A 61,473-nucleotide genomic window follows, 5' to 3' on the forward strand; every position below is an offset into this window, starting at 1 on the left:
GGGAGCCTGACGTGACTGGATGGTGTTGGCACACACCTTTAATCCTAGCACTCAGGAGGCAGAGGCAGTGGATCTCTGAGTTCAAGGCTAGCCTGATCTACAGAGTGAGTTGCGGTGCAGCCAAAGCTATACAGAGAAACCTGTCTTGAAAAACAACAAACAAGCAAGCAAAACCTGATGTAGCAGAACACGCCTGTGATCCCAGCACTGGGAAGACGGCAGGAGGATCCCTGGGGACTTGCTGGTCTATCAAACTAGTTGCATTGCTGAGCTCCAGACTCAACAGGAAACCTTGTATCTGAGTTTGCTTCTCTGTTGCTGCAATAAAACATTGACTGAAAGCGAAAGCAATCCAATCCGGGAGGAAAGGGTTTATTCATTTCATTTTATAGCTTACAGTCAATCACTGAGGGAAGCCAGGGCAAGAACTTAAGGCAAGAGCTAAAGCAGAGCCCACAGAGAAATGTTGCTTCCTGGCTTGCTCAGCTTGCTTTCTTATGTTGACCAGGACTACATACCCGGGGATGGAACGACCCATAGTTGGTTGGGCTTTCCCACATAAATGAGTAATCAAGAAAATCAAGATATGCTCACAGGCTAATCTGATAGAGGCGGTTTCTAAGTTGAGATTCCCTCGACCTATGTTTGTCTAGATTTAAGTCAAAGTGACAAAACTTTGATGCCTTGTCTCAGAAAAGAAAAAAGAAAAAAAAAAGAGAGTTGTAAAGTACTTAGGAAGACAATCTGTCTATCCCTGACCTCCACGTGTCTTCTTTCCCACAAACCCTTGCCTTTTTCCCCCTTTCTTTCAAGACATTTTTGTTGTGTCTGGTGGTGGTGCACGCCTTTAGTCCCATGACTGGAGAGGCAGAGACTGGTGGATCTCTATGAGTTCAGGGCCAGCCTGATCTACAAAATGAGCTCTAGGACATCTAGCTAGAACTAGGAAAACCCTGTCTCAAAAAAATGTTTAGCTCTTTGTTCTTCTCTGCTCTGCTCTTCCCTGTCCCTTCTCTCCTCATCCCCCGGCCCCTTCCCTCCACATGCCCATGGCCGCCTTTCCTCTCCTCTTCTACTCTTCTTCTCTCATTAAACCTCTCCATGTGGAAAAAAAAGTGTTTAAAAAATTTTTATTTGGGGGCTGGAGGGATGGCTCAGCGGTTATGAGCATTGACTGCTCTCCCAGAGGTCCTGAGTTCAATTCCCAGCAACCACATGGTGGCTCACAACCATCTGTCATGGGATTCAATGCTGTCTTCTGGTGTGTCTGAAGACAGCTACAGTGTACTCACATACATGAAGTAAATAAATAAATCTTTAAAAAAATTTTTTATTTGTATAAATGTTTTGCCGTACATGTAGGCATTGCCGGTAGAGGTCGGAAGAGGATGTAGGAGTCCCTGGAACAGGAGTAAAGATGTTGTACAACCAGCATGTGATTGCTAGGAATCAAATCCGGAACCTCTAGAACAGTGGTTCTCAACCTGTGGGCCTCAACCCTTTGGTGGTTGACTGACCCTTTCACAGGGGTCACCTAAGACCATTGGAAAATGCAGACATGCACACAATGATTCATAACAGCAGCAAACTCAGAGTAGCAACCAAAATAACTTTATGGTTGGAGGGTCACCACAGCATATGAGGAACTATGTTAAAGGATTGCAGCATCCGGAAGGCTGAGAACCACTGTTCTGAAAGAACAGTCATTGCTCAGCCGCTGTTTCAGCCCCAAGGTTCTTATACTTAAGAATTCTGGCCACCATTTCCTGCCAAGTTTCTTAATTGTGATTTTTTTTTCTGCCCTATTCACCCCGTGTCAACCTGTGCTGATAAAATACTTGATAGACAGCTTAAGGGAGGAAAGACTTATTTTAGCCTACAGTTCTAGAAGTCTCAGTTCATCGTAGCAGGGACATTGGGGAAGAACAGAGAAGCTCAGAGCATGGTTGCCAGGAAGCAGGGCAGAAAGGGGAGGGACCAGGAATCACCTTCAAGGGCATGCCTCCGGTGACCTGTTTCCTCTATCTAGGACCAACATCCCAAAGGTTCCAGAATGTTCCAAATGGTGCCACCATCTGTGGGCAAGATATTCAATACTTAAGCCAATGAGGAAATTTCACATTCAAAATACAGCATCCCACACCCTTAGCCTCCAAAAACTCATTACCATTTCATGGTGTAAAATGCGTGTAGCATATTCTGAAGAGTCTTCATAACTAAACAGTCTTATCAGACTCATCAGCGACTTTTCTACTGCTGTGTTAAAAACACTATAACCAAGGAAAGTTACTTATGAAAGAAAATCTTTGGAAGAGTTCACTGCTTAGAGAGTCAGAGTCCTTGATGGCAGAGGAAAGGATTCGGGCCTGTATTGAATAGCAGAGAGCTCACACCTCAAAATCCAAGCATAAAATAGGGAGCCCACTGAGGTCAGAGGGAGGCTTTTGAAACCTCAAAGCTGGCCCCAGTGATACACTTCCTCCCACAAGACCCCAGCTCCTAATCCTTTCCAAAAGATTCTACCACCTGGGGACTCAGTGTTCAAATATATGAGTCAATGAGGGCCATTCTCGTTCAAATCACCATAACAGAGTTCTAATATTTTTCTAGTGTTAGGGACTCAAGTCTTCTCTGAGACTTGAGGAAAACCCTTAGTTGTGAACCCCTACAAAATAAGAAAAGTTATGTTTATTCTGTGCCCTCATGTCTTGGCTGGATATTTCTACTACTGGAGAAAGAAACAGAACAGCCAGGAAAACAGACGAGCCTAGCAGGGTGAATAATAGACTCTATAGACCATGTCTGGCATTTAGCAGAGTATGTGATATTATGAGATGGGCTCCAATGGGTGAGGTAGTCCTGTGCATTACCATTTTTTTATCCACATAGTCTCTCTCTTGGCCCCATAGTTTCCTCAGCTTACCTCTGCAGATAGATATTCCGTACGCCTGACATCTCCTCCTTCCTGGAGTCTTTGTGGAAGCTTAGGTTTCACCTTCAAAGCTTTATGCACTGTCTTCTCAAAGAGTACCTGCAGGCACCTTGACCCTGCCACACATTTCCTGTCCTCTTGAGCTTTCTTTGAAATTTGTGCGGAAGCCTCTGTGATCTGATCACTCTTGGTTTCTAAACACCTATAAAACCAGGGTCAGCCATTAGCTTGAATAAAACGTTTTGGACCATGATTACCACAGCCTTTGAATGCCCAGGTACATGCACACAGTGAAATGAAGCCCAGAGGAACAATGTGAGCAGCTCTGTGTGAGCTGAGAATCCCAAGGCCCTCTCTGCTCAAGGGAAAGACTTCCAATGAACCTGCACTAAATGAGGTCTGGCCGATTCCTGAGACAGACACTCTCTTGGCAGTCTTCTGTTGTCCCAGTGCAATTGTCCAAATTGGCTTTTCTTAGTTAATCTTTTCAGAAATTATGTCTTGCCAGGTCCCAACTTGATGCTGCTGTTCTGACTGAGCTGCAAGTTTTCTTGGCTTGTTGGTTTGCTTGCTTTCAGCTCTCTGCTCTGCACTTTGCTTCTAATGCACACTGTAAACCTGTCTGCAAGCAGCTAGCAATAGCCATGCTACACGTTGAGTGCTAGACCGCCATGAAATTTTACAGCTGATTAGCCTTTAAACTCACCTTCCCACAGTCTCAGGACATGGATGAGTGGCCTCTCATCCAGTGTCCAGTAGAGTCCTCACTTCCACCCGAAGCCTCATGAGTACTGTCTTCTCTGTCCGTATTACTGTTACTCTGGTATTCTGAGCACCTATCAGAATATCCCGTCAAGCTCCTCTTTCAGTAGCCTAGGGCTTCCCTGAACTTTTTTGACTCTCCCTGAAAACCAGTTCTAAAAGCTTCTGAACTCAGTGGTAATGCCACAGCTAACAGCTCTACCTCCGGGATACCAGTTCTCTGTATAGATGAGACTTCCTATTGCTGTAACATACTGGCTGAGTGAACCAACATTAGAGAAGACATTTTAATTTCAATTCATAGTTTCAATTCACAGTGGGAAAGGTGTGGTGGAGCAAAGCAGCTTGCATTTTAGAAGCCAAAAAGCAGAATAGAAAGAAGACAAGGTCCCACTTCTAAAGTTTTAGAACCTCCCCAAACAGTACTGATAGCCAGAGACCAAGCATTAAACACATGGGCCTGTAGGGAAATCTCCTATTTAAACCATTATACAGTCCTGCAGGTGGAGAGGTTTTATGACAGGCCTCCTGTGCTATACCCAAAGTTTCTACTCCTTGATGCTTCCCCCTCGTATCTAGCTAAGGGCTAGGTAGATGGCCTGAGGTGGAGAACTTCATCTAAATCTCCACACATGGGATATCTGGACTATACATCTAGGAGCCCACCTGTTACCTGCCCTGAGCCCTACTCACAGGTCTCCTTTGAATCTCTCTATACACACCCCATCCCTCTTGATCTAACAAGAGATTTCCAGCTGCAAACCTCAGTACCCCTCACCCGGAACTCCCTGAGGAGTTATGCTAAAATCCAGGAAGCCCCGTGCCAGGCTGGTGTCTAGACAAGCAGATCTTCGTGGTGTTTCTGTATTGGGAGGATTAAAAGGATATTAGGGAGAGGACATATCTCAGATTGTCCTATTGATAGTCCAGCTCACAGAACTGAGGCCAATAGAAACTTGGCCTTCATGTGAAGTCCTTCATGACAACATGCTACATGATGAAAATCCAGGGGCCCAAAAGAGTCACTAGGCCATGGACAGAAGTGGTTACTCCATGGTCAGACTCCAGCAATAGCATCCCAGTGAAGTCAGCTGAACAGAGTCTGTACCTGGGAGGTGGCAGGCTCATACCATGTCAGTAGGACAGCTGTGGGACTTCGATGGGCTATTCAGTTAGAACGGGCATGGACCAGGGAGGAGCAGAGAGTAAATCTGGCAACTACAGAGAGCTTTGAGGCACATGTATAGATGATGATGCCAATACATGCCTCACCTTCTCGGCCAGTGGGGTCAAAGTGTCCCTGAAAAGTGGGACTAGAATCACGCATAGATAACGTATTAATACTGGGTATCTGCCGGGTGCAGCAGCCTGCTCTGAACAGACAGACAGAATTCTGGCTAGAGGTGTACAGGCTCACTCTCCTCTAAAGACAGGTATGGCCGTGCTGAAAGAGGCTCTGGTGCTCCATCCTGCTGCTTCTGTCCTCCCAAAGGGTCCATATCTGAACTCCCGCATCTACATCTCTGGCTGGGCTCTTTAGGGATTCCTAGACTGCATTAGAGCAGGTCCTTGACTAGGATGAGGACAAGAAAGAAAGCTGCCTCTAACCAGAACCTAATGGACTGGGGCCACCAGCTCCCTACCTGAGCATTCCACTGAACCGCTCTCTGGTCAGAGTACTTGAAGGTTAAAGGTGTCAGGGCTGTACTTGGTCATAAGTAACAGAAGTGACTTCAACGGGCATCAAGTAAAGATAGGAATTTATTAAGCTTGCTATCAAAGAACGCCATAGGCTGGTTTCTCAACAATAAATCTTTATAGGCTTGTTGTTTCTAGAGACTAGGAAGCCCGTTAACTGAGGGGTGGTGTCTGGCATGGATCTTCCTGTCGTATGATCCTACGGGAAGGCACCCTCCACCAAGAGGATGTGAGAGGCTATACTCAAAGTTTCGTGAGCCCTTTTAATTAGCATCTATTCATTGGTGGGGGTGCATCCCTCATGGCCTAACCGATTTTCGGAGGTCCCACCTGGTGACTTTAAATCGTTGACAATTGTGTTACAGCACTTGCTTTGGGGACATGTTTAAACCACAGAACTGCAGACTGAAAAAATGTCCATGAACAGTCTGGGGCTCTGGAAATGTGTAGCTTTGCTCACCTAAGGATCCAGTTTGCTCTGGATCACTTCACTCCTGGACACCCTCTCTCTCATCCCAAAGGTGATCACAAACTCCCCAGCAGCCCCAAACTATCCTTCTTAGAGCTGTACCAAGAGGATCTGTCCTATTGTCTGTCTCCACCCTCAGCATGGGGCACTATAACCCCTGAACCAATCCTAGAGCTAGGTGAGTGCGGTGGCTACACATCTGACAGGCCATGACTCTCGCAAAGGGCTCCCAGGCCTAGCGGTCCCAAAAGCAGAGGATGCCTCCACAGGGTCATGGCAGTCACCCCTGCCATTTTTCACATGGAGACACAAACTTACAAGAGCAATGGAGGACAGATCTGCACTGTGCTAGGACACAGAGATCCTGGTATCTTGGTGCCAGTAGAAGGCCTGCTTCTTGCCCCTTTCTGTGTAGTTTTGCCTGGCCCAGGCCCTTCTCTACAAAGATGTCCAATTTCCTATGTGACCACTAGCTTAGTGTCTGCCCTGTCCATTGCTTTGTAAGAGCCAGGAAACTGGCCGTGTCTGTCCTCATTCATTAAGTCCCTATCACCCAGAGTGCGGGCTTGGGAATGAATGATGAGCCAGTGAATTAATGAATGAGTGTCTGCCTGCATAGCTGAGGGTAAGGAACAATGTTGCTCTTGAGTCAGCTTTGGGTATCCGGTGGTTCAGCCAAACCTTCTCTGTCACTACCATCGAACTTCAGACTCCTCGCTGGGAACAACACCTCCATCCCTAGGGGGCTGCAAAGCTAAGAAAAAAAAAAACCCTCCAGACACAAGATTTAAGCTAGTTTTTCTTTTTAAAAATTACAATTGGGGAATACCATAGATTTAGATTTCAAGGTTTTATTTTATTTTTTAAGTTAAACCATACACGCACAGATGGCTTCAAAGTGAGCAAATATTGGGCCAGATCTCGTGACCTTCCTCAAGAGATGCGGGGGCCTGGAGAGCAGTGGGGAGGAGGAGGAGACAGTCGGGAACTAGGGCGGGGGAAAGCCAGGCTCGTGACTCATCGCAGGGTCGAACCGAGGCTCCAGGTCACAGTGGGGCGGTGGAGCCCCTGGCTTGGATGCAGGCTCACTGCTTGCCAGACGGGTCTGCCAGCGCATCTCCATTATGGGGCGGTTTCCGGGGCTGTCCAGCTTGCCTTCTGACCTGGGGAATCCCGACCCCCATGAGCTATCAGGTTCAGGCTCAGGCACATCTTGGTCAATATCTTATATCTTTCCAAGGAGCTTCAATTTTCTCCTTTTTCAGCCAAGCTCAGTTCGCTCCTGGCAGGGTTGGAACAAGTTCACAAGCCTAGTGTGCGCGACTTTTTTCTTACTCTGAAAGGAGGTTTGGAATAGAGGGGCGTGTGTGCGTGTGTGTGTGTGTGTGTGTGTGTGTGTGTGTGTGTGTGTGTGAGAGAGAGAGAGAGAGAGAGAGAGAGAGAGACAGAGACAGAGGGAGACAGAGACAGAGACAGAGACAGAGACAGAGACAGAGACAGAGACAGAGACAGAGACAGAGACAGAGACAGAGACAGAGAAGAGATTGTGTTCTGTGCCTACACAATCTGTCTGGCCTTAACATCAGGAGGATCTAAGACGTACATTTTATTATTATCACATTTTACAAATGAAGAAACTGAGGCACAGAGCGATCCATCCTCCTGGCTAAAGTTTCACGTCTAATAGACTGACTCAAAAGTCCGAACTCAAGGTGTTTGCCTCCGATTGGGCCTCCTCCCTCCTCTTACTGTAGAGCCTGGAGCTTGGGAGCCGCCCCTCACCCCTTTCTTTGAGTCTTGGGGGCCCCCGCCGTTGTTACGACAACCAGGGACCAATAAGGAGCAAGCAGGCGGCAGGAGTCCCCGCCCCAGCCCCACCCCTCTCAGAGGGCTACTGGCTGGCTATAAGGGCAGGAGGCCGAGCGGCGGGAGCCTGAGCCAGGGAGCGCGAGGCGCAGCGAGTCGTCCGGGCGTCTGGAGCTATCGGAGCCACCATGTGCGGTGAGTGCACGGCGGCCTCCTCCCTCAGAGCCTTTCAGAGCCCAGACCAGAGAGCCAGGCGCTGGGGACCTGCTAGGGGCGGCGATCGTGGGGCTTTCCTTAGCCAGGCCTTCCTTCCCCGCTCGCGGACCAGGAGTAACGACTCGGGGACATGGGGGCGTGGGGATGGGGGCGTCTAAACTCCGAGTAAGAAGAACCAAGCCGGGACCGCACAGAGCAGGGGCAGCAAGGCGGGTCCCAGGAAAGGAGCCCCGCAACACAGAGGTGTTTCCACTCCATATACCAGGAGGGCGCTTCCTCTACTTGGCCCACAAAGGCCGCCACTAGCAAGCTCAATCATCCTGGGCGCGGAGTGGTGGTCCTATGTCCCAGTCTGCCGCGCCCACCAAGGACAGGCGACCTCACCTGTGCGGTGTCAGTAGTCCCGAACAGTTCCTGGTGCGCTCGGAAGGGTTTGCCCGTCTTGCTTGCGACGCAAAACGAATCTCCTGTCCCTAGAAGGGTGGGAAGTGTGGTAAAGCTTTGCTGGAACGAGCTCTTGGCGACACGATAGATAGTGACTTACCCCGAAGCCTTAGCCCAAAGCTAGGAGCGGGAGCCCTGGACCGGATAGCGGCGCAGCCCCGGGCGACGCCGAGGTGTCCAGCCGGGCTTTGGGAGCATAAGGGAGGCGGCCGCCCTGGGCGCACATCTGCAATTCCTTACCCTCCTGGCTGGCTGGGCCGCCTCCGCTGGCTGGCTGGCCGGGGAAAGCCGGGAACTTTTGGGACAAAAGGTCACTGTGAGCTTTTTTTCTGCCTTGAGTAGGATTCAGTTACCCACTCCAGCCCCCTGCGGCTGGAGAACCTGGTGGAACTTTTGAAGCCATGAAAGGCGCCTCTCTGACTTTGCTGAAGGCTTGTGGGGTGGGGTGTGCCAGTTGGTGAGTCCAAAGCCAAGGTCTGTGCAGGCCTTGTTTCATGAGCCAGGAGACCAGGGGAAAAGAACCACAGAGCAAGGATTAGGCAGGAACCTTGGGGACACAGCCTCATCCAGAGAGAGCCAGGGTCAGTTTAAATTCCTGAATCCGCAGACAGAATCTTAGGACTCCTAGGCATCCTTTGGCAACATGTATATAAGGTTGCCTCTGGGGTTTCTGGACACAGAAATGAAACAATGCACAAGTTTTGTCAGATTCAAAAGCCTCCCAGGTTTAAGTTCTCGCAGACCTTTAGCCACCGGTGGCTTTAGAACCAGACTTACGCAAGAGACCTCAAACTACTTGATCTAGAACCAGACTTACGCAAGAGACCTCAAACTACTTGATCTATTCCGCTTTCCTTGCTGTGCCTCTCAGATGGTCCTGCGTCCCCACCATCAACCACCTCAGTCTTCCACCCTGCTTCCTCCTGGCGTCTGCCTTCTTTTGTGTCTTTCCAAGCTACGGAGAACTGTCTCCTCCAACCCTTTGGAAGAGATGGGGTTTGGGTTATAACCAACCCGTCTCCTTTCTGGACTTTTGGTATTGATTTGTGACTGAGTATGAGAAGTGCTTTGAGGTCACCAAAGAATATCTAGGATGTAGTAGAAGTCTTGGTTCAGCTGTGCTCCTATTCAGAACCAAACTCAAAGGAGCCAGGCGAGCTGGGCTAGGAGGCCTCCTCAAACTTAGGTTTCTTTGAGGCCGTCCTCGGTGATGTCTGACCCAGCCCCCTGTCTTCATCCAGGAGTCCTGTAACATCCTAACTAAAGCAAAGCACACTGTGTTTTTAGTTCTCTCTGTCTTTGCCCATGGGCATCTGTCCCTGGTTCAGAGCTCACAGCCCAGCTGCCTAGAATTGGACATACTTGTCTGATGCCCTTCGTGGTCCGTATGTGTTCCGCTCCAGATACTGGCTTTCCTTTTATGGTTGTTTTCACTTGCAATTTAGTGAATTTTACAGAAAAAAATGATAACAATCGTGTTTTGGGCACAAGAATACAACAGATATTGAGTCAGTTTCTCACTCTATATCTGGGGAAACTGAGGACCAGGTGAGGCCTGTCTGAACAGGAACTTTAAGATCATTTCAGTTTCTTGGGCCATGTCTGCTGCTTTCATTCAAAGCAGCCTCAGGTTTCAGGGGTCAAGACCAAAGGCCTTATTGGATGGTCAGATGATTAAAAGATGACCATGTTCTAATGATGTTTCAATCCACAGAAAGCTGGGCCCAACAGGAACCAACCCTCAAACAAAAACCTTTAGTGTGCAGAGAAGCTGACCCTTAAATGCTGTCTTAGTTAACTCCTTTCCTATTTCCTAGAGAAAATATCCTAACAGAAGCAACTTGTGAGAGAACACGTTTATTCCAAGTTGCAGCCCATCATTGTGGGGGAATCCAGGTTGCAGGAATGTGAGGCACCCAGATAGGTTAAATCCACAGTCGTGAGCAGAGAACAGGAATGAATGAAAGCGTGCAGTGCCTAGCGATCTGTCTTCCCTATCAACCAACATGCCTTCTTTCATCCAGCCTAGCACCCAGCCCACGAAATGGTCCCACCTAGACTAATATACATCAAAATATCTACTACAAGCATGCCCACAGGCCAACTTAAATCCACCTTTATTGAGACTCCCTTCCCAGGTGATTCTAGAAAGATTCACTCTTAAGCCAACCCTCACAGGTCCCCACGTGCAGTTTTATTGACATCAGAGTTCCCTGCCTTCTGTTGACTTCCTGCCAATGGAAAGGTTTTGTTCTTTCTCCCCGCCGCCTTTGCGGTCTTCCTTTCCTTCCTTCTTTTCCTTTTCATGCAATCACCACAAGTGATTGCGTAAGAAGAGGAAGGCTCTATGTCTTCTGCACTCTGAGGTTCTAAAGGTCATGAGGCTGAGCCACCCATTACCTCTAAGAAGGGACAGGTGAAGAAAATGGCCATTCTGTGAGCCAGTCATTCTCCAGCAACAAGAAAACCCCAGCCTGAGAATGCTGCCACGCAAAAGATACCTCAGACATAGGCTACACCCTGGCACTACCAGGCAGACAGACAGCTTTTTGTTCAGTGCACGGGGTTTAGTTACCAGATCACAAAAGTAAGAGAGCTCATATGAAGTTTTTTTTATAAAGATATATTTATTTATTTTATGTATTTGAGTACACTGCAGCTGTCTTCAGACACAAGAAGAGGACATCGGATTACATTACAGCTGGTTGTGAGCCACCATGTGGTTGCTGGGAATTGAACTCAGGACCTCTGGTAGAGCAGTCAGTGCTCTTAACCGCTGAGCCATCTCTCCAGCCCCTGAGGTTTTTTTTTTTTTTTTTTTTTTAATCTTAAAAAGTATTCAAAGATGAGCCACCTCCAGTCCATGTTTCTGAGGAGCATTCTCTTCGAATGGGCACCAGCTGTCTCCTGACTCACTGGTTGAAACATCGCAGAGCTAGCTAGCTACCTGTTGACTCTCAGAAGTTTGGGACAGAATAGAGCACAGCATAGAGTACCAGAGAACTAACTAGCAAGAGGACTGAGAGAAGCCTGTGGTAGGATCTCCAGGCTCAAGTGTGAGCTCTGCAGAGATAGGAGTTCACAGGCATGCCAGGCTAGGGGCATAGCATCACTCCATTCTTGTGGTCACATGACCTCCTCCTCTTCCATGGACAGTCTCCCTCTACCTCCTTCTTAAAAGGACACATGTGATGATTCTTCAGGGGCTCCCGGATTATCTGGGACAGTTTGAAACCCCTTTGTTCACATCTGTACAGACTTTCCTCATATATAAAGCAATTCTGACAGATTCTGTTCAAATGTTTAGAATCCTGAATTCTCAAGTCCTGCCCTTGAGGGCCTAATTCAGAGATTTCATAAACAGGCTTCCTGGACTCCCATACACCCAAGCACCCTTGTCCTAACACTCTCAGATTGGACCCATCACTCTCAGAAGGCGAGTGAAAAGATCATTTGAATACCTCCAGTTTCATGGGCATGGTGCCACATACCTAGTTGGACCAAACAGACTTGCTCATTTATTTAAAGGTTAGTTGCTGGGTCATATAATAAGGCATTCACAGCATCTCTTGACTTACACATGGTACACACTCTGCCTGTTTATCATGTCTCTGGGAGAAGCAGCCATGGGTTTTATTTCTCTAGATTTGTCCAGAATTGACACATATGCATGTGTGCATGCACGTACCAGAATCTGCTTGTGTATTGCTGTTTTTGGGGAGAATTGCCTTCCATTTAAGCTGGAGGGTGAGTCTTCTCTGTCAGTTGCTTAGTGTCCATCCAGGGGGATTAGAAGACTTCTGACAAAATCAAATCATCTGTAACACTCATTTCATCTGTGACACTTCAGTTCATAGCTTCGTAAGGAAGTGATGTCTTTTGAGAAGTGGAGTTGGTGAGGACATAGACAGACTCGGGGGGGGGGGGCTCAGTTGCTTGACTTAATCTCTCCAAGCCTTGTTGGTGAAAATGGGCAAAGCAGAGATCTTCTACCCAGTGATATGCTATAGTATATTGCTTTCTGGATTGCCATTTAAAAAATGAATTACATTTATGTGTGTTGGGGATTATGTTCATGTGAGTGCAGATACTCATAGAGACCAAAAGAGGTGTGTCCACATCTCGAGCTGGAGTTTCAGGCAGTTGTGAACAATCTGACGTGGGTGTTGGGAATGGAACTTGGTCCTCTGCGAGAGCAGCACTCACTTTTGCCCACCGAGCCATCTCTTGAGCCCCTACTTTGTTAATTTCTATGATATACATACTCTCACCAGAGACAGTTTCGGGAGAGGGTCATGGGAAGTCCCTGAATGAGTAATTGGGAAAAGAAGCACCCAGCTGGTTCCTGGAAGCCATCAGGGGCACTCACAGCACACCTACACACACCTCTTGGTCTGATGTTGGCACTCCTGGGAACTGAGCTTGAGTCATTTGGAAGAACAGTATGCACCCTTATCTACCGAGCCATTTCTCCAGTCCTGTGGTTGAACATTTGGATTCAGCAAGTTTTCACAGAGCAGGATTCCCTCCATGCTGTCTGTCCCCTTCTCTGTGCCTTCCTACCTTGCGCTCCTTCATGTATTAGTCTTCCTTACCTAATTCCTGGATCCAGAAAATTTGATGAAATGTATGTATAGGCATTAGGGCATTAGAAAACAGCCCTTAAAAAAAAAGTCTCATGTAGCCCAGGCTAACCTCAATTTGCTCTATGATTAAAGAAGACCTTGAGCTTCCAGTCCTCTGACCTCCATACCTCCTGAGAGCTATGATTACAAGTGTCTGTGGTCTGTTAGAATTCATCAAGGGGACCACATATTACACGGTGTGTTTTCTTCTACTCTCCCCTTAAAGGAGGCCACAGGAATTGTCATTCGCACGTCAATAATTTGGTCTGTCCCAGTCTACACGAGTGACAGCCAGTCAGAGAAAGCACAGCCTCATCTCCTTGGCTCAGTGTGGCTTACCACACCTGTGAGCCTTGCTCAAAAAAGTAGACCTGCCTCATCTTCCTGCACACAAACGCACGTAAACATAGGAAAATGTGATGAGCATTTCCTTGAGAGCGAGAAACAAGCAAACAAACAAAATAAGACAACCAATTTCATTTAAATTAGACTCCCAGTCCCTTTGACTCTGATGAAGAATGGTGGTCAGTAGGAGGACCCCAGCCTGCGTGGGTGGTGATATGGCTTCTGTAGTGCAAAGCCCTTCTCTGTGTGGGTTCGGGCTGGGTCTCTCTGGGTGAAGTTGATCAGGCTGAGCGTTGTTTTCATTAGGAAACAGACTATCAGCAGGACCAAAGGAGTCCAGGCTGCCCTTTTTGAAGCTGACTGTTTCCACTTACCCTGTAGATCCCTCTTCAGTAGTCCCGCCCCCACCCCAACTACTCTAGGGACTTCAGGTAAATTCTAAGTGTTCAGTGCTGGCCAGGTATTCAGAGGAAGTCAAGCCCCTGACATGACCACTGTCGTTATCTGTCCCTTGGAGGCTGAACTCATGAGCTCTGAACTTGTCTCTGTGACTTCTGTGGAGCCTGAGTCCCTGAGCGATCTCTTAAGGCTATGCAGATGGGAGATGAGTTCTAATAAACAGACCTACCTCTGCCTAGCTGAGTGTGACGAGTGGCTGTGTCAGGCTCAGTTCTGAGGCCGCTCACCTCTGGTTATCTCTGTTTGCTTCTTTATTCATGCGTGCGTTCATCCAACAGCTGTTTATTGTGTACCTACCATGCACCTTATGTGGTCAGGATGCTCTGACAGATAAGACGACGTAGAGGTGGTTCCTAGTCTTATGAAGACTATATATAGTAGGGAGTCAAACAAAAGGTCGAGGAAGCAGATATAGGAAACGAATAGTTCTGTGGCCTCTAAAGTGGGAGTTAGAGAACTCAGTAGATCTCATGAGGACCCTGCCAGCCAATACAGAATGAAAAGATGACAGTCTTATAAAGAGCCAGCCCTGGGAGATAAGGAATGCTCCCCCACCCCCAGGCTATGTCCTCACTCTCAGCCCTTAGTCCCTCTGCCTGCAAATCCCACCTATGGGGACCCCTGTGCCTCTGTGACCTCCTTTGCCTCACGCTCATCCGTACATCTCACTGATTCGTAACAGTGACAAGGCCCCACAGAGTAGGGATATGTTTATGGGCTGAATTAAACTTTGTCCAAATCACAACCAGACTAGCTTTGGCTTAACCATCATTTTCCCAGGCAGAGGGTGAAGAAAAAGAAATAATGAGATGGTAGTATTCCCCTGTACCCTGACTTTGACAGTCACTTCTTAAGGACTTAGTCATTGTGGCAGGAGAGCACGCATTTGCATCAGTGGCATCCTTGAAGTGAGAGCACCTCGGCTATGCGACAGGCAGTGCAGTGCCGGCTTTCTGAAGGAAGACGTTCTGAACCGTTAGAACCACTCTGTTAAGTGGATGCTGCCATCGCCGATGTTTTCACAGAGAAAATCAAGTTTCCAAGGTCCATTGACTTGTCGAGGCCACACAGAAAGCACAGGACCGGGATGGAATCTGGGATTGGGCATCTGGCCCTGGCTGTGGGCTTCAGGCCTCACCTTCTGGGTTCCTTGCTGTCACAGAGCCAGTAGTAAATGGCAGGGAGGGGATAGCTCCACGCCTGCTCTTTTATGGATCTGGGGGAGAGATAGATGTGAGATAGATGTGTTTCTTTCTTTCTTTTTTTTTCTTTTCTTTTTTTCAGAGCTGGGGACCGAACCCATGTTCGGGTCTTTCTTATCCCTCTTGTGGCTACTGTTCTTCCAGGTAATCATGGCCTGGGAGCCACAGTGAAGTCAGACTGGCTCAGCTCAGAAGGAGGTAGAGAGGCAGGAAGGGGGCGAGGCACTGGCAACTGAGACATCAAGGCAAGGGCATATGACATGGCTGACCCAAGGGGAGGCTTGGAACAAACCAAAGTAGCATCTGAGAGCTGAGCAGGGCTTTGGTCAGGTGTCTCTGTCACTGGATCTGCCCTTGAGAATCTCAGCCCTCCTTACTGGCATGACTGTGCCACAGGAAATCAGGATTAACCAGGTCTGTGACTTCCCAAACAGTTCAAACTTGTCAGCTTTTGTTCCTTGGCTAGGATGTCCCCCCTTAGGATGACACGGGAGATTTGCCTCTCTCTTTTATTTTTACTTTTAACTTTAAGTTTGCATTTATTTTATTTATTTCATGTGCATCGTATGTGGATGTGTGTGCACATGCTTACGCCGTGGCATTCATGTGGAGGTCAGTTTTCTTCCTTCACCACATGACCTCCAAGGAGCAGACTCAGGTCATCAGGCTTGGTGGCCAGCAGCTTTACCAGCTGAGCCATCTTGTCGACCTTTGACATTGTCTTATTACATATTTTCTAGGGTTGGGACTGAACTATAGCTTAGTCGTGGAGTGCTTACCCAGCCTGCACGTGGCTCTAGGAGAGGGATGGGAGAGAGGAAAGCAAGGGACAGTAGAGAGACGTGTAGACAGGTTATGAATGATTCCACCCTTGTATCGAACACCAGGCTGTCTCTAGTCTGTGGAGGTCACAAACCAGCCTGAGCTGCTAGCCTTTTAAGAGCACGCGTGCACTTCTGCGAAGATGTCTGTTGGGCGTGCTTCTAGAACTGCCATAGCTCTCAACCACAGTGTCTGCCCACTTTTCTTTTCAGATAACCAGCAAAATGCCTTGCAGAGAGGTTGCATGAATTTAGATGCTCCTGCCAAACCGATCTGTGTTTGAAGACTGCATCTCACTGCCGCTTTCTTTTGCAGATAGGATAGCGGATTCCAAGAGGGCAGTTTTGACTTGAGAAATTCCTGGGAAAGCAGCCCGCCCCCTACTTTATGATCTTTTATAAAATTAATGTGATTGACGGTTAGCAGCATGCACACTATTTTATGCGTTTCAGTTCACTTTTGTGCGAGCCCAAGTGGCCGGGAAGGTTAGCTGTACAGGGAGAGGGGTGGCGCTTCGTTAATAAAAGAAGTCACTCAGTTAGACGTTTCACGACGAAAATGAGAAGATTTATGTTTCTTGTGCGGAGACCTCTCAAAAACCCTCCTTGGCAGCTTGCGACACGGCAGTCAACTCGCAAACTGTTTCAACTGCCTGCCAAGCTCCTGGCTGGGTGTCAACACAGCTGGTGGTCCTGAGAAAAAGGACATTTTAATATCCAACGGGGTGGGGGGGTGTGTATTTCTAACGTGCCCCTTCTCCCAAGCTGTTGTGGATCTTCAGTGCCACGCAAAAACATGTGTGCTGGATGCACGTTCAGAAGTAGAGTGTGGCTGGAAGAAGCGAATTTTCAGGCAAGGATGGGAGAGCTGAGTCAGAGGCTCCTGGTCCTAAAGAATATGTATAGATATAAAAAAAATACCCAGGACCTAATAACCCAATATATCAAAATTCATAGTATCATGGATGCCACCAAGTATTAGCTAAGTATCATGTGGAAAAATAGGACCTGTGACAGGAAGAAAAATCAACCAATCAAAACTGATCTAGACAAACACGTGATGGACTGCGTTTCATATGATCTGAGCCTTTTTACTGCTGCACGTTCGTTGTTCATGAAGACAATTTCCTCGGAATATATCAATTACTTAAGACTGCGTTAGCTATAACCCGTGCAACACACCCTTCTGTTTAAAATATTTTCCGAGCTGGGCGTGGTGACACAGGCCTGAATCTCATCACTCCAAGGGCTGAGAAGATGGCTTAGTAGGCGTGAGGACCTGAGTTTGAATCTTTGGATGGGTATTCCTGTGTGTGCCTATGACCCCAGCGTTGAGAAGTGGAGACCGATAGATCCTGAGAGCTCTCTGGCTAGCCAGCCTAGCTGTATGGTGAGCTTCCAGAATTCCTGTCTCAATGCAATTAAAATAGAGGGCAATTGAGGAAGATATCCAGTTCCGGCTCTAGCCTCTGCATGCTCCCCCGTCCCCACCCCACCCCTCTCTCTCTCTCTCTCTCTCTCTCTCACACACACACACACACACGCACAGGAGCTCGCACACACCCCTGAAGTTGTGTCTTACCTATCGGCTAAGCCCTTACCAGCCCCGCGGCTGTAAATGTGCAGTCTGAGGTGACAACAGAAGAGGCACACATTTCTTTTTCCTTCTTCACAGTTTCCCAGATAGAAGATTCCTTTTTATTATCTCAGCAACCACAGCCTATGGTTTTTCTCCTCTTATTCGCTGAAGAATGTTCACGGTTTCACTTAAAAGGAAGTGTGTAAGGGCACCTCTCTGAACTATCATTTGCTGTTATTGCTACTCTTGTACCTGGGGCCATTTTTAAATAAAGACAGACATTACTTAAACCCAGTTGTGACACTGGAACGCCAGTCATCACCTGGGCTTGTGGTGCTCTGATAGCTGATCTGGTACTGAGATCCTCTGACCTCATTTTGGTAATGGACACAGTTTCTAGATGGGTGGGTAGTTCTACAGCATGGATCCCTGAGCAGGGGGATGCTGCACAGCCTAGCTGTGAGCATATTTCCTTATGTCAGAGCAGTGTGCAATTTTAAACTCATGAATTATTTATTTATCAAAAATTTCTAGTTATTACTTTTAGGTCAAGGCTGGAAGATGGTAGCTGAAACCTCAGAATTCAAATTTTCAGTTATGGAAGACATATCGAGTGGCTTCACCTTATATGACTGTCCCAGATAGTTACGTGGTCTTTCATTGACTGGAATTTTAGCCATACAACCAGGGAGCTTTCTCGTTGTCCACTGAAAAGTTAGTGTGAACAAAGGCTCACCAAAACGTAGACTGAGGTAGTGATGGTACAATCAACCTACGACTAAAAACCTTGGAAATGTACTTTTTAAGTGAGATAATTTAGTACATTAAGATCTTAAGAAAGCTATTAAAATTTTCATTTTGATGTTGAAATAAAACTATCTTTTAAAAAATTAGTGTAACAAAAATACACCCAAGAGCCAGATGTGTTTTTTTTGTTTGAAGCCTGGGGCAGAAAGTATCAGCTGCTAGGGAAGGACCCAGACTACATGCACAGCCCTTATCCTCTGCCTCTCTCGCTCCCCCAACCTGAAGTCAGCAAGGAAAACAAAAATAGCTGAGTGTCAAAATTGTCCTTGGCCACTTTAAAAAGAAATTCATATGAAACTGCTCAGAAAGCACACTGCACGGGTTTGTTTTTTTTTTTAATTATGTGTATGTGTGTGTGCCTGTGCCTCTGTGTGCCTGTGCCTCTGCGTGTATATGCACATGAGTGTAGTTGCCCATGGAGACCAGAAGAGGGCATCAGATCCCCTCGGAGCTGGAGTTTGCAGTAGTTGCCAATTGTGTAGCCGCCTGATGTGACTGCTGGGAACCACTCTGATCCCTAGAAAAGACCGAAAGCAGGGACTTTCATCTTTCCACCAAGGAGAAAGGGTACAAATAAATAAAATACATTAGATAAAATAAAGCCAAACTTAATCACCTTGGTTTGCTAGCCTACTTTTTAACAAGGCTTTCCCAAGAGATGGATCTATTCTGGCTGTTGTGAAAGACTACTTTTACATTAACTCCTAGGAGCGGGAGCTCAGCAGGATGCTTGCCTTGGATGCATGATGCCCTTGTTATTTTTGTTTTTTTGTTGTTGTTTTGTTTTTTGTTGGTTTGTTTGTTTTGTTAACTTGACATACAATGAATCATTTGGGAAGAGAGGATACTAGTCAAAATGCTTCCATCAGATTGAATAGAGAGATAAATCCATGCCTCATCTTTTCCATGAAGCAGGCAGACATGAATGACAGATGACAAGCAAAACTGAATCCTCCTGAGGGTACGATCCTCAGCCAATGAGGAAAGAGGAGGAAGGACCTGCAACCAGGACAATAAAGATTGTTCTTGTACTGCCAAGCACACCCTTCGTTTTGTCTTCCTAGTCTCTGTTGGTGGCACCCAGCTTTGCAAATACATTGCTCTGGTTTATTGGTTCCTCGCATCTGCCAGTGAATGGCAGCGAAATCCTCTGCTGTGAAACTGTACAGTCAAGGGTCATGACACAGGATTCGTGTGAGCTTTTGCCACAGAGAGTAGGGCTGACAGAATACAGCTCTCCCAGAGGACTAGAGGGATAGCTAGCTTTTCCTCTGCAAGCAGGAGCTAAGATGCCTCCTTTGTCTGGTGTTGGTTTTTGTTGTTGTTTTTGTTTTGTTTCTTTTCTATACGGAATACCGATATGTCCTTAAGATGACATTATTGTTTTCTCTTTGGGCAGGAATCTTTGCCTATATGAATTACAGAGTTCCCAAGACGAGGAAGGAGATTTTTGAAACCCTCATCAGGGGCCTGCAGCGGCTGGAGTACCGGGGTTATGACTCGGCAGGTGGGTCTCCGAGACACCTCAGGATGGCTGCTTCTCTCACTTACATTCTTTGTAAGAGGGGCCTTTTACAGCCTGGGTCCTTCCCTGACACTTTTTAACATTACATTACATTACATTAATGTAACTGATCCTTTCCTGCTGAAGGACTACACTTCCCAGCTTCCCCTTGTGGACTATGGAAGTCATTTCTGCCCCTTTAAAGAGCCACATCCCATCTTCTGTAGGCATTTTGGCCATCTGTACACTAACAAAAGTGCCTCCTTGCCATGAATAAACATGGTCCTGTCTAAGGTCAGACCAGACCTCTTTCTTTCCCCTCTGGGCTCTTTACGGCTGCCTTTAATCATCTAACAATAACCTCTCTTGTTCATCAAAGAAGTTTCAAAACTGTAGAAAAATCGAGAAAACTTTTTTTTTTAACTGTAGAAAACACAAGGGTTAAAGAGAAAACTCTCTAACAAAATCTATATCAGATACAGCTTCATCAACATTGATCAAAGGCACAAAGTTTCAATTGTACAAGATGAAGGAGCCCTAAAGATTCCCGGGCAGCTTAGGGTGGACGGTTAACAATACAGTAAGAGAGGAAGCCTCGTTTTAATGTGTATACTCGATAACATTGATGGAGGGAAGGGGTCCCCAGGAACTTCAGCGAAGGAGAAGTTGAGGGCTTGGATTTTTGGGTATTTCCACTGGTAGTTCCCCATCTCAAAGACCACTAAGTTGGATACATTAAATATATATATGTAGCATCCTGCCTGCCCATCTTTCTAACTCACTTCTCAATCCTCATGGGAGTGGCTGTGTCAGGTTTCTCTCCACTACTGGCAGAACGTTTAATTAAGAAGCTTGCAGAGCCAAGGAGCTAGGTGACCTGTCCTAGTAAATTCTTAACGGAAGGCAGATCCGGAAAGGGTTTACAGGCATGCAAATGGAGGGAGAAGGCAGCTAGGAGGTTACAAGACAAAGGGCACAGCAGGCTAAGTGCCTTTGAATAGCCTCTTGCCTTTAATGGCAGGTGTGGCAGCCCATCCCTGAGGTCCCTGCACACACAACTCTGTTACTTTGAAATTGACACTTTAGGGGTTTGTCTTTCAAAATAAATATCCTGAAAACTAGATTGTTCTTTTTGATCTTGTTGAAGAAACATGGTAGTGGCTAGTGGTGTGTGTGTGTGTGTGTGTGTGTGTGTGTGTGTGTGTGTGTGTGTGTGTTAGTATGTATGAAGTCCTAGGTTAGATTTCCAGAATGCACTTGCTGTAACAAACCATACCTGTGGCTATAATCCTCCATGGTGTATTTACTGGTAAGGGTGAGGGAGACCCAGAGATAACCTCCCCCACTTCCCCCCATGCGCTAGTTCCTTCTATAAAATAGCACAACATTTGCATACGATCTATTTGTATCTCCTCACAGATACATTTATCATCCTTAGATTGATTATTTATACCTAATTCAATGTAAATGTGGTGTGAATTTCCTTACAATGCCTTGAGATAATGGCAAGGAAAGCATCCGCCCATGTTCAGTACAGAGGGAATTTATCTGTTGGCGAGTATACATGTGTTTGAGTACACTTGTGTATATGTGATTACACATGGACATGTGCCTGGAGGCTAGAGTTCCATTTAATTTTTGAGACAGTATTTTTCATTGACTTGGAACTTGTAGATTGGTTAGGTGAATGTCCTGCGGGTTCCCGGGATCCACCTGTCTCTACCTCCCAGCCTTGGGATTACAAGCTTGTGACACTGTGTCTGTTTCGGTTTTTTTTAATGTGTGTATTCTGGAGACTGAACATCCATCACCTTAGCTCCCTAGGATTATTTTCAAGACTTCTGATCATCTCTTGGTTGGTCATGGACGTGAAACCTCAGACAAAGATAGCAAACTGTACCTTTTGGTGACAAAACTTAAACACGGAAAAAAATCACGTTTATGTTCTCAATTTTATAAAAGTTCGAAAATAAGAAAACTTCTCTCCAGTGACAGAGGTGTGAACAGTGCTTGCCTCTTTGTAGCAATGAAATTGAAGGGAAAGACAAGGGGCTTTTTTTTTTTAAATATTTCTGTGGGTCATGCTGGTACAGGCATCAGAACTCGGTGTTCTCTGTAAACTGTAGGTGTGGCCATTGACGGGAATAACCATGAAGTCAAAGAAAGACACATCCATCTTGTGAAGAAGAAGGGAAAAGTGAAGGCTCTGGATGAAGAACTTTACAGTAAGTAGAAAGCGGAAGACTTCACAGTAAGTAGGAAATGTCCTGTATCCGAGTGATGGGTGGGCATAGGCCCTTGAAAATGCCAACAGCACTGGAGACGGAAAATGTGTCAATGTGTCAATGCGTCAATGCGTCTACACTTGGATGATTACTAGGAGCGTTAAGGCTGAGTTGTAGTTGTCACAAAATGTAGGAGTCTTTATTTTAAGCAGTCACACGTGGCGATGAGAAACTTTTAATAGTTACGTTTATTTTAGTCATTCTAGCATACAATACTGCTTTTCCATTTATATTGTTGATACATCATTTTCTTTCTTAAGTTGCCGTATTTTAATTAGGCAATAAGGGAGAGGAATAGTGGTTCAGCCTGGAATCCCAGCATGTGGGAGCCTGAGGCAGGAATATTGTAGCCAGTCTGAGGCCAGTTTGGTTTATGTAGTGAGTTCCAGGGCCACAGAGCAATAATCTGTCTTCAAAGGGGGTTAAGTTACTGATACACTAAGTAAATAGATAGTCCCCCGACGCATCGGATCCCTGGAGTGCCATGTGTGTGACTGACATTAAAGATGGGCCATTCGGGAGCACGGTGTCTAGTAGAATGGAACCACCTTGCCACAGTAGTGGCCTGCCAATGCTTTCTTTTTCCCTCTTGAGACAAAGTTTCTCTGTGTAAAACTCACCAGATACCAGGCCAGCCTCAAGCTCAGAGATCCACCCGCCCCTGGTTTCCCAGCACTAGAATTGCAGACATGTATGTGCCACTTCCTCCTGGCTGTCAACGTGGATGAGTTCTGAGTTTAACATGAGACCATGCCTCGATGAATAAAGTGGCCAATGATCAGAGCAAACACCCAGCACTAACCTTGGGCCTCCACACACATGCACATATATGAAACCATGCATGTACAGCCCACACAGACACATGTATGTAAGCACACATGCACACAAACACGCATGCACAACATGCACCAACATAGCAACTGGTTTTCTTTTGTTTTAGAGCAAGATAGCATGGACTTGAAGGTAGAGTTTGAGACACACTTCGGCATAGCCCACACACGTTGGGCCACCCATGGGGTCCCCAATGTGGTCAACAGTCACCCACAGCGTTCAGACAAAGACAATGGTAAGTAGAGCCTGTTCAGGATGTTTCTGTTCCTCCCTGAATGACCTGTCAGAGATGATCCCGGCCAGAGTGCCTTCCATGCCTACCTCACACTGGCTTTCCCCTCTGCCCAGTCCTCCTGAGATCACCTTCAGCATCTCCGGTAGGACCCACCCATAGCCACATTTGTTAGAAACTGCAGCTTCGATTCAGGATAACCAGTCGAAAACTACCATTAGCAATCTGTGAAGGCTCATCCAATGTCTGACCAACTCACCAGGGACAATCAATGTGCTTTCAAGAGTGTCTTTACTCATGGCTACTAAACAGCATGAGGGGATGACACACAGTCTTGCTTGGGATGCCTCCGTTACAGCCCGTTAGAGCTTAGCAGGCCATAGGTTCAACTGCTGGCCCCGCAAAAGGCAAGCGTAAGTGTTTTCACAAAGAAGACATGGACTGTAAGAAACAGATGAGACCACTGATGAAGACAAAAGAAAATGTGGTAGACTTAAGAAAATAGCAGAAAGAAACAATGTCACGATAGATGTGAAACAAAAAGAAGGGAAGAAAGGAGGGTAATAGAGTTGATTAATAATAGAGAATCAATATACGGATAATGTCTGATGCTCCCAAGAAGGCATCAGAGCAAAGGAGACTGGGGGGATTTTCACATAGGCCGCAGAGTTGGCTCGGTTGTCAAAGTGCCTGGCGTACAAGCACAAGGACCTGAGCTGGACCCCAGCACCTATGTTGGGTGCCGTCACATATGTTTGTAATCCCAGGGCTGGGAGACAGAGGCTCCAGGATCCCTCAAGCTCACTGGCCAGCCAGGCTAGCCAAGTCAGTGAACTCTAGGTTCTATGAGACTCCCTGCCTCAAAAGACTAAGGTAGAGGGGCCTGCCAGATGGGTCAGCTTGTAAAAGCACCCACCGTGGAATTCTGGTGAGCTGAGTTCAATCCCTGGAATTTATATAAGGGTTCAAGGGAGAACCACCTCCAGCAGGTTGTCCCCTGCTTTTCACACACGAGCCATGGCACGCGCACGTCACACACACACACACACACACACACACACACACACCATCTATACACTGCTAGTTTGCAACTCTCCTTTAAAAACTAAAGCTTAGTGCAAGAGAGCTTAGTGCAGTTAAGAGCACCGGCTGCTCTTCCAGGGGACCCAGGTTCAATTCCCAGCACCCACAGAACTCAGAACTGTCTGCTCTTCTAGCCCAGGGCATCTGATGCTCTCTTCTGGCTTCCGCAGCCCCCAGGCGTGCATGTAATGCAGAGACATGCATGTAGGGGAAATACCATATGCACAAAGTAAAATGATTTATTTTAAAGAGGAGAAAGAGCTAAAGACAGTTGGGAATGTCTAGAAATATTTCTGGATAGTGAAAGGTTAATCCTTTTTGACATAAATAGTTGTTAAGGCTGGAAGCCTTTTTAATACCCAGTGATAGAATTCTACTCACGGTCGGGCGCTGGGTGCCTACCACTGACAGGTCACTCCTTCCGTAGGCTGCAGTTTTGGTAAACATCAGTCTTAGGCGTTGCAAATGAAACCTGATTACTACACATCTCAGGGAAGAGTTTCCAGTTTTCATTCCTCTAGCATCTAGCTTGAACTTCCTTCCAGTTCATTTTGAGAGCTTGTTTCTCTCTAACACAAACTCTTCTTTCAGAATTTGTCGTCATCCACAACGGAATCATCACTAATTACAAGGATCTAAGGAAATTTCTGGTAAGGGGCTTCCCCTGGGCAAATCACTCTGATTCAGCATTGTTCGCTGACACTTTCACCTAGCCTGTTTCCACCCAGAAACAAACACAGGAACTGAGTGAGATGCACTCCAGGCCATGTCACAACCCTGAGCATGAGCCTTAGTCACAGCTGAGCCACTGTGTTCAGACCTTGTCTGGGGAGATAGCAGGGCGTGAGTGTTTATCTTGAGGGCTCCTGAGGCTTTACAGAATCAAAATCACATGAGCTGGGTTTCATAGAGTAGCTTGTGCTATGTAACACACCAATTCTGACACTGTGTGGACCGTGGGGTGGGGAGGCAGACGGTGAGTGTCCGCAGCGTGGTGTGAGTTGGGATGTGAGTGGGTTTGAGTCAACATATTTTATCATCATTGCTGCTGGTTTGCAATGTCCAGATTAACAGTGAAGACAGACTCCTGAGGAGGGATGAGGGGCCGTCTCTGGGAATAAGAGGGTGACTCAGAGGTGTTTGGCTGCTGGGTTCTGGCAGAAATTTCTTGTCCCTTCCCAGTTTTGCTTATTCTTGCCTTAAGTCATATCTTGAGGGACTAGACTAGAGGGAGTTGGCCCCACCAGCATTGCATAATGACCAAAATCTGTCACCCTGGGTACAACCCCATATTCCAGGAAAGCAAGGGCTACGAGTTTGAGTCAGAAACAGACACGGAGACCATCGCCAAGCTGATTAAATACGTATTCGACAACAGAGAGACTGAGGACATTACGTTTTCCACATTGGTCGAAAGAGTCATTCAGCAGTTGGTGAGTGTGAATTCCGTCTGCCTAAACACACTTTATTTTTCATAAGCACTTGTACAAATTTGCACAAGGTACTGAGAGCAGAAGATAGTCTATAGCATGTGTACTTACAATGTTACATTCCTGTAACATCTGGAGAAAGTCCAGCTTGGGGACTGAAAATCAAACAAAACATTTGCTTCATTTTAGCCCAGCTGGGATGGTGGCTGGCCTTCTAAGCTATGGTTTTACAACCGTGGATTGTGTGTTCATGCCAATGTATCTGTCCCGGTTCATGTTGTCCTCTCTAAAATCGAATCATATGCACTGTTGTATGCTAATTGGATGAGTTTGACTGATATTGGATACTTAGAATTGTAGTCTTTCTTCCTTGTCAGTAAAGCAGTCAGGGAAAGGAATGTCCACGATTGATTACAGAGTAGAAATGGTAAAGGGAGAGGAGGGAGGGAGGGAGGGAGGGAGGGAGGGAGGGAGGGAGGGAGAGAGAGAGAGAGAGAGAGAGAGAGAGAGAGAGAGAGAGAGGTATTCATTCATGGAGTACACAGGAATAGATTTCTGAGTTATGCTAAGGATGCATAGAGACAGCTGTGGGACAAGAGACGTTCTTAGTTCCCAGACGTTCTTAGTTCCCAAAGAAGACTGTGGTTTCATGACAGAGGAGATCAGAGTGCAGGGAAATGTTTAAGGGAGTGACCCAGGACAGTCAGCAAGAGACACTAGTGACACATTGAACAACTCTAGATCCAAGAACAGCTACTCTCAAAGAGGAAAAGACACAGGGGCTGGGATAATCCAAGGGAACAGACGTCGGGGCTAGAGGACATCCGAGGAGGAGAATTTTCTTAGAGGAAGCAGAGCAGGTGGGGCCTGCCTGAGATGGGAGGCAGGAAAGAGACATCCAGACATCTCAGAGCCTATCCCCAAGAAACCATGATGACATCCAAGGCCACGGTAGCCTAGAGATAGTGTTCAAGGCCCAGAATCCGGTCAGAATTGGGTCAGAGACTGCTGTGGGTTATCATGCTATGGTTTTAGATATCCCATCCTTCAGTGAACGTTTTTGGAGTGAATCTACTGCCAAAACCCTTTGACCTATGCCATCCTCTTTTGGTGGGTGGGTGTTCCATAATTTAGAGGAACTATTTCGAAATCATAGCATCTTCTACAGTGTCATACCGTGGTGTGGAATACCAAGCACCAATTCCAGAATGGAATTGGCTCTGAGATCCTCACTCAATATCCGAGTCAAGTTTCATACAAACTGTCATGGTCCTTTGTATGTAACGTGTGCCTATCCCCATGTGACTTCTGAATTGTCATTAGGTTGTTTATAATGCCTACTGCAGTGGAACCATATAGATGGCTGTTACAGTCATTGAATACTCTAGGGACCAGTGACAAGGACAAGTTTGTGCATGCTCACTATCTTAGTTAGGGTTTTACCGCTGTGAGCAGACACCATGACCAAGGCAACTCCCACCCCCCACCCCCCACCCCCCACCCCCTGGAGCCGAGGACCGAACCCAGGGCCTTGCACTTGCTAGGTAAGCGCTCTACCACTGAGCTAAATCCCCAACCCCCCCCCCCCCCAAGGCAACTCTTATTATCTCAGTACCTTGTGCAAGGATATTTATTGAGGCTGGCTTACAGGTTCAGCCCATTATCATCAAGAGGGGAACCTGGCAGCCTCCAAGCAGGCGTGGTATGGGAGGAGCTGAGAGCTCTACATCTTCACCTGAAGGCTGCTAGCAGAATATTGGCTTGCAGGCAGCTAGGATGAGGGTCTTAAAGCCACAGTGACACACTTCCTCCAACAGGGTCACACCCTCTAATAGTGCCACTCCCTGGGCTGAGCATATGCAAACATTCAACCTCATTCTGGATGCTCCACTAGGCTAGATGTGCAGCCCACACCAGTAACAATGGAAATATATTTCCGTTCTATCCTTCACTGCTATTATAAATTCAACTAAGCAGGGATAACGTCATGGCACTTAAGATTTGCCTAAAGCCCCTTCTTCCTAGGCAGCTTGAATACCCACTGAGACCCTGGAACATTAGCCCTATAACCCACTAGTTTTGAGACTTAGTCTATGGATTGAGTGTACAACTCTGGTGGCACAGACCCTGAATTTCAAAGTCTGAGCACTTCACATGGAAATTCATATTCATAACTTGTACACAATTGGGACCTTCTGAGGCCATGGCAAATTAGTTAGGTTGGTCAGATTCAAGGGATAATTTTGTATGAAGAATTTAAAGGCATTTGGGGAGCTGCAGAACAGAGTGGTTAAAAGTACTTCCTGATCTTATAGAGGACCCAGGTTCAATTTCCAGGACCCATGTCGGAGCTGACAATTGCTTGTTTCTCCAGTTCCAAAGGATTTGTCGCCCTCTTCAGGCCTCTATGGGCACTGCACACATAGTACACACAAAGTCCTGTAGGCAAATGCATACATGCACATCTCAGAAAAGGAATTTTCAGTCCTGACTGAGGAAAGCTATAGGCTAGTTCTAAGTTTTCACAAATAGCAAGGTGAGGCACAGGCACAGGGGGCACATAGCAGTCACAGCCATAGAAACGATAAAAGAATTAATACGATAAGAGGGTTTTTTTTCTCATTGTATACGTCAATTTTCTCTTTTTCTATTGGATATTTTATGTATTTACATTTCAAATGTTATCCCCTTTCCCAGTTCCCCCTCCCATCCCCGTTCCCCTGCCTCTATGAGGGTGCTCCCCCTCTCACCCACCCATTCCCACCTCACCACCCTGGCATTCCCCTACACTGGGGAAATGAGCCTTCACAGAACCAAGGGCTTCTCCTATTGATGCCAGACAATGCCATCCTCTGCTACATATGTGGCTGGAACCATGGGTCCTCCCTGTGTATTCTTTGGATGGTGGTTTATGATAAGAGAATTAACAATTTAGATAATCTGGTTCTCCTGGATGATCTAAAGGCCGGGCACCATTCTAAGCACTCACAGTGCTTTGGACTTGAACCTTGAAGTCATATAGATAGAACTGCTGTCCCCTCAGTCACAGATAAGGAAAACAAGGCTGGAGTGGTGGGGGATCACTGAAATGATTGCCCAACTAAAGGAAGGGCTAGAACCAGGACTGGACCCCAGTTTGAGCTGATCAACCTCCTGGCCCTCCCAGCTGCTCCCTGCACAGGCTCAGCCCAGGCTGTCTCTGGCCCTGGTTCTCACGCTCTGCGGTTCTAGCTGTACCACTCCATCCTGGGAATCTCTAACAAGAGTTCCTTGGGAACCAGGACAAATCACTGTGGCTTTCTCAGTGAAATTCATAAGGACTGGACCTCGGCACTTCAGCAGGACGCCACCTGTTTGGCTTCCCCTCTGATCATCTTCCGTAAGCTGCCACTGCACTCAGCTGCTTGGGCAACCCATATCTGCCCTGCCTGGGCCAGGGGTCTACAGTGGCTCGGATAATCAGTGTAAGTCGAGACGATCCTTCAAGACCTTGGTTGCTGTGTTTTCAGGAAGGCGCCTTTGCCCTGGTCTTCAAGAGCATCCACTACCCGGGAGAAGCTGTTGCCACAAGGTAAGGCTCTGGTAGAAGCCCAGCTCTGAGGGGCCTTGGTGCCCTGTGGCTACTTGATTTCATGCTAAAGGCACAAAGGAACCATCAGAATGCATCCGTGGCCCCGAGAGACTTAGGCTGGGTGAGTGAGACTGTCCCTTGACTACTGTCACTATTATCTACCCAAAGTCAGAGGAATTGATCATAATCCCTCCATCCCCGAGACTGGGTCTAACTCGACATTTGAAATGTAATTTCAGAAAGTCATAAAATAGAATTGTAAAACACCATTCGGTCTCTATGAAATCTAGAAGCTCCCTTTAAAGTCTCATAATGTGATATTACTGTTCAAAATGAATGTGCTGTGAGGGCGCAATAAAGTTTGATTATCCTAAATGGGCTGTAACGGATGGTTGGAGCACCGAGGCCAACCCTTGGGACATCTCAGGAGGCTTCTGTGTCTTAAAGGAGAGCATGGTCTGAACACTAAGATCTGGGAGCCACTTACCCAGAAACCCAGATAGCTTTAGGCTCTATTATGAATGCTCAAACTGCTATTATTCAGGAGCAATTTGAGTTAGCTCCTCCTCACTGGGCCCAGGACAAGGTCTCTGATTAGTTTTAGACAAAACAAAGTATTATACAAAATAGCCAAGACACTTCAAAGCAACTTTTTCTCAATCCTTCTGAACTCTGTGCCCTATCTCGAGAATGAGAAGAGGGGTGTAAGTCAGTCAGCGCTACGAGGAAGCAGACCTGTCATTCCTTAAAAAAAAAAAAATAGCAGAGGCTTGCTGGGTCCAGCACACACCAAATGCCTGTGTGGGGGCTGGATCCAGACTGATAAATAGGTGGCTCGTAAACACATAGGTCTATCTTAGAAAGAAATTGGTTATGGCAAAATACTAGCCCACTAGGTTGAAGACAGATGCTTGAGGGCACATGTGTTCAGGCAGCAGGTATGTTCACCTTTATGTGTATGAGTGTTTTGCTTGCATGTATGTATGTGCACCGTGTGTGGGTACATAGGTCAGAAGAGGGAATCAGATCTCTTAGAACTGGAGTTACTGGTAGTCACAGGGGTTCTACCCAAGATCGGTAGGTGCTGTTAACCACACAGCCATCACACCAGCACTTTCACCTTAGTTTTTGAGACAAGTTGTCATCGAATCTGGAGCTCCCCCATTCAGCTAGGCCGTAGGCTGGCCGGCCAGTGAATTCTGAGGAACCACCTGTCTTCCTGTCTCTCCTCCCCACCCCGTGCTGGGGCGTACACACTACCTGTTGTGTATAGCTTTTAAAATTGGTTTTGGGGGATCCTGTCTCAGGCTTTCATGGCACTTGGACAGTTGAGCCATCTCCATAGCACTCAGTCAGAGGTGGTTAAGGCCGTATCCTGCATGGACAAAGGGCAGTGAGGTACCGCTGTCCTGCCTGGAATGTTGCATGCCTGGCTTCTGAGATACAGAGATCGAAATAGCGTGAATTATAAAAGTGATCTGCTTGTTGTTTGATGTAAGTGCTGTGTAGTCTATAAGATGGAGCAAAGAGTTGCATTTTGAAGGTAAGACGCCATTAAAGTCGTGACGTAATCCCTCCAACGAGATTGTCAAAGGCAACAGTAACCAGGGAAGTGCTTCCCTGAGGATTCTATCCCAAGATCCTCATAGAGCTCGGTGCTGGCGAGAGAGGGGCACAAAGGAAGGAGGCCTTTGTCACTTCTATCATCCCCTGAAGACTGTTCTTTGTAAAATCACTCTTCCCTTCATGATGATGGAACCCACTTTTGTACAGGTCAAATATTCTAAGTTTCCCTTAGTGGAGTATCACTCAGGCCAAGGTAAGACCCTGCGTTTTGTAAAAAAAAAAGAGTGCAGTCTTCCCTTGGCACCTCTGGAGTTCTCAAACTAAACCCTGCCCAGATACCGAAACCCTCGGACGTTCAGACCGCTTGTGTAAAACAGCATAGTGTAGCACTTGAGTTGACGTCCGTCAGCTCTAGGTTGATTTTGATACCTAATACAGTGGAAAGACCTTGTAAGTAAATAGTTGTCATGTGCATTCTTGGGGGATGACAGGCAAACGACTGTACAGGTTGAGTACAAATGCAATTTCTTACCTGTGTGTGTGGGCATGTGGAGGTGCACGCGCACGTGTGTGTATGTGTGTGTGTGTGTGTGTGTGCATGTGTGCGCGCACTTAGGCATTGAACCTCACATCTTGCATGCACAAGGCAAACACTGTGCAACTGAGCAGTGTCCCAAGCCCTGCTTTATTTTGTTTTACCTATTTTTCTTTTTGAGACACGAGCCTGCTGAGTTGCCCAGGTTGACCCTGAACTTCCTCTGTAGCCCAAATAGGAACGTAATCCCGAGGTTATAGGCCTGTGGGTTATAGGCCTGTGGGTTATAGGCCTGTGGGTTATAGGCCTGTGGGTTATAGGCCTGTGGGTTATAGGCCTGTGCCACCCAGCTTGGCTCTTCGGAGTGTTTTCTATGTGCAATTTCAATTGTGGGTTGAATCTATAAATGACAACTGTATACACAAGACTCAGCTAGTCTGCCTTATGGAAGCAAAGAATTGAGCTGTGCAAAAGAGGCACAAAGCCTGGTTCCCCAGGCAAATTCATGGTAGCAAACACTCCTCCCTAATCTGGGAGTTCACGGTGAGTGAAGGCTATGGAATGGAATCCTAGAGTGTCCCCTCCTACACTAGGTCCTTCCCTGACGGTAAAGTCCCAGCTCCTGAGACTTACCCATGTGGGTTCGCTACTAGTGGGGATTTAGAGAACCAGGAGCCCAGAGTCTCATAACAGTGGGGAAAGGCATGTTACCATGTAACTGGATGATGACAGGGAAGTGAGCTGACATCTGCATGCCAGCCTATTGGTCCCTGCTCCAAACCCAGAGGATGTGGTCTCAAGGTCAAGATGTCCCTTCTGTGTGACCTAAACGCAGTCTTCTGCTCCAGGGAAGAGACTGGATTTGAAGGGTGCATCTGGCCTGGGGTCTCAAAGGAGAGGGGTCCCTTGATATCTTCTTTTTCCTGCAGGAGAGGCAGCCCCCTGCTCATCGGGGTACGAAGCAAATACAAACTCTCCACAGAGCAGATCCCCGTCTTATATCGGACATGTGAGTTTCCTGAGGACACCATCAGTCGGCTACAGGGTAGCTATCCCCCTGCAGCCGGCTCTGCTTGGGGGCAGACATAACCATCACCACCCACAACACTCTGTCTTGAACCCAGCTGCCTCGTGGCTCCAAGCTTCAGTATCCATGCTCCATCTTTTAAAAGAGCATCTCGCGGTGAATATTCTGAAACCTGCTCAGAAATAGAGAGTAGCAGGCAGCTGGAGAGCGGGGCATCCGTGCCCTGATTTGAGTTCCTTTGGTTTGTTTTCGTTTGCACTGCTTGCCGGCTGTAGCCATTTAAATGCTCTCTCAGCTCAGCTGAGCTATTTGGGGAGCTTTTGCGTGATTTGGCTGGCACAGCCACAGCTAAAAATTGCAGATTGCTCCCACACAATATTCAAAAGAGGGAAGCGGGTTCCTTTGCCACGTGTTATGCAAATAGGGCAGCCTACCCGTTCTTTTGTTTACTAGGCACTATTGAGAATGTGAAGAATATCTGTAAGACCAGGCTGAAGAGACTGGACAGCTCCACCTGCCTGCATGCAGTGGGGGATAAAGCCGTGGAGTTCTTCTTTGCTTCTGATGCAAGGTAGCTAAACATTTTCCTTGTTTTCCTGGGGTTAGGTAATTAAAGAGTAACTGTCTGAACACTGTGTGTGTGTGTGTGTGTGTGTGTGTGTGTGTGTGTGTGTGTGTGTGTGTGTCTGTGTGTGTCTGTGTGTGTCTGTGTGTCTGTGTGGTGTGTGTCTGCACCCAGAGCATGAATGTAGAACTCAGTACGACTTGGTTCTCTCCTTCTACTGTGTGGGTCCCAGGGATTGAACTTAGGTTGTCAGGTTTGTTGGCAAGCACCACTGAGCCATCTTGCCAGCCTAAGTACATACATTCTAGAGACATACAGGCGCAGGAAGAAAATAGTTAGGGTAGGGGAGGAAAGCAGAACAGAGAAGGGGGAGCGAGGGAAAACTAGAAAGCTACTGTTGGAAACAGATTTTGTAACCTGTGAGTGGTGTCTGGGCATTATAATTTGCTGGAGATTTTATTGCAAAGAAATGCTGGAAACCACGTAGTCAGTGACACATGAAAGGTGTTTCTGAAATTAGAAAAGGCAGGAAAGCCTGAAGGAAGATGGAATAGTGTTCGCAGGCAATATAATTATACACTTTTAAAGCCAACTGACACGCTGTGAGAGCAGACATCACCACACTGTCAGCTGTCCAGGCAGAGACCACGCCTATCTTATTCCTTCTAGAAGCTTCTCAGATGACTAAGCACTGTAGACCCTTAGCTAACAGTTGATGAACAAAACAAGAAACAAGACTATTCACTCCAGTGATAGCAACCACAGTTTAATAAAAATGTCGCAGAATAAATTCGGTACAAACAGACCCAAATCAGAAAACTACACATGATTATAACAAGGTACGAGAATAGATTTGAATAGAGATTCCAAACTTTGGTAGAAAAACTTAATATTGCTTTAAAAAACTATTGGAATAAACTGATTTCATTTTGAGACAGTCTCCCCAATCTGTAGCTCAAGCTGGTCTCAAACTCACGGCAATCCTCTGCCTCAGCCCCTCAAATGATTACAGACATGCGCTACTATGCCCAGCTTTGGAATTAAGTTTTCAAATTAGCAGTTAAGAATTGTTTTTAAGGCGAAGGAGAGATGGCTCAGTGGTAAAGAGCACTGACTGCTCTTCCAGAGGTCCTGAGTTCAAATCCCAGCAACCACACGGTGGCTCACAACCATCTGTAATGGGATCCAGTGCCCTCTTCTGGTGTATCTGAAGACAGCGATGGTTTACTCACATACATAAAATAAATAAATCCAAGAAGAAGAGGAGGTGGAGAAAGAGGGGGAAGAAGAGGAGAAGGAAGAGGAGGAGAAGAATCCCATCACAGGCAGGCAGTTCTCTGACTTCGAATCCAGCCTAGTCTACAGAGCAGGTTCCAGGACAGTCAGGGCTAACCTGTCTCAGAAAACAAAACAGCAAAACAAAATCTTGATTCTCTCCCAATTAATCTATTACATAATGTTGTGGTTGAAATCTTTTTGTTTTTTTTTTCTTTCTTTTTTCTCTTTTTTTTTTTTTCAGAGCTGGGGACCGAACCCAGGGCCTTGCGCTTGCTAGGCAAGCGCTCTACCACTGAGCTAAATCCCCAACCCCATCTTTTTGTTTTTATAGATTTTTGAAACTTAAAATAATGAGTCTAGGGCTGGGCTGATGGTTCGGTGACCTCTTAGAACCTCCAGAGGAAAAGGTGACCTTGGTTGCATGCTCCTGGTACTGGGGAGGCTGATACATCCCCAGGGCTCACTAGCCAAACCAGCTTACTTGCAGAGTCCCATACCAATTAGAGACCCTATCTCAAAAAACAAACAAAACAAAATCAACAACAGAGCAAAAAAACCAAGGTGGGGGCTGGGAAGATGGCTGGTGAGAGCGAGCCCTTGCTGGGAGAACCTGTACTCAATGTAAATAAAGCCAGGTGTGGCTGTTTGTGTGCAGGAGGCTCGCTGGGTCTTGCTGGCTACCAGCCTAGCTCCAGGTTCTGTGAGAGACCCAGTCCCCAGGAGATAAGGTGCATACCAATAGAGCAGGTCACCCAGACTTTATACATGCATGGGAATGTACACTTGAACACACAAGTCAACTTACACAGCACATACAACTTACACATATATACAAAAGGTAGGTGGGACCTGATGTCCTCTGATTTCTATACAATGTCTGTCTCTCTGTCTGTCTGTCTCTGTCTCTCTCTCTGTCTCTCTCTGTCTCTCTGTCTCTCTCTCTCTCTCTCTCTCTGCCAGAAGTTCCACCCTCCACTTCCTGCCCAAGCCATTGGCCATCAGCTCGTTATTGCAACCAACCAGCAGCAAGACAATCTCTGATACAGTTCTAGACTGTCTTTAGGTGGGTGAGGAAGGACGAATATTTACAATGTAGAAAATCCAATCCAATGATGATCATAGAAACGACCAAAAAAAAAAAAATAATCCTGCCAGCTCTTATCACTCTACCGATACAAAATTAACAATTCAAAGTACAGAGAAATAGGCTGGAGAGATGGCTCCTCGGTTAAAAACACTGACTGTTCTTCCAAAGGTCCTGAGTTCAATTCCCAGCAATCACATGGTGGTTCACAACCATCTGTAATGGGATCTGATGTCCTTTTCTGGTGTGTCTGAAGACAGTGACAGTGTACTCATATACATAAAATAAATAAATTATTTATTAAAAAGAAAAGAAGAAAAGAAAATACAGATATTCACATAATATAAAAAGGTTACCCAGTGAAAATGCCCCAGGACTAAACAATGTGTCAAGAACAGAAGTTTGTTTAGCTATGGAGATGGAGAAGCCCAAGGGTGGTGTCTGGTGAAGGTGTCACAGGACTGAGTTCATTTTTATAACAACACTTCTTCCGTGATAACCCCTGAATCCATGAATAGTCCCATCATGTACTCAACCCCGCCTCCCAATAATGTCACCATGTGAATTTGGGTATATAACACAGAAAACAAAAACCCCCACAGACCTGAAGACAAATGTAGGTCCCTTGGTGCAAGAGTGGAATGTTCTATTACAGACCCAGTGCCCTGTTCCAGCCTGGGTAAAGGTACCATGGCCAGCTCCTGTTTTACAGAGGGGACATGGGGCAGAGTTCAGAGAGGCTATTTAAGTATTCTTGGGGCCCAGGACTAATAGAAGACAAAGGTGAGGTGGATCCTGAACTGATGGCTGTTAATAGATTTCTATTTGTTTTCTAGGGTAGAATAATGATTGCATTTAAACACATAAATAAGCACACTCGTGTCTAGCATTGCTGGAGGGCAGTGCCACGAGGCCAGCAGTCTTCATGACTTGATTGCAAGATGCTCTTACCTTTTCCTCTTTATTTCCCACTAAGCAAGGGTGCATATTCTTATCGTCCTTTCGAGTGACTGGCTTTCCATCCCTTTAAATTTTTTCTCTAGGATCTGAACAGAGACTCCTGTCTTTTCAGAGCCATAGAACCGAAGTCTCTCTTTAACTTTGCAGTATAAGTAGCATAAGTCTGTGTTTTTCTCCAAAGGGGTGTGTGTGTGTGTGTGTGTGTGTGTGTGTGTGAGAGAGAGAGAGAGAGAGAGAGAGAGAGAGAGAGAGAGAGGTGGGGGAGGGGGCTGGGGGAAGCTGGGTTATTTGTCTGATGAGTTCCCCACCATTTTGGATTTCGCTTGCACTTCCCGGCTTCCTAGGCGTTGTTTAGCATAATGTACACCAGCATTGGCAACTGCTCTAGCTTCATTTTGTGTCTGCAACAAATCTGGTGACTAAAAGCAACTTAGGGGAAGAAAAAGTTTATTTCGTTTTATACTCCCAGGCCACCCACCACCCATCAGTGAACGAAGTCAGGGCAGGAACTCAAGCAGGAACTTCAAGCATAAACCATGGAGAAATGCTGCTCACTTCCCGATTCATGATTAGCTAACTTAGACAGCCCAGGACTACCTGCCCAGGGTTTGGCACTGCTCACATTGGGATGAGCCGCCTCCATCCATTAACACCCCTGATGACACCGATAGACACACCCACAGCCAATCTGATCTGGGCAATCCCTCCCTCAGTTAGGTCTCCCTCCCTTCTCAGGTGGCTCTAGGCTATGTCAAGTTGAGAGTTAAAGCCCACGGGACAGCAAGTATCTAGAAGCTAGATTTTTACCCAGATTTGATTGGAAGGAGAGAACTGACTCCTGTAGGTTACCCTCTGATTGCTAAACACATGCCATAGCGTGCGTGCACGCGTGTGCGCGCATGTGCACATGCACACACACACACACACCACAGGCACATGAATAAATATAAATCTTAAAAGGTTTTAAAGGAAGTACTTATTTCCCTTTATAATCAGAATAGTTTGTTTTTCCAACCCTATCCAAAGGTGACATGGATTTTGTGACTTATTTGAAGAAACCAATTATAAAAGAGTCATCCGTGAGATTGCCTTAGGGAAATTTGAGCACAGTGGCTATTTGATGATTTAAAGATGAATTGTTGAGTTTGAAGGGAATGTTGGTATTCCAATAGGTTAAAATTTAGTCCTTAAATATTAAATAAAAATGTTTACTGAAGAAATGGTGTGTTTTTATACGTTCTATAAGATCAAGATTAGGTTTTAAAATAACTGTGGGAGGAAAAAGGTATAGAGGACACCATCAGGACTCACCTGTCAATCTTTTTACTGTAATGTCATTGTATGCTTAAAATGATAAGGACCCCATGGCTGAGAAAGAGCAAGTCACTGCTGCCTTGTAACTTTTCAGAGTGGAACATGACCTTTGATGTCTTTTATTTTTTTTTCTTCTTTCCAGTGCCATCATAGAACACACCAACCGGGTCATCTTCTTAGAAGATGATGATATTGCTGCAGTGGCTGATGGGAAACTCTCCATTCACCGAGTCAAACGCTCAGCTAGTGATGACCCCTCCCGAGCCATCCAGACCTTGCAGATGGAACTACAGCAAATAATGAAAGGTAGGTGTCCTCCAAGAGTCCCTGTGCAGTTGTCTTGAAGAGTAGGTGATCTCGGGGGCCAGAGATGAAGGCTCCCTGACTCCCAAAAGCTGCAGGGTCTAATGTGTAAATTGGAGATTGTCACTGTGTCTGACCCACTTTCATCTGACTTGTTTCCATAGCACCAGACAGGAAAACACCTGCAGACACTCTTTAAAACCCTTGGGGGATCTTTATGGGTACTGTTAGCACTGTGGCTTTGTGACATCTTGGCAAAAAGTTACAAAGTTTCACCAGGCTTTTCCTGGTTCAGTGAAGCTCTGAAACCGAATCTAAATTAAAGGTACTTACCTTGTTGGTGTTTCCCTGGTCAGGTAACTTCAGTGCATTTATGCAGAAGGAGATCTTCGAGCAGCCAGAATCTGTTTTTAATACCATGAGAGGTCGGGTAAATTTTGAGACCAACACAGGTAATCACCATACCCAGTAAGAAGCCCTTGTCTGTGCCCTGACTCCACTGAATGCAGTCAAATATCGTATGTATTAACATTAATACCCTGCCTCGCGTCCTGCAGTGCTCCTGGGTGGCTTGAAGGACCATTTGAAGGAGATTCGTCGATGCCGAAGGCTCATTGTGATAGGCTGTGGAACCAGCTACCATGCCGCTGTGGCTGTAAGTGCAATACACCAGACCTCGGGTAGTCCTGGGAAATTAACAGCAGACAAAAATGCTGGTCGTGATGCTGTCATGCACTGGCTTCTGAACTTGAACACAACTTGTTCTCATTCCCATGAGCCAGCTTGAGAAGTGTACTGATCCCTTTCTTCTAGCAAGGTGGCCTACTGAAGTTCCCACATTATGGGGACAGCAAGGCACTGTGTCACAAACTGTCTTAGTGGTTTAGGTGCCTATCACTGACTTCAGTCTCCATTCTATTTGACTTCAGACACGGCAAGTGTTAGAGGAACTGACCGAGCTCCCTGTGATGGTTGAACTTGCCAGTGACTTTCTGGACAGGAACACACCTGTGTTCAGGGATGATGTTTGCTTTTTCATAAGCCAGTCAGGTAAGGGAGATGGGCAGCATGGCCAGGTTTTCATTGGTTCATCTCCAAAACCTCTTTCCTGTACACCACCGTCTCTCTTCTTCCAATGAATCCTCTGTGCATAGGCTATGTGCCACACACGGTCTCATGCACTGGGTCATTTAAACCTCCCAAAGCATCGGTTACTGGCAACACTGTATGATGTAGTGTGACTTTCTCTGGGGAAATGTGACCAAACATGTTTTCACTCCACATAGCTACCAATGACAGACCAGAGAAAAGATTCCACCCAAGGCTAGCTTAATGAGCTCTTGAGGTTCCTGAGGTTACTCACAGAAGCATGGATGACTTAAAGGAGCTACCTAGCTCTCATCAGCATGGCTAATGACTCACAAATGCTGTATACATGGAGCTCCCTCCAGGCCTTAGGAGAAGCTGGCGTGGTCTAACAGTCTCTGCCCTTTGGCCTCTCCTGCCATTCTAAGCCTCCTAGCACTTCCAAGAACACTCCCCTCCCTGGTCCTAAATGTGTTCTGTACTTAATTTAAAGGGGGAAAAAGTCTCAATTGTACTGCTGGGTTGAGAGTCACATCTTTAGAGTGAGCGGGTGGCGGGCTGTGTCCAAGCCCTAGAGGCCAGCTATATGTAATGCCCACACTGTCCAGCAGGGGGAAGGATGGAGGGACGTGGTTATGGTCGAGGGAGGAGCTGAGTGAGCCTTCCTCACACCAGGTAAAGGTGTGTCCTCCAACCCTCCCATATCCTTGGAGTCACCCCTGGAGATTTAAGAAGGATTTTGAAATGTTTCCATTTTGGTGAATTCCAAAGCTTTATAAAAGTGGGAACACGGGGTTGGGGATTTAGCTCAGTGGTAGAGCGCTTGCAAGGCCCTGGGTTCGGTCCCCAGCTCCGAAAAAAAGAACCAAAAAAATAAAAAAAATTAAAAATAAAAAAAAATAAAAGTGGGAACACCCATGTAATGAATCATCTACCCTGAGAAATTACCAAGTCAACCGTGGGTCATCCTCGTGCGCAAATTCACTTGTCTCTGCCTCTGGATCTCATGGAAGCTGATGTCAACATCTTGTCATCTATCTCCACAGATAATTCAGAGTGTGAGACAAGGATGATAAAGCACAAACACCTGATGCCATTCTCACAGCTCAAAATTGACAAGACAATTCTGATATCACAGGGAGGGGATTTTAATGTCCCTTCCATTTTGAATTTTTAGTACCATTTCCACTTGATGACAAGCTGAGGAAAAACTAGTACAGACATACTCACCATCCCGCTGAATAAACTGCCTTTGGGTTGACTTTCTCCTCAGAGCCTCAGTACAGTTCATGATAGGGAAAGTAAAAATAAAAGAAAGAAAAATAGGTAGGTTTCATATGAAAACAGTGGCAGTCTGATGGTCTCTGTACAAACATAATCCAGTTTTGTTTTAAGATTTATTTATTTTATATGTGAATACATTGTTGCTATCATCAGACACTCGAGGAGAGGGCATCAGATCCCATTACAGATGGTTGTGAGCCACCATGTGGCTGCTGGGAATTGAACTCAGGTCCTCAGGAAGATCAGCCAGTGCTCTTAACCACTGAGCCATCTCTTCATCTGGGATTTACGTAAACAAGCTACCAAAGTCAGAGATAGAGTCTGACACAGGTAGCACCATTTTTCTCCTTTTCTGCCTGCCTCTCTAACGGATGCTGACCTAGAGTCATCCAGAAGTCTAAAGAGAAAAAGGCAGAGGGGCATTAGCCCACCTGAAAGCACTTGGTGACACCAGTTTTGGGGACAGGTCAGGAACTCATTGAACACATGGAGGGAACAGTCAGGTTTGGAAACTCACCAGGTTTCATACTATGGCTGGCCTCCTATTGCTCTGAGTTTCTTTAAAATTGACAAGTAGGGAGTTGGTGCTGGCTTGTGCATACACAGCTGTTGCGGTGTAAATTTGAGTCCACACTGGGAGGTTGCAAGAAATATTTCCTTCAGAAAGGTTCTATTTGAGAAGCACCATGTGGGTAGTCTTGCTTTTCAGTGATTGAACCTCAGCAAATTGTACCCAGGCACAGCTGGGATGGGACTATGTTTGCCTTTCTCTGAACTCCTCAGCCTAAAGGGAAATGAGGACGGAGCCCCACGCCCACACCCACGCCCACTCCCATGGAGTTGACCTGAGGATTCAAGGAAACAGGGAATAAGATCAACGTGGAGGGTGGCCGTTGGTCTGGGGAGGCTTGATACCCCAGCATAGGGGGATGCTGGAGCGGTGCTGCAGATGTGGGTGGGTGGGGGAGCACTCTCATACAGCCAAAGGGTAGGGGGGAGGGCGGATGTGGGGTAACCGAGAAGTAGGATATCATGGAATGGGGTGTTGGTGGAGGGGGCAAGTGGGATATCATTTGAGATGCAAACGAATGGAATAATTAATAAGAAGGAGAAGAAGAAGAAGAAATAATGCTATATAAATAGTAATGAAATTCAGTCTAAGAAACAACAGGAGAGATGCTGAGCCTGGGCTTTCTTTTTCAAAGGTTGGCCAGGCTTTGAATTTCCAAGTGGGATGAGTAGGGCAGAATGAAGGAGGAAGGGGAGTGGGGGAGAAGAGGATGCTCGATAGCCTAACACCAGCACTTACAGCGTCCCACAGTTCACTCACAGCATCTCCCGTGTTGCAGGAGAGACTGCAGACACGCTCCTGGCGCTGCGATACTGTAAGGATCGCGGTGCGCTGACCGTGGGCATCACCAACACCGTGGGCAGCTCCATCTCCCGAGAGACCGACTGTGGCGTCCACATCAACGCAGGGCCCGAGATTGGGGTGGCTAGCACCAAGGTAGTTGCATTCTCCAGGGAGAACCTGGGGCAGGGGAGGGGGGAATGGGGTAGCATGAAGATATGGGTACCCTTGCTATTGCACCTGGTTCTTCACCTCCCCCCCCCCATCCCCCGGCCTCTCTTCCCTTCCTCTCCTCTCCTCTTCATTTTGTCATTATTTTGTCTTTTCCTCTCCTTCCTCTCCTCTCCTCTTCATTTTGTCTTCTCCTGCCATTGTTCCTGTTGTTGTTTAGCTCCCCTATCTCTTTAAACACCTGAGACAGCTGTCTAAAGTCCCCGCCTCCCTTTGTCCTCAGGCCTACACCAGCCAGTTCATCTCTCTGGTGATGTTTGGTTTGATGATGTCTGAAGATCGAATTTCTCTACAGACCAGGAGACAAGAGATCATCCGTGGCCTCAGATCTTTACCTGGTGAGTCCCAGAATGTGGTTTTCTTTAGTTCCAAATCCATTGAGCTCCCCTGGGTCATTCTCTTCCTTTACTCTTATGTAAAGAATGCTGTTAATTCCTCTCTCCTGCCAGACCTTTCTACTCAATGATAAATCCTACTACCCCACCCCAACTCCACAAACCCCCACCAAACCAGCCTAACAAATCTTTCTAGGCCAAGATTTAAAGCCTCAGTTGTCAGCAGAGTAAGGACCTTTGCATCTGACCTCATCCTGCTAGCCCTCCGTGCCAGTGTAGCAAGCTGACCTGACTTCAGTGGCGGATGTTTACCTTAAAATGAACAAAGTTAGCCAGGCTCTTCAAAGAAAATAAACAACTAGGCTTGTTGCCAATAATAAAGGTCAACTTTCCAGTCATCATTTAGAATTTGGAAAGCTTGTCACTAACTTAACCAATTTCCTTTTTTTTTTTTTTTAAACTAAGAAGTCGGCGATTTTAAAGAGGTGATTTTTGGTAACTAAATGTGTCCATTTTTAGATTCGTCTAGCTCTGGGCCTTTGCAAGATGTCATCAAATTGAGTGAAAGAGCCATTTAGGTGCAAATCAGGTCAAATGTAACAAAGTAGGGAAATGTCATCTATGTTTCAAATTCCATACTTGCAACTCCCGGTTTCAAGAAACTATCAGGGCTGGAGAGATGGCTCAGTGGTTAAGAGCATTGACTGCTCTCCCAGAGATCCTGAGTTCAATTCCCAGCAACCACATGGTGGCTCACAAACATCTGTAATGAGATTAGATGCCCTCTTCTGGTGTGTCTGAAGACAGCTACAGTGTACTCATATATATAAAATAAAACTTAAAAAAAAAAAAAAGAAAAGAAACTATCCGCTTCTCGTCTGATGCAGAATCCAAGAACACTCCCAACTATTTGAAGACATTTTAAACCTTTCCCTTTCCCAAATATAAATCTTCATAAGGTTTGGGAACATATTAAAATAATAATGACAAAAATCACAATAGGTTAAATGCAAAAACAGATATGTTGTCACCTCTTTTACTAAAATGTCAGATGCTAAAACATTCATAAAGATTTTAGGCTGACAAGACCACTCAAATAGGTAAAGACTCTTCTTGCCCAGTCTGAAGCCCCAGTTTGATCCCCATGATTTAAGAACTGACTCCTGCGAGTTGTTCTCCAGTCTGCACACACATACAAATAATAAAATATTTTTTATTTTTTATTTTTCCCTTTCCCCCTTCCTCCCAACCGCCACTGCAGTCCCCCCCCTCCTCCCAGAAAGGATTTCTTTGTGTAACAGCCCTGGCTGTCCTGGAACTCACTCTGTAGACTGTAGACCAGGCTAGTCTCAGACTTACAGATATCCACCTGCCTTTGTCTCCCGAGTGCTGGGATGTAATAAAAAAAGAAAAGAAAAGAAAAGAAAAAAATCAACAATACTGAAAGGACTAAAATCAGCATAAAACATTCCAAGATCAAGTTCTCAGCACAAAAAAAGATTTATTTGCCCCAGAAGGACAATGGGCAGGGAATGAGGGACAAAGACAGGAGATACAGGATGAGGGAGAAGGGAAAGGAACAAGGAAGAAGGGGGAAGGGATATTTGCCCTGAGGGACAAAGGACTGCCTCTGGAGGGAAAGGAGACAGGCTTGGCCTATAGGCAAAAGGCAGTTTATAAATGGAGGAGGTGGTTCCTTCTGACTGGCATGTGAATTAAGGTCGCCAAAGGGAACTCTTGATTGCTGGACTCCATTCTTGGTAGCTGGACCTTGGTGGTCAGCCTCAGGGGGAGGAATTGGCCACATAAGGGAATGAGAAGAAGGGTAAGGACTGCCAGAACCATGTTTAGGCCCACAAGAGTCCTTTGAATACCAATCTTCTCAAACTTTTAATTTTTTTCAGAAACATATCAGTATAAGTTTTTTATTATTTTTGCAATTAATGAATCAGCACTTAGAAACGTTTTTAATATGTCATTCTTTCTTTTGTTGTTGTTGTTGTTGTTGTTGTTGTTGTTGTTGTTATTGTTGTTGTTGTTGAGACAGGGTCTCACTATGTAGCTGTCCTGGAACTCACTAGGTAGACCAGGCTGGCCTTGAACTCAGAGATCCACATGTCTCTACCTCTCTTGTGTGCCAGGATTAAAGGCATACGCTGCCATGCCGGGCTGATTAGCGTTGTTTTCAAATCCAATTAAATATTGGGAGCTATAACTCACGAGAACATAGGCTCTTGGGGGATGACAAGAATTTGTAAGCGTATAAGGGAGTCCTGGGACCAGGAAGTTTGATCACAACGGGTCTGACTTGTACTGACTTCGCCTTGGGACCCAGCCCAGGGCAAGGAACTGAGGAGTTCATTTAGAATTTCAGTGCTGTGTCTTCCCAGGGAGTAATTTCATCTCTCTGGCTCTTGGTTTATTTCCTGTAATGTGAATCTGGGATGAGAGCTTATAGCCTATCTTCTAGATATCTACACACATGCTTGCGCAAACAGGAACTGCTAAGCTGACAAGTTCCTGGACGGTATCCCAAACTACGGCAGACCTAACTCTAAAGCCTGTCTAAATATGTATGGAAGCGGTCTCGTGAGCAGCCTAAGTCTCTAAACCTTGTCATAGCCGATGATTTGCCTGGTGGATATTTGGAAGCCAGAGTGACTGGGTTCTGTCCCTTATCTCTTTGCATGGCTTAGAGCTGATCAAAGAAGTATTATCCCTGGATGAGAAGATCCACGACTTGGCCCTGGAGCTCTACACACAGAGGTCACTCCTAGTGATGGGACGAGGATATAACTATGCCACATGCCTGGAAGGTGCCTTGGTGAGTCCCTCTCTGCCCAGCCTCCACCTCCAGTAGCTGACCTCACAGTCTCCCAAGGCAACACAAGGGTGGGCCTAGGAGATACTGAAAGAAGCCAGTGGGAAGGAGGACAGGGCATAGAGCGTTGGAAGGTAGGGGTTGGAAGGTTACAAACCCACTAGGCTCCTTCGTGAGCCTGCGTTGGGTATCGGCTCTCACCCTGGGGTCACAAAAATGGGTGAAGGAGGGATCTGTCCCCAGGGAGTTCTTAGCCTACTGGGGAGAAAGCAACAAGGCATTATTGGGTGAAGCTCCTTGAAGTGCCTGGCGTATGGCAATTTATTTGTTAAAAAACAAAAAACAAGAACCTGGTAAATGCTTTAGAACCCTAGCATGGGAGGGAGAGAGAGGAGAATCTCTGGGGCTCACCGGTCAGCCAATTTGGTTTATTTGGGGAGCATCAGGTTCCAGTGAAAGACCATGTGTAAAAACTGGATGACTCTTGAGGAATGACACTCAGGTGTACACACACACACACACACACACACACACACACACACACACACTCTCTTGAGGAATGACACCACCCACATACACTCTAACACACACTTGCGCACACACCACACCAGACAGGGGCATATGCAGACACCTATACACACAGATTGCATAGAGGAACTGAGCCACAAGCAACCCACAGGGAAAGAATTTTGGTAGTTGAAAATTGCAAGGTCTCCACAGATCTTTCTTGTGACCCTCAAACTCCCAAAGGGGACAGAGCTTGTATTCCCACAGCGGTGAGCGAGTTTTTGTTTTTTTGTTTTTTGTTTTTTTTTTTTTTTAATCTATGACTAGTCATTTTGTGCCCTGACAATAAATTCCCAGTGTGAGAGAAAACGGATGGGGCTGAGGCACGGTGCTGGAAGAGCAAAAATGGCACGGCTGAGTCTAGGCTCACACACTTCTCACCATTAGTTCGCTGTTTATAGACCAGAATGCTCATGTGGGGCAAAAGGGATCCCATATTCCAGCTGAGACAGCGCTGGCAACCATAACAGGGGTACCAAGCATCTTGGCTCCTCTCCTTATCATACCCAGTCAAGAAATGAGCCAAAGACATTCAGGGAGTATTCCCGGTGGTTGCAGCTGGGAGTAAACTGACCACCGAGTGCCAACTTTCAACATAGGCATCTTATAGATGGTAATTCTTCCCTCGTGTCGCTGGCCTGTTGTAAACACTGTGAACCAAGGATACTGGTGGAGCCCAGATACAGCACAGATAACACCGATCAAGGTGTCTGGGGATAGATCAGGTGTTTCCCTGTTGGCTCTGACCCTGCCACTCTTCCAGAACCTTTTGTGCAGAGATCTAGATGCTTTCCCAGACATCCTTTTCGTGTTTCTATGGCGGCTTCCTTACACAGGTTTAAATGACTTAGTCATTGGCCTCTGAGGATGAACCCAGCCTTGAGCCACAGTCTGCTGTGCTATGCAAGGATGTGTAAAGTGGAAAATCCCAGCTCTCTATGCCTGCTTGGCTCTAGATAGTACAGACCCATCCTGTAGCTGTCCTTAGCAAGGAAACACCTCTCGCTTTGAACATTGTAAGATTAGGGGACTATATGCTTCACAATGAAAGGGACAGAGACTAAATCTATGAGTCAGTTACTTCCCTCCTTGCCAAGACAGACCTGATAAAAGCAACTTGAGGAAGAGAAGCGGTTGTTTTGCTCACAAGACGAGGGTACAGCCCATCGCGGTCGAGAAGGCACGAGGTAGCCGGCCACACTGTCCACCATCAGAGAGTACCAAGAGACGGATGCGGCCTTCAGCTTACTTCCTGCGTTTTATTCTGTTCAGGAACCCCAGCCCATGGAACAACCTCACCCATACTTAGGGCAGGTCTTCGTTGTGAACCCAATCTAAAAACCGTCTCACGCACATGTCCAAGGGGTTTTGGGGGATTTTTTTTTTTGTGGAATTTTAAATTCCCACCACGTTAAGTATAAAGATCAGCCAATGTACATCTTACATCAGTCGGTCCCTGCACTGTGAACTGGGCTTACTTACAAGAGTCTGACTCCTGCCTACGGAACAGAGCACCAGGCATACAGGGACACAGAAGAGGCAAAGACTGGGCAGGGTGAACTTTGAGCCTCTCGATGGTTCTGCTCTCTGGCTGTGGGGGTCAGCGGCGGCGGCAGAGCATCGCTGATGAAAGATACACATTCAGCTGTGTCCCCAAGTTGGTCTTTGAGGAAAGAAAGGAGTGTTTAGGGCTGCTGCTGGCACAAGTCAATGGTCCCTGTGTGGTCACTTGGAGGCCAGCACTCCAGCTGTCTGTGATCTCCAAGAAGGAACCTCATTCCTCTCGGGGTTTGCCTGACCCAAAATAACTAACTAGTTCTAGACACGTAAGTGGAGGCATATTTTCTTTAACATTCTCATCAGTGCAATGATGAAGACTTAGGGGGTGAGTGAAAGTGTATGTACCTGCACGAGGGGGAAAAATTCAATTAATAACCCACAATGTGGGAATTTACTAGATAGGTCAATCTAAGCAACTGTCTTAGATGTGATTAAGGATCTAAAAATGGGAGAATGGTTAACCAGCTAATTGAATAAAGGCATATCTAAGCAGAACACAATGCCACCATTATCTGTGGTGACCGGGAAGGCCACGTGGCTCGCCAAGGGGGTGGAGGTGGGGGTGAAGGCAAACCAGACTGGGTGGATGGCTGTGCATGGGACTGAAGAGAGGTGTCGCTGTTGTGCCTGGGGACTGCAAAGTTACTATCTGGGCTTTGTTCGGCAGCCCATCCTCTCTCCTGACCCGGAGCATCCCTCGATGCTGTTGACCCATCTATATATACGCCTGTCTGCCTTGAGACCTTCAGTTCTTATCCTCTAGATGACCTCGCTCTTCCAGCTTCCCTCTGTCCCACTGCCTTCTGTATGGCAGCCCCTGCCTCCCCAGTGTGAACTGATCCCAACTTGTGTCTCCCTAGAAAATTAAAGAGATAACCTACATGCATTCAGAAGGTATCCTGGCCGGAGAGCTGAAGCACGGGCCCCTTGCTCTCGTCGACAAGCAGATGCCAGTCATCATGGTGATCATGAAGGATCCTTGCTTTGCCAAGTGCCAGAATGCCCTGCAGCAGGTCACTGCCCGCCAGGTGAGGGCTCTCTAAGGGCACTGGCATCTGTACCACACATGCCCATCTCAGGCAATGCCATCATCACTGGCTGCTGTTTGGGGGTGTGACCATGCCCTGTTCTGACCACTTCTGTTTACATTTATTTTTTAATGTGGAGGAGGGGCGGGTCTATGCCAGGTGGATGTGTGGAGGTCAGAGGTCAGCTTGCGTGAATGACTTCTCTCCTCTTACCGTGTGGGTCCTGAGGCTGGAATTCAGGTCTTCAGGCTCATTGGCTGAGATATATCTGCTGGGTCATCTTACTGGCCTATTGGGCCCTTTTGAATACCATGCAAGTCTGGCAGGGAACTAGTGAGCCTGAGGTCATATCCTCCAGGTCCTTAGTGAGGGCCAGTGACCAGTCTCTCTCTGAGCTACCCTGGATCCTAGGACTGGAGACAGAGGAGTTGCTTCTAAGGCAGCATCTTAGGGGAGGAGTTTCCTCCCAAGGTTGCTGTAATGTAAATTTAAGGCTAACTTTGCAGAGTTCAGTCAGTCTTCAGAGAGTAAGTACATAGTTCTTCATAAGACTGGCCTCCCATCGGAACCCACACATTAGGAACTTATGGGCACCCAAACCTGGTTGCAAATTTGGAGGTTCCCCAAACCCCTCATGTTCAGTAACTCTCTGGAGCAACTCACAGGACCTGGGAAAGTGTAGTGCTTACCATTAAAGTGTTATTAGGGCCCGCCCCAGAGGAGCGAGCCGTGGTGTGAAGGTCCAAGATGTCCTTTTAGTGAGTGCCCTTCCAGGTACGTTGATGCCTGTCACCAGGGAGCTCCCTTGAGCTCCTTCCAGACTTTCCTTGTGGTTTCCTTACGAAGATGCGATGACTGGATCATTGACCATGTGCTAGGACTTGCTCTGCAGCCCTGCTTCTGTTTTTGGTGACTCAAAGCTCCAACTTTCTAATCACGGTTTATCTTTCGAGTATAGTCAAGTCCCCGTCCTGAAACTGAATTATCTTGATAGCAATAAACTCAAATATAGTCCAAGGGGCCCAGTGTGAGTAGTGACACTTCTGTTTGCTCATCTGTCCGAAGGTAGATTGGCTCCCTCCCAGGAACTAACCAGCCAGATTGATTATTTCTCTGGCCTCGTGGAGATAGGAGGGCAGAGACCACTTAGGTTCACGAAGTCACAGGTAGGCAAATTCCAGTAAAGTGCTTAAGCCAGCCACTGCCACATAGATCTCAGCGCAGTGGTTAGAGAGCTAGTATAAAGACGCAATTGGGTCATTTCCTACTGAGATCCCTCTCAGTGCTTCCCATCAGACTACAGTGACCTCTCCCATTCCACAGAATGGAACCGCTTGCCACACCCCACTGAGTTCCAGGAGTTCTACCTGCCCTGATTCTCACTCATGCCAAGCTCACTCTTTCCTCTGAGCCTTTCTTTGCACTGGTTGCTTGGGGGGGGGGGGGGGAGAGAAGCTTTTAACGAAAGTAGCTTCATAATCCAATGTGAAGAGCTACCTAGCTCTTTCTATGAGGCCAAGGCCGGCTTGAACTTGCTGTGTAGACCTGGTTTGCTTGGCTCTGCCCTCCCAAGCTTCCTTAGTTACTTCTCAGTTGTTGTGATAAAACACCTTGATAAAACCCAATTTATTTGGGTTCATGGCTCAAGGATATAGTCCATCATGGTAACAGGAGTTTGAGGAAGTGGCTAGTCAAACTGCATTTTCTGGTCCTCAGTTTAATTTCTCCTTTCTATGCAGTCCAGGACCCAAGCCAAGGGAATGGCGCCACCCACTCTCAGAAGGCATTATCGCATCTCAATTGACATAATCTAGATAATCCCACGCAAATGTGCTTGGAGACCTGTCTCCTAGGTGATTCTAGATCTGGTCAAGTTGACAGTCAATATTAACATCATATAAAACTTATCACTTCCCCACACTCATGTTTTATTGCCCCTGTGGCATATACCCAAGATTCATCTTTGCTCGTGGTTCTGTTTTCATCGCTCGATTATGAAGAGTTAGGGGTAGATCAGGACAAGGCATCTGTGACTGACCCCAGTCAACAAATGGATGCTGAATGACGGTGCAGGGTGCTGTCACCTGACCAGGAAAGGGGAAGAAAGACATCAAGAAGCACAGCTGTCCTTTATACGTGGCAATCACATGACCTGACTGGTAACGTCACCACTCTAGCAGCACTGACTCCAGAAAATTCCAGGAACTGTACTTGGCTCAAGAGAGGGTTTGCTTCTCTCAGAAACGAGGTATTTTATGATCCCCTCTCTCTGCTTTAGGGTCGCCCAATCATTCTGTGCTCCAAGGATGACACGGAGAGTTCCAAGTTTGCATATAAAACCATTGAACTTCCCCACACGGTGGACTGTCTCCAGGGTATCCTGAGCGTGATTCCACTCCAGCTTCTGTCCTTCCACCTGGCTGTCCTCCGAGGTTATGATGTAAGTCTAAAGTTCGCATAAGCACGGCGAAGGGTTGAAACAGAGAGCTAAAGGTTCTTTCCTATCAATGCCTTTTTTTGTTTTTTGTTAAATTTGTACATATTTATGGGCACAGGGTACCGTTTCGATGCACAGATATGTCACTGTGCCGTTTGTAATGGACAAGTTGCCTTTAATATCATTTAAAGTAACTTTCATTTTAAGGTTGTTTAGATTCCCTAAGAACTGCCAAACTAAATATAAATAAAAATAAATAATAAACATTTTTTCAAGGCAGGTCTGGTGAAACACACTTAGAAGCCAGCATTCAGGAGGCGGAAGCAGGCAAATTACAAATGTGAGGCAGCCCGTGCTTCAAAGAGAAACAAGAAATTACTACTGTATCAAAGTTAAAGTTCTGTTTCTTCCTTGTATTATAATTTTTTTCATCTTTATGAATGTGTTAGGTGCAACATTCAACTGTTGTACAGTATTCCTCTGAAATCTTTTTTACTTTTATGTTTTTATTTATGTGCCTCTATGTGTGTCTATGCAACAATATGCTCCACGTACACCATTCCCCCAGAAGCCCAAAGAGGCCATCAGATGCCCCTGGAACTAACGTCCTAGGTGGTTATGAGCCACTGATGTGGCTGCTGGGAACCTAACTATGATTTCTCTGGTAGAGCAAAGCACCCTTAACCCCTGAGACATCTCTGTGACCGCCATTACAGGCTTTTAGCATGGTTTTCTGAATAATGGCTGAAGAGGCTGCTGTCTCCAGTTTTCCATTTTTATGAATAATACCACAGTGATCATGTTTGTGTGCACATCTCTGTCCCACATTTAAGATCTAGCATTGTGGAGAAAATGAGTTGACCTTCTGAGACTGCTAACATGCAGATTATACCTCAGAAAAGAAATGATTTATCTCACCAGCAAAGGTTTAAGAACTAACTCACTGTGTAAAAAAATGAAAATAGATGCTGTTACAATTTTATTTTGAGAAGCCTGTAAAACTATAATAAACTAAAGAACAATATCCCAGACACACCTAAATGTATATCATCAAATTGATACTTGATAACTTTTTGTTGTATTTGTTTCATTTTTTCTTAACATATAAATAAAACATCTTTTTGCAGACCAGTGGAAGCCCACTCTATTACCCATCTCCAATCATATTTCCTTCTCAGTCTCTAAGTAACAGTCTTGCAAAATCATGTGGACTCTTCCAAAAACACGATTTTTTTTTTTTCGGAGCTGGGGACCGAACCCAGGGCCTTGTGCTTGCTAGGCAAGCGCTCTACCACTGAGCTAAATCCCCAACCCCACGATTTTTTTTTATTAATTAATTTTTCTGGGGTTGGTGGCAAACCAAGGTCTTACATATGATATGCAGACACTCTCTCTGAGTTACATCCCTATCCTAAAAGGTAGATTTTGTTTGTTTCTTTGTTCTTTTTATTTTCTTTTTACTGAAGCTTTGTTCTTTGGTTTGGTTTGGTTTGGTTTGGTTTGGTTTGGTTTGGTTTGGTTTGGTTTGGTTTGGTTTGGTTTTACAAGCCAGAGTTTCTCTGTATACCCTGGACTGTCTTGGCTCTCTAGACCATCTGGCCTCAAACCTCACAGAGATCCACCTGCCTCTGCCTCCCGAGTGCTGGGATTAAAGGTGTGCACCACCACTCGTTGAAGCTTTCTTCTTAATTGTATATATGCCTGTGTGGTTTGAGGTTCGTGAGTACTTGAGTGCAGAAACAGCATGTTACCAGCACCCGTGAGATACTGAACAAATCTCTATGTGGTAGAGGCTGGCCTTGAACTTCTGATCCTTCTACCTTCTAGGTTTCCTTGCAGAGGCTAGAAGAGTGCCTCAGTTCTGCTGGAGATGGAGTCACAGGCAGTTGTGACCCATCTGATAGAGGGGCTAGGAACTGGGGCCCTCTGGAAGACCAATAAGATATCTGTTAGGCTGTCTCTCCAGCCCCTGCTTCTTCATTTTGATAGGCTCTTGCTTTGTAGCTCAAACCTAGCCTGGGATTTGTTATATAGACCTTGATTGCCTGCAGTCAAGTCTGTCGGCCTCCGCCTCCCGAGTGCTGGGATTACAAGAGAGCACCATCCTATGTGTACCTGAAAAGTGACCTTTTAGCAGCACCCACCAAGCTACCTGTTTTTAAATATATTGAATAACACAACATGCCAAGTCATGATAAATGTTTATTGAGTGAAATAAATGCTGGACAGTTGAAGGAAGCTTCTTGTAATAAGGAATCCATGTTCAAAATGGAGGTGTTTAGGTACATTATGGTTGGAGATGATCGGGAAGAAACAGCTTGTTACTGACACTGTGAGATACTGAACAAATGTGGTAGAGGCTGGCCTTGAACTTCCGATCTTCCTGCTATCCAAGTGTGTGTACATCTGTGCCTGCCTTAGGAGGTGCAGGAACCCATGGCTTTTCATGCTAAGCAAGGACCTTATCAAGTGAGCTTCACCTTTTGCCCTCCTATCTTTCTTTTTAGGTTGACTTCCCGAGAAACCTAGCCAAGTCTGTCACTGTGGAATGAGAACAGGACTTCCACGACAAGACCATCATCACCCGCAGTCTGATTTAAGACCTGGAGGAACTGCAAAGATGCCACGTGGGAGAGGAAGTGGGCCTCCATGGGCCCCTCATGCTTCCAGTAGGGCTTGACAGCTTTGATGTGCCTTGTACCCAAGTGCTTTGCTTACAGCAAATGCTGTTTCTCTGTGTCCTGACGTCACTGAGGAGAAGGGATTGTTTACACACGGGGATGGGAGCAGACTTTCCACTACTGTGCAATAGAGATACCGCTCTCTTCAGAGTAACTGTGAACCTTTTTTTAACCAACACTAGCTAGTTTTAAAAGTCGAAATATTTATGATGACGATTGTATAGCTTTTAAGTTATTTTTCTAACGTGTGGCTTTTCTGTAGCCATGGTAGCGCCCTAGATGTGCATCTGGGCTACCCAGAGTGCTGTCTCTGGGCACAATTGTGGCAGGTGTCATTCATCTCGGTTTTGGACACTAGGCATGAGTCCTGTCTCCTTTCTCCTTATTCTCCCTCCACAAGCTGCTCCTGATTCCTGTTTCCTGACACCGAGTCCCCTCTACCCTTTTGCTATGCTTCCTTTGAACCCAGTTAAAGTCTCTCCTGTCAGTATTCTCAGATGGACTCAGATCCCTCAGCTCCCTGACTTCTGCGTAATCAGATAACGGTTCTTTTTAATTCCCAGGCAGCACTTTGGTCCCGGCTCCCTACTCATAGTAAACCAGCCTTAAATGCCCCACACAAGAGGGTGGTTCCATAGGGGCTACCCTGCTCTATTTAAAAGCGTACACAATCAATGTACTATGCAAGTTTACAATAAAGACAGTGCAACTTTTTTTTTTTTGTCTTGTTTGTTTGAATTTGGTTAACCTCCTTTTCCTTAACATCTGAGGATCTGACCAGTGCCCTGTGGGGACATTCTCATCATTAGTGGCACAGTTTAGAAAGGAGTAGAATGTGACCCCACCCCCACCCCCAGTGCATGTGTTGAATTTAATCCTTGTTGAGAGGTATTTTCGATTGCTCTAGAGACCGAGAAATCCAAGCTCACAGGACTAGCTGTTTTGGTATGTGGGAGAGACTGCTTCTTCATCCCTACCTGAACGCCTCTTTGTATTCTCTCACTGTGGAAGAGGCAAATGAGCTCCCAAGGCTTCTTTTAAAAAGCACTGATTCCACCAGGTGTGATAGCACAGCCTTTAATCCCAGAACTCGGGAGGCAAAGGCAAGTAGATCTCTGAGTTTGAGGCCAGCCTGGCCTACATGAGTTCCAGAACAGCCAGGGCTACACAGAGAAACCCTGTCTTGAGAAACCCTGTCTTGAAAAACCAAGGGGTTGGGGATTTAGCTCAGTGGTAGAGCACTTGCCTAGCAAGCGCAAGGCCCTGGGTTCAGTCCCCAGCTCCGGAAAAAAAAAAGAAAAAAAAAGAAAAAAAAACAAAACAAAACCAAAACCCAACAACCCCACCCCAACCCCACCACAAGGCACTGATTCCCATTCGTGAGGACTTGACCTTCATGCCCCAATCACTCTACAAAGGCCTGACTTTTGTGTATGTGCATGCTTGTACATGCGTGTATGTCTGTGTGGGGGAGCATAGGTATGTACAGAGGCTGACACTGAGTATCTTTCTGGATTGCTCTTCACTTTACTGAGGCATGATTTCTCTTTGAGCCCACAGTTTGCTGTTTTGACTAGTGTAGCTGGCCAGTATGTCCTGGAGATTTCCATTCTCCTTCCTTAGTGCTGGGATCACAGACAGATAGATCACCACCCCATCCTGGCTTTTACGTGGGTGCTGGGTTTCCAAACTTTGGCTCTTTGTGCTCCGCAAAAGCTGGATGCACTGAGCTACCACTCTCCACGGCGCAGACCCCACTTTCATCGCCATTACATGGGGGTCAGGGATATAAACATATTGAGGAATAAATACAAATCCAATAGACCATGCATGGCAAGAGGTAATATTTGGGAACTTAATAATCAAGAAACTATTACTCATTCTTTGATGAAGGCTTGCCTAATAAGGAATTTTAAGTCAGGGAAAAAAAATTTAGAACTTTCCATTCTCTTGTTCCTTGTGTTGTTATTAAGTCCAGAATCTCCCTGATATGTCTTGGTTGGTGACTTTTTTATTCTCTTTCCGCTTCTGGTGTCCTCAAATACTTCAGTGTTATAGCCTTGAATCTCTTTGATAGACGTTAACCTCAGTCAAGATGTGCATACCCTTTAGGTCCTGGAGATTATTTTAGGCGCATGCCCACATGTATAAGTGCAGCTCTTGCACATCTGATGCCTGTGATGGTCAGAAGAGGGTGTCAGATCCCCTGTAACTGGAATTAAAGACGGTTATGTGTGTGGGTACAGGGAGTGGAACCCAAGTCCTCCTGAAGAGCATCCAGCCCTCTTAACCACTGAGCCATCTCTGCAGCCTCAGATTTCTAAGAAAACTTGAATTACTTTGTGACAGAGTTTGTTTCCCCCTCCTCTGGCCTCTCTGAACTAAAACGCCTGTGTCAGAGCTTGAAGTTATTGGATGGGATGGGTCTTAGCAGTCTTTCCTATCACAATCTTGCTTTCAGTTCAACTAGTTAGGAAATTTGTCCCATCTTCTCTCCCTAACTCTCTCTACTACCCTATCTGCAACCAACCTATCCACTAGGAATTTATGTCTAAGTATTAAGGAGCACTGGTGGGGATTTTGTAGAACGCCTACCAGTTAGTTTTCTCTGGTGTTTTCTTCATGGTTAGGATGGGTTTATGACCCTGGGGGAGGAAGAGAAACATTCTCATCACCTTGCTTCAAGGATACAAACCACTAACACCATGTGTCGTGTCATCGTTAACAGTTGGTGCTAATCTTTGTCTGAGATTAACCCACCTGAGGCAGCCAGTGCCAGATTTGCCCTCTGCCAAGCTGCTGTGTCAGATGCTATTTGATGAAAGTCTAGCTGAGGCTGCTGGGAACTGTTTGAGTTGACCTCTGTACTTCTGACACACCCCCATCATTCTGGGTCTGTCTGTGTATCTTGTAAGTACTTCCTGATTCATACCACAGTAAACTCCAGATCCACCTTGAACATTTGCTGACCAGCCCTGATCTACCGGATCTCTAGTAACTCCTGGTTCCTTCTGTCAGAGGACACAAAGACTAGTCTTAGAAACAAAAATCTGAACTCTGTCTTTCTGTTCCTGGGACGTGATGACCTGTAGGCCACCTCACCTGAGACCAAGGTGATGAATGAATATTCAGAAAAGCTTCCGAATGGCTGGCTCTTTGTCTCAAGGGTGTGATATATTTTCAGTCCCTCTAAAGCCAAAAATACTATTTTTTCCCTTTTGGAATTTATCTTCTGCTTAATCTCTGTGTGTGGTAAGACTCAGTTTTCTGTTTGACTGTATTACTCTTTCTTCCATATGACCTTGGACTGTCTTTCCCAGGTTCAAGGCAGGTCAATCACAAGTTCTGTGTATATATCTGTTAATGTGGACATTCACTGCTAGAAAAACCCGTGGTGACGTGGAGTGTCATAATGTCAATGTCCTTGAAGAGCTTGACAGACTTTGAAGAGAACCCTCTGACCTTTAGTCTGGTTATCAAGGCCCAGCAGCTGGCACTCTAGAAGATGCCTAGAGAAAGAGCCCCGAGGGCCACAACATTTAGTTTCCAGTTATATGGTCCCAATTATCTGCCTCCACTCAGCACAAGTCCCCTCAACTGTGCCTCCATGTCACCTCTACACCCTCCAGATATCAGAGAATATGTCCCTTGACCACCTCTGCTTCCATCCAGTTCAGTGTACTCTCTTACGGTGTTGTCATGTAAACCTGGGTCTAATGCAGTTAGTTGACTAGCATGTGTGTAGAAGCTGTAAGAACAGCTCGTCCCTGAGTCTTTTGCTTGGAGTTTTCAAGACAGAGCGTCCTGCCTTTTGAATACTGGAGCAGCAGCACATGACACAGGTGGTAGGCATCCGAAGGCCAGAGAGAGAGATGCTGACCCAGAGAAGAGCAGGAAGAGATGACGAGTGAACCCTGACTCCTTCACCCTGGCTCCTGAGCGGCTGGTCCCTAAGACTGGCTCCATCCTTCCTGATCCCACAGTGCACAGCACCAGAACTTCCCAGAGCATGTCCTGCTATGTGGTGTGAGTGGCCCCAAATGTATATCAGTTGTGGTGTTTAGAGGTGAGGCTTAGGAAAGTGATTAGGACTGGATAAGGTCATTAGGATTAAGGTCGGTGGGCTGAAGAGATGGCTCAGTGATTAAGAGCACTGACTGCTCTTCCAGAGGTCCTGAGTTCAAATCCCAGCAACCACATGGTGGCTCACAACCATCTGTAATGGGATCTGATGCCCTCTTCTGGTGTGTCTGAAGACAGCTCCAGTGAACTTATAATAATAAATAAATCTTTTTTAAAAAAGGATGAGGATAGGCTTCTGGTGGTTTTATGAAGAAAAAGGCCAGACATATGCACATACACACAGTTCACAGACTCTGTCTCATACAATACGGTACTCTCAACTGTCCAGAACCTGCCAGCAAGAAAGCCATAACTAGATAAGGCCTCTCAACCCTGTACTCAAACCACACACCAAAACAAATCTTCTTGTGTGGTGTGCATGTGCGGTGTGTGTGCGTATCTTGTGTGTATCTTGTGGTGTGTTTGTGTATCTTGTGTGTGTGTGTGGTGTGTGTGCGTATCTTGTGTGTATCTTGACTGTGTGTGTGTCACAGGTCAACATTGGGTGCCATTCCATCTCAGATGCCATGCTTCTTGCATTTTTGAGATAAGATCTTTTGTTGGGACCTCAGGATCACAATTAAGGTAGACTGGCTGGCCACTGAACCCCAGGAATGAGCCCCTCTCTGCCTCCTTAGGTCTAGGATTATAAGTAGAAGCACATGTCTAGCTTTTAAAATGAGGGTCTGGGGGACTGAACTCTGGTCTTTGAATTATCACTCACCCTTCTCCCCTTTTTTTCTCTTTAATTGCTCTTGCTAGGTTTCTAGTTCAGTTTTCTCTTATGGTCCTGGGGGCTGCACAGAGCCTCTCACCTGCATGTGTTGCTCATTCTTATCACTGTGGTAAAGAAGTTGTCGGGTACAGATGAGGAGAGAGCTTCCTTTGCACATGGTTTCAGAGACTCAGGTCATCCCGATAGGGAGTACGGACAGGGAGGAGCAGGGCAGTGCGCATCATACCATGCACACCCAGGATGGGTGTTCTTCCCTTAGCTAACCTTTGGCAATAGCCCCACAGACACATCTGGACGTGCACTTTACCAATTTCCCACTCAGTTCTCAATTTAATGACATCCATGATAAAAATTAACCATTACTGTAGGCAAGTTCTCTACCACTGAGCTAAAGTTCCTGATCTTAGCTCTCTTTATAAAGTGGCCTGCCACATGCGTACGCGCGCGCGCGCGCGCGCGCGCGCACACACACACACACACACACAGAGAGAGACAGAGAGACAGAGAGACAGAGACAAGGAGACAGAGACAGAGACAGACAACACTTGTCCCCATTGGTTTATGTGCAGCTTCTTCCTCTACAAAACACAGCTGAAACTGTCTTCAGTTAGATTCCTCAGCAGTTGTAATGGCTGGGGAGAGAAGAGGGGAGTAGGAACGGAGGCCAGGGAGACAGAGGGAGCCAGCATGGCACGCACTCTCAGGGCCTCTATGCTACCAAAGCATCCCCAACAGGCTGTTGTAACTACTTCCGAGTATTGCTGATAAGTAGAATTAGATTGGACAGGCCAAGGAACTCTCTCAGCCCAGAGCTTGCACGGAAGCAGGCCTCTGACAAACCCTTGTTATCCCAGCACCCCAAGCCCAGTACTCATGCCTTCTGATGCTTGGGTGGTACATGCAATGGAGTTTCAGCTCTATCCAAAACTGCTGTACTGTGCTGCAAACATATTATATCATCTTGCCTTCCCACCAGCAGGGCGTGAGGGTTCCAACTGCTTCGTGTTACCATCAACACTTGATATCAAATTTTAGTGCACGACTATTAGTGGCTGTGTAGTGATAGCTCATTGCAGATTGATTTATATACCCTAAAGTCTTGAAGCAATTTTAAAAATCGTCCTTCCTCTGGGCACCTGCTACCATAGCCCCCAACCCAGGCTTTAGGTGTTCAAAATGACCTTTGCTGTAGCTCTCAACTGGTCTCGAGGCCTTAAGCCTGCTGTTCTTCGAACCTTAGGAGCCTTAGGGAGCTTTCTAAAATGCACATTGAATCATATCACTTAACATCTCGCTTACCCCCTCAACGGCTGCCCTTTACCGCCATAGCCAGATTTCCAACCTACCACGCTGCAAAGACAGGCAGGTAAGGGTGAAACTGCTGCTAGGTGTGGGCCACAGGAAGAATAGGGTAAAGAAAACCTGGGGCCTCACCTGAAGGGGTATCTTCCACCCAGTTGCTCATGACCACTGTCCTTTAGGCAGAGAACCCAACAATGGAGTTTTGCCAGTTTTGCTTTTGCTTTGGAACTCCTCTCCATTTTAAATGATGAAGAGGTGGCAATAGAAAAAGGAAAGGCAACCATTTATCCATTTGGCTAAATGAGGCATAGGAGTGATCATGTGTCCATGGTCACCAAAGCCACTCCATCCCCAAGGGCCACATCACTCCAGTCTCCTCGCCTACCTCTCCAGTCAGTACAGGTGGCTGTGGTTCCGTGGACACAGCACAGGTGCCCCTCTTCCTTCTGAGCACTTGGCCCCAATGTCTTTCAAAGTCTCCGACCCAGCACTTTCCTTTGCTCTCCAGCCTCAGTAAGAGCTTCCATCTGCCGAGAGTTCTCCCTCCTTCTCCCTCCACTGTTTCTCCCTGCCTGGACAGGATAACCGGGTGTCAGTGTCCATGCACACTTTTGGCAGGATCTTTGAACTTAGAGGCCTCGACCGGGATTCTTTGTACTCATTCAGAGCATGGCTCCCCACCATTCCACCCACTCCCTCTCATGTCGCCTCGGCTCTGCCCCTGTGTGTCCACCATTATCTCATGAAGAAAATCAGAACAAAAAGCATCATCTGTAGAATGAACAGAATCCAAAAGGTTAACTAACTTACTGGGTAAACATATGCATGATGATGTGTGCTTGCTTACTTTGTATTGGATTGGCTATGAAACCAGTCTTGGATGTCTAGGAATTGGAGACTCATTCTACTCTGAGAGGGAACACTCATTAGTGTTCTTCAGGGAAAATGCAACAATGACAGCCGGTCTGTACTCGTTTTTTTTTTTTTTTTTTTTTTTTTTGTTTGTTTTTTTTTTTCGGAGCTGGGGACTGAACCCACGGCCTTGTGCTTCCTAGGTAAGCGCTCTACCACTGAGCTAAATCCCCAGCCCCTGTACTCGTTTTTTAATAACACCAATCTCTGGTTCTGTTTTCTTTGGTGGTTCTAAAGCGGGTGGCAGGAAAGAGCTGAGGTGAGGACCGGTGTGGACAGACGCTCACAAAATGAACCTGTCTCAATGCAGCACACTCAGGAACTATGGAGAATTTTAAGCAGGATCAAACCATACGCCCTCTGGTGGCCAACATGGGGGTGGCCAAAGGAAGACTTTGGCGGTTGGGCATTGTTAACTTGACCTAGTCATATGTGAGAAGAGAGACTCTTAACCCAGACAATGCTTCTGTAAGATTGAACTGTAGAAAAGTTTGTAAGGGCATTTTCTTCACTAATGACTGATGTGGGAGGGCCTAGCACACTGAAGGCAGTTCCATCCCTAACTTAATAAGCTGTGTTCTTCCCTTGCTTCTGCTTTGGTTCCTGCCTGCTGGTTCCTGCCTTGAGTGTCCTACTTCCTTCAATGAGGAGTGGCCTGAGAGTTGTAAGCCAAAATAAACCCTTTCATCCCCGAAGTGCTTTCTGGTCATCTTGCTTTGTCACAATATGAAAACAGAATAAAACAGAGATACTGTCTATCTCTTTCTCTATCCCACTTCTCTGTGCCTCCACCCCCCTGGCTCAGTGCTTGAAACCGGAGTCACAGATCTCTTCAAATTCTGCCGAGATTCATGGGGCCTTCTATTCTCCTGATCTTCCTATATGCAGAGCCCGATTCCCTGGCTATTCCTTGGCATCCTACTACAGCTGTACCACTTGTCAACTACTGTCAGCATTTTTCCAATCCCTTATAGGCCAGTCCTCAGCCTAACCTGTTCAGAGCTTTTCCTCAGTGCGTTCAACCTCTCTTGTCTCACTTGCAGTCTTTCGATCAAAGCTCAGAGTAGTCAGAACCCTAAATTCTGTGCTTTCCAAACGTCTTATTCACCTCAGACCTTCTGGAACCTATTTGAGAGACAGAGGGCTGTAGGAGCGTCAACAAAAGCAGCAGTGTCAAAGACCGCTGTATAGAAGCCCTTCAGCATTGGAATGACGCCCTCCTCATCCCTCTACACCAAAGCAGAAACTTGTTCCTTACAACAGTCCTCTTTAGGTCACACCCCGCCA

The 61,473-nt window shown here is 46.4% G+C and overlaps 1 protein-coding gene and 1 long non-coding RNA gene across 3 annotated transcripts; one reads left to right on the forward strand and one right to left on the reverse strand.

Annotated features, from left to right (window-relative positions):
- Nucleotides 1–6,696: 6,696 nt before the first annotated feature.
- LOC120095088 (uncharacterized) lies at nucleotides 6,697–8,565 on the reverse strand. Of its 2 annotated transcripts, none has more exons than XR_015631560.1 (3): nucleotides 8,428–8,565; nucleotides 8,268–8,356; nucleotides 6,697–7,019 (listed from the first exon to the last, which is right to left on the reverse strand). It is a non-coding gene; the product is annotated as an uncharacterized LOC120095088 (long non-coding RNA). The 2 variants fall into 2 exon arrangements; XR_015631559.1 differs by having other exon boundaries at nucleotides 6,697–7,024.
- Nucleotides 7,756–53,828, forward strand: Gfpt2 (glutamine-fructose-6-phosphate transaminase 2). The gene is made up of 19 exons (NM_001002819.2): nucleotides 7,756–7,862; nucleotides 19,565–19,672; nucleotides 21,796–21,894; nucleotides 22,895–23,020; nucleotides 24,692–24,750; nucleotides 25,399–25,533; nucleotides 29,040–29,101; nucleotides 32,132–32,211; nucleotides 32,683–32,800; nucleotides 37,573–37,736; nucleotides 38,090–38,185; nucleotides 38,291–38,388; nucleotides 38,663–38,783; nucleotides 41,453–41,610; nucleotides 41,909–42,023; nucleotides 44,717–44,844; nucleotides 47,829–47,996; nucleotides 50,275–50,436; nucleotides 52,941–53,828. Exons 1-19 carry the CDS (start codon nucleotides 7,856–7,858, stop codon nucleotides 52,983–52,985), a joined length of 2,049 nt encoding a protein of 682 aa, NP_001002819.2. The 5' UTR covers nucleotides 7,756–7,855; the 3' UTR covers nucleotides 52,986–53,828.
- Nucleotides 53,829–61,473: the final 7,645 nt, after the last annotated feature.

The sequence above is a fragment of the Rattus norvegicus genome, chromosome 10, assembly GCF_021556685.1.
Source record: "Rattus norvegicus strain SHRSP/BbbUtx chromosome 10, alternate assembly SHRSP_T2T, whole genome shotgun sequence".
Classification (NCBI taxonomy): Eukaryota; Metazoa; Chordata; class Mammalia; order Rodentia; family Muridae; genus Rattus; species Rattus norvegicus.

Bases quoted from the DNA above. Each gene is read 5' to 3' on its own strand.
- Gfpt2 (NM_001002819.2), top strand. The intron at 29,102-32,131 runs GTAAGGCTCTGG...TTTTTCCTGCAG, and splicing joins GGAGAAGCTGTTGCCACAAG to GAGAGGCAGCCCCCTGCTCA. The intron at 38,389-38,662 runs GTAAGTGCAATA...ATTTGACTTCAG, and splicing joins GCTACCATGCCGCTGTGGCT to ACACGGCAAGTGTTAGAGGA.